This window comes from Oncorhynchus mykiss, chromosome 4, assembly GCF_057628025.1.
Source record: "Oncorhynchus mykiss isolate SJ-2025 chromosome 4, ASM5762802v1, whole genome shotgun sequence".
In the NCBI taxonomy this organism is placed as follows: domain Eukaryota; kingdom Metazoa; phylum Chordata; class Actinopteri; order Salmoniformes; family Salmonidae; genus Oncorhynchus; species Oncorhynchus mykiss.
Window position 1 is genome coordinate 32,684,712 of NC_143025.1, and position 52,871 is coordinate 32,737,582.

Below are 52,871 nucleotides of genomic sequence, written 5' to 3' on the forward strand. Positions count from 1 at the left end.
GGCAGAGTTGCAAAGAAAAAGCCACATCTCAGGCTGGCCAATAAAAAGATTAAGATGGGCAAAAGAACACAGACACTGGATAGATGAACTCTGCCTAGAAGGCCAGCATCCCAGAGGCACAGTGATTTGAGCTATCCGATTGGCCAACGCCGTAAACGCACTCAATTTACATTTGTCATTTAGCAGACAATCTTTTGCAGAGCCACTTACAATAGTGAGTTCAACCCTGGCACTGCAAGCACCATACACTACTAACGAAGCCACACGGGAGATCAATTTAGCCACAGATCTCCCAGTCAAGTAGGCAGAGTTTGTCTTTCAGACTAATAAAATAGTTAAAAATAGGCACATTACGCTTACCCAGTAGGGCTTCTGAATCAAGTTCACCATCCCCAAAGAGGAGGATTTTTTTTTTTTAAAAAGGGCAAGTCTTTATCGTTGACTTTTCTACTAAAATGTTTGGTGACCAACTAGGAATGCCTTGAGGATTGACAACCACTGATCTAAAGCATTTTAACTTGGTGTGGTGGTACGTTCATTTAAGACCAGTGGTGGAAAAAGTACCCAATTGTCAAACTTGAGTAAAAGATAGGAGTCATTTTCTATTAAGGTAAGTGAAAGTCACCCAGTCAAATTATACTTGAGTAAAGTCAAACTATTTGGTTTTAAATATACTGAAGTAACTGTAGTTTAAAATATATTTAAGTATCAAAAAGTAAAATAATGGTTTAAAATTCCTTATGTTAAGCAAACCAGACTACACAATTCTTGTTTTTTTAATTTACGCAAAGCCAGGGTCACATGCCAACACTCAGAAATAATTTACAAATAAAGCATGTGTTTAGTGAGTCCCCCAGAGCAGAGGCAGTAAGGATGACCAGGGATGTTCTCTGGATAAGTGTATGAAATGGACCATTTTACAATCCTGCTAAGCATTCAAAATGACACCCAAAAGTACTTTTTGGTGTCAAGAGAAAATGTATGGAGTAAAAAGTACATCATTTTTTTTTTTTAGAAATGTAGTTGTCAAAAATATAAATAGTAAAGTACAGATACCCCAAAAAACAACTGTAGTATTTTTACACCACTGTTTAAGACCGAGTGGCACTTGTTTATCTAAAGATAAGGGGCGCTTATATTTGTCATGTTTCAAAGATGTGCACTCCGATGGTTAAGTCGTGGCCAGGGATCAGACAGTATTGACGGCGGCCCTGGAGCAATTAGGGTTAAGTGTCTTGCTCAAGGGCAGATTGACAGATTTACCTAGTCAGTTCAGGGATTCAAACTAGCAACCTTTCAGTTACTGGCCCAATGGTCTAACCGCTAGGCTACCCAACAACTATTAAAAATGACACACTTGACCATGTAGGCCACAATGATGAAATGCATTTAACAATAAAACTACAGCATGTTCGAACATCTAAACATTTTATTATGAAAATAAGACAAGCCCATTTAAACATATCTTTCCAGGCATGCATTACAGCTGAAGGGTAGACCTGGGTGGGACAGTGAACACAGTTCTCTGTCCCACCACATGTGCTCATGTCTGGCGGGGGGGGGTTCACAGGATACAATTGTGGGGAGAGGGTCCATGGCCTTTCACATGAATAAGATGACTGACAAGTGCGTGTGTTTGTGGGGTCACTTTGCCTCCTGGACTTTTTTGGCACTCTGCTTTTCTTTTGCCTGGGGAGCAGAACACACAAATACATGAAATAGTTTAGCGCCAGTGAGCAGGTGTCTATGATAGGTCAATACTACCCTCTAGTGGGAATATCAAGAACTACACTCAAATGAGTTCAGAACAGGCATGGCAGAAAAAAAATACATTCTGAACCGGTTCAAACCACAAAAAGGTTAATATTTTTCCTTTGGCTCATTTTTATTTACCTGTGAAATCAACATTGTTTTTACATTTCGCTCATTAAAATGCACTCCACCAATTAGCACAAAAGCTCACTGTGAAACAGGTAAGATAGTTGTTTAGATGTTTGATTGGTGAGAAAAGCGCAGGTGTGAGATGCGACTGAAATTTAATGGGTGGGGAGAGAGCGAGAGAGGGGGTGGACATTGAGGGGGCTTGGCATGAAGCACTGATCATCATGGACTGAATTGGAAAGTGTTTAGACTACTACAAACACAACTTCACCAAATCACATACTAGACATGAGGAATATTTTTGGAACTAAAGATGACATTACCAGTTCTCAAGACTGGAGTGGTGCCATGAAAATAACCTCTCCCTCAATGTCAACAAAACAAAGGAGCCGATTGTTGACTAGAGGATATAGACACACAGACAGGACCGCGGTGGAGATGTGCACGCCAAGGAACTTGAAGCTTTTGACCGAGGGCCTGAAATGGTCCCACCACACCGACACTGTGGTGAAGGTAGAGCAACAGCGCCTCTTCAACCTCAGGCAGCTGAAGAAATTAGGTATGGTCCCTAATACCCGGTGTTAAAGGAAGCCCAAGAAGATCATTAATCCAATCCAATGTCTGATCACTCTGCTAGCAGATAGAGAAGGTAAAGGTGCATCAGAGCCAGGAACAAGACACTGAGAAACAGATATCACCAGGCTATCAGACTGTTGAACAGCCATCACTAACCAGCTATCTGCCCAGTACTCTGCCCTACACCTTTTGTATTTATTAGGGATCACCATTAGCTGTCGCCAAGGCAGCAGCTACTCCTCCTGGGATCCAAACACATTAAGGCACTTACATTACACATAACATTATAACACATCTACACTACAATACACATGTGTAGAGTGTGTGCGCAAGCGTCTGTGTGCGTGTATTTCTCTTCACAGTCCCTGCTGTTCCATGAGGTGTATTTATTAGTCGGATTCTACGACTTGCATCAGTTACATGATCATTGACTACAGCTCAGTGTTCAACACCATAGTGCCCTCAAAGCTCTCCACTAAGCTAAGGACTCTGGGACTAAACACCTCCCTCTCCAACTGGATTCAGGACTTCCTGATGGGCCACCACAAGGTGGTGAGGGTAGGTAACAACACATCTGCCATGCTGATCCTCAACACGGGGGCCCCTCAAGGGTACGTGCTCAGTCCCCTCCTGTACCCCCATAACTGCACGGCCAGGAACGACTCAAACACCATCATTAAGTTTGACGACACAACAGCTGTAGGCCTGATCACGGAAAATGATGAGACAGCCTATAGGGAGGTCAGAGACCTGGCCGTGTGGTGCCAGGATAACAACCTCTCCCTCAACGTGATCAAGACAAAGGAGATGATTGTGGACTACAGGAAAAGGAGGACCAAGCACAGCACCATTCTCATCAACAGGGCTGTAGTGAGCAGGTTGAGAGCTTCAAGTTCCTTTGTGTCCACATCAAACTATCATGGTCCAAACACAAAGACAGATGTTTATTTTTATTGATTTATTTTACCTTTATTTAACCAGGTAGGCAAGTTGAGAACAAGTTGTGTGTGGAGGGCACGACAAAGCCTATTCCCCAGATCCTCAAAAATACCTACAGCTGCACCAGAGCGCATCCTGACTGGTTGCATCACTGCCGGGTATGTCAGAGGGAGGCCCTAAAAATTCTCCAGCCACCCTAGTCATAGACTGTACTCTCGGCTACCGCATGGCAAGTGGTACCAGAGCACCAAGTCTAGGTCCAAAAGGCTTCTTAACAGCTGTGTGCACACTACCCCAGACTATTTGCATTGTCGTCGTCGTCGTCCCACACCCACTCTTTAACGCTGCTGCTAATCTGGTTATTATCTATGCATAGTTACTTTAATAACTCAACCTAGCCTCCCAGGTGGCGCAGTGGGCTAGGGCATTGGATGCGGGTTGGATGCGCGCTGTGTTAAAAAGCAGTGCGGCTTGGTTGGGTTGTGTTTCAGAGGACACATGACCTTAGTCTCTCCCGATGCCCGTACGGGAGTTGTAGTGATCCTAATAATTGGATACTACGAAATTGGGGAGAAAAAAGGGGGGTAAAAGTAAAAAAAAATATATATATTATATATTATATATATATATATATATATATATATATATATATATATATATATATATATATATATATATATATATATATATATATATATATATATATAATACCTGAACCTACACATTACCTCAATTACCTCGACTAACCTGTGCCCGCGCACATTGACTTTGTACCGGTACCCACTGTATATAGCCTCGATACTGTTATTTTACTGCTACTCTTTAATTGTGTTATTTTTATTACTTAATTTATTTTTCTTAAAACTGCATTGTTGGTCAAGGGCTTGAAAGTAAGCATTTCACTGTAAGGATTACAGCAGGATTACTATTGCAACAACATCATCAGTATGGTAAAACTAACCTGTCTCACGACGGTCTAATCCCGGCTCACGTTCCCTATTAGTGGATGAACAATCCAACGCTTGGTGAATTGTACACCGACACCGGTTGTATTCGGCGCAAGTGGCAAATTAAATGTGATTTGATGTGGAATAGAGTTCCATGTAGTCATGGCTCTGTTGTACTGTGTGCCTCCCATAGTCTGTTCTTTACTTGGGGATTGTAAAGAAACCTCTGGTGGCATGTCTTCTTGGGTATGCATGGGTGTCCGAGCTGTGTGCTAGTTGTTTAAACAGACACCTCGGTGCATTCAGCATGTCATCACTTCTTACAAAAAACAAGTAGCGATGAAATCAACATCTCCTCCAATTTGAGCCATAAGAGATTTAAATGCATATTATTAATGTTAGCTCTCCGTGTACATTTAAAGGCAAGCTGTGCTGCCCTGTTCTGAGCCTATTGTAATTTTCAAAGGTCCCTCTGTGGCACCAGACCACACGATTGAACAGTAATCCTGGTGAGAAAACTAGGACCTGTTGGACCCGTCTTGTTGATATTGTTGTTAAGAAGCTTTATTATGGACGGACTTCTTCCCATCCTAGCTACTGTTGTATCAACCTGTGGTGGTCAGTGCCGTTTAAGACGAGGGCGAACTATTTTTTCTCTTTCTTCACAAGCATAGCCTTATATCTATTACAGCGTACTGGATAACAGCCATTCATATTCCATACACCCAGTTCAATGCAACAGCGAAATGATAATCAAATTTCCCCTATGCCCATCATGAGGTTGCTACAACCTAGCCTATGAAAGTTTACACAGGTTGAGAGACTAATTTGAAGTGACAGACAGTGAGATTCAATACCACCTTGCAGTCTTGCCAGCATCTAGCTGATATAGGGTGTAATCATCAATCCAACAGTTGCAAACAAATTCAAGTATGTGGATCCCCATTTTGTTCCTTTTAAGAAACATTTTATCAGAAATCGGCCAAAAGAATACACCCTTGATCACACTTAAAAACAGAGTTCACTCTCATAACAGCCACGTTGTATTCCTTTTCTTCCCTTGTGGACTTTAGTGCACAACAAATCAGCTGTATGTGACCAGGCAACAACAAAGAATTCCAAGACAAACCTCTACAAACAGCCTATATCGTTGTCACCATATTAGCTAAACTAACTTCATAGTCAGCATAGCTAATAGAACGTGTTAGTCAACCCGCTACAATCATGGAGTAACATTAGTGTACCGTCGGTAGGCCCCGGTGGCAATAAATTAGTAATACCAAAAGCTTACCTTGGAAGAGTTCCAGTGTTGTGTTAGATAGCTAACATAGCTAGTTTAGCCTATTCAAACAGAGGGATGCCATCTACATTTGCTAGGTAAGTGAAACAAAATAAATTAGAAATATAAATTTCTCTTGCTTCTCCTTCATTTTGGAAGAATCACATTTTTTTCAAAACTGTTAAACTATTGTCTCTCTCAGTCAACTAAACACCACATTGTATACAGTGCAGTGATAGCTAGCTGTAGCTCATGCTTCCAGTACTAGGTACAGTGCCTTGCGAAAGTATTCGGCCCCCTTGAACTTTGCGACCTTTTGCCACATTTCAGGCTTCAAACAAAGATATAAAACTGTATTTTTTTTGTGAAGAATCAACAACATGTGGGACACAATCATGAAGTGGAACGACATTTATTGGATATTTCAAACTTTTTTAACAAATCAAAAACTGAAAAATTGGGCGTGCAAAATTATTCAGCCCCTTTACTTTCAGTGCAGCAAACTCTCTCCAGAAGTTCAGTGAGGATCTCTGAATGATCCAATGTTGACCTAAATGACTAATGATGAAAAATATAATCAACCTGTGTGTAATCAAATCTCCGTATAAATGCACCTGCACTGTGATAGTCTCAGAGGTCCGTTAAAAGCGCAGAGAACATCATGAAGAACAAGGAACACACCAGGCAGGTCCGAGATACTGTGGTGAAGAAGTTTAAAGCCGGATTTAGATACAAAAAGATTTCCCAAGCTTTAAACATCCCAAGGAGCACTGTGCAAGCGATAATATTGAAATGGAAGGAGTATCAGACCACTGCAAATCTACCAAGACCTGGCCGTCCCTCTAAACTTTCAGCTCATACAAGGAGAAGACTGATCAGAGATGCAGCCAAGAGGCCCATGATCACTCTGGATGAACTGCAGAGATCTACAGCTGAGGTGGGAGACTCTGTCCATAGGACAACAATCAGTCGTATATTGCACAAATCTGGCCTTTATGGAAGAGTGGCAAGAAGAAAGCCATTTCTTAAAGATATCCATAAAAAGTGTCGTTTAAAGTTTGCCACAAGCCACCTGGGAGACACACCAAACATGTGGAAGAAGGTGCTCTGGTCAGATGAAACCAAAATTTAACTTTTTGGCAACAATGCAAAACGTTATGTTTGGCGTAAAAGCAACACAGCTCATCACCCTAAACACACCATCCCCACTGTCAAACATGGTGGTGGCAGCATCATGGTTTGGGCCTGCTTTTCTTTAGCAGGGACAGGGAAGATGGTTAAAATTGATGGGAAGATGGATGGAGCCAAATACAGGACCATTCTGGAAGAAAACCTGATGGAGTCTGCAAAAGACCTGAGAGAGATTTGTCTTCCAACAAGACAATGATCCAAAACATAAAGCTAAATCTACAATGGAATGGTTCAAAAAGAAACATATCCAGGTGTTAGAATGGCCAAGTCAAAGTCCAGACCTGAATCCAATCGAGAATCTGTGGAAAGAACTGAAAACTGCTGTTCACAAATGCTCTCCATCCAACCTCACTGAGCTCAAGCTGTTTTGCAAGGAGGAATGGGAAAAAAAATTCAGTCTCTCGATGTGCAAAACTGATAGAGACATACCCCAAGCGACTTACAGCTGTAATCGCAGCAAAAGGTGGCGCTACAAAGTATTAACTTAAGGGGGCTGAATAATTTTGCACGCCCAATTTTTCAGTTTTTGATTTGTTAAAAAAAGTTTGAAATATCCAATAAATGTCGTTCCACTTCATGATTGTGTCCCACTTGTTGTTGATTCTTCACAAAAAAAATACAGTTTTATATCTTTATGTTTGAAGCCTGAAATGTGGCAAAAGGTCGCAAAGTTCAAGGGGGCCGAATACTTTCGCAAGGCACTGTAAATTCTCTGATCCTTTGATTGGGCGGACAAACATGTCAGTTCATGCTGTAGAGCTCTGATAGGCTGGAGAACTTCCGGAGGACGTCCTCCAGCCTGTCATAATTACTGTTTAAGTCTATGAAGGGGGTGAGAACCGTGAGCCTCCTAGGTTTTGTATTGAAGTCAATGTACCCAGGGGAGGACGGAAGCTAGGTGTCCTCCGGCTACACCATGGTGCTACCCTACAGAGTACTGTTGAGGCTACTGTAGATCTTTGCAAAATAGTGTGAATTAAATCAGTCATTTGGTGACGTGATTATATTTAGAATAGTTATCTAAAAAAAGGACAACTTTGAATGTTTTAGAATTTAACTTATGAAATTTACTGAGGATGGTCCTCCCCTTACTCAGAGGAGCCTCCATAATACCATTATTTACATGGTTTTGACCATGACAGTTTACAATCCAGGGTAACTCCAAGCAGTTTAGTCACCTCTACTTGCTCAATTTCCACATTATTCATTACAAAATTTAGTTGAAATATTTAGGACTAACTTATTCCTTGCCACCCATTCTGAAACTAACTGCAGCTTCTTGTTAAGTGTGGCAGTCATTTCAGCCACTGTAGTAGCTGGCATGTATAGTGCCGAGTCAGCCGCATACATAGACACTCTGGCTTTACTTAAAAACATGTCATTAGTAATGTTTGAAAAAAATAAAGGGCCTAGACAGCTGCTATGGGGAATTCCTGATTCTACCTGGATTATGTTGGAGGTTTTCAATAAAGAACACACTGTTCTGGTAGACAGGTAACTCTTTATCCACAATATAGCAGGGGGTGTAAATTCATAACGCATAAGTTTTTCAAGCAGCAGACTTTGGTCGATAATGTCAAAAGCTGCACTGAATCATAACAAAACTCCCCACAATATTTTTAGCATCAATCCCTCTCAGCCAGTCAGTCATTTGTGTAAGTGCCCTGCTTGATGAATGTCCTTCCCTATAAGCGTGCTGAAAGTCGGTTTAAAGTAAACTAGCATTGTATCTGGTCAAACAATTATTTCCCAAGTTTTTACTAAAGGTTGGTAGCAAGCTGATTGGTCAGCTATTTGAGCCAGTTAAGGGGGCTTTACTATTCTTGGGTAGCAGAATGACTTTTGCTTCCCTCCAGGCCTGAGGGCACACACTTTCTAGTAGGCTTAGATTGAAGATATGGCAAATAGGAGTGGCAATATCATCTGCTATTATCCTCAGTAATTCTCCATAGACAACTTATTTTTCACCGCTTCCACAACCACTTCACAGAATTCAAAATTACAATGCTCGTCTTTCATGATTTGATCAGTTATACTTGGATGTGTAGTGTCAGTGTTTGTTGCTGGCATGTCATGATTAAGTTTGAGACAAATGCCATATATGAGAGACATTGAACACTGGTCACTTCACATACTGTTGTTTACTTACTGTGTAGTTATGTACAGTGGGGCAAAAAAGTATTTAGTCAGCCACCAATTGTGCAAGTTCTCCCACTTAAAAAGATGAGAGGCCTGTAATTTTCAGAGGTACACTTCAACTATGACAGACAAAATGAGAAAAGAAAATCCAGAAAAATCACATTGTAGGATTTTTTATGAATTTATTTGCAAATTATGGTGGAAAATAAGTATTTGGTCACCTACAAACAAGCAAGATTTCTGGCTCTCACAGACCTGTAACTTATTCTTTAAGAGGCTCCTCTGTCCTCCACTCATTACCTGTATTAATGGCACCTGTTTGAACTAGTTATCAGTATAAAAGACACCTGTCCACAACCTCAAACAGTCAAACTCCAAACTCCACTATGACCAAGACCAAAGAGCTGTCAAAGGACACCAGAAACAAAATTGTAGACCTGCACCAGGCTGGGAAGACTGAATCTGCAATAGGTAAGCAGCTTGGTTTGAAGAAATCAACTGTCGGAGCAATTTTTAGAAAATGGAAGACATACAAGACCACTGATAATCTCCCTCGATCTGGGGCTCCACGCAAGATCTCACCCCGTGGGGTCAAAATGATCACAAGAACGATGAGCAAAAATCCCAGAACCACACGGGGGGACCTAGTGAATGACCTGCAGAGAGCTGGGACCAAAGTAACAAAGCCTACCATCAGTAACACTACGCCGCCAGGGACTCAAATCCTGCAGTGCCAGACGTGTCCCCCTGCTTAAGCCAGTACATGTCTAGGTCCGTCTGAAGTTTGCTAGAGAGCATTTAGATGATCCAGAAGATTAAACCAAAATAGAGCTTTTTGGTAAAAACTCAACTCGTTGGGTTTGGGAGGACAAAGAATGCTGAGTTGCACCCAAAGAACACCATACCTACTGTGAAGCATGGGGGAAACATGCTTTGGGGCTGTTTTTCTGCAAAGGGACCAGGATGACTGATTCGTGTAAAAGAAAGAATGGGGCCATGTATCGTGAGATTTTGAGTGAAAACCTCCTTCCATCAGCAAGGCCATTGAAGAGGAAACGTGGCTGGGTCTTTCAGCATGACAATGATCCCAAACACACCGCCCGGGCAACGAAGGAGTGGCTTCATAAGAAGCATTTCAATGTCCTGGAGTGGCCTAGCCAGTCTCCAGATCTCAACCCCATAGAAAATCTTTGGAGGGAGTTGAAAGTCCGTGTTGCCCAGCAACAGCCCCAAAACATCACTGCTCTAGAGGAGATCTGCATGGAGGAATGGGCCAAAATACCAGCAACAGTGTGTGAAAACGTTGTGAAGACTTACAGAAAACGTTTGACCTCTGTCATTGCCAACAAAGGGTATATAACAAAGTATTGAGATAAGTATTTGGTCAATAACAAGTTTATTTTCCACCATAATTTGCAAATAAATTCATTAAAAATCCTACAATGTGATTTTTCTGGATTTTCTTTTCTCATTTTGTCTGTCTAGTTGAAGTGTACCTATGATAAATTACAGGCCTCTCATCTTTTTAAAGAGGGAGAACTTGCACAATTGGTGGCTGACTAAATACTTTTTTTGCCCCACTGTATATACTGTATTCTCAATGTAGGTCATCCTAATATACCTACTACTGTGCATACAATTTTGTTTTACAAATTACATATGGTCTACACACACCATATATTTATCATTCATGCATTTCTTGATTTGAATTTGCTAGACATTCTGTTGCACTGTTGGAACTAGTAACATAAAAATTTCGCTGCACCTGCTATAATATCTGCAAATCTTTTTATGCAACCAATAAACTTGATTTGAAAATAAAAAGTTTGTTTCGTTCACGGTTCCGTTTCTCTCTCAAAAAAAAAAAAGTGTGTTCTTGTTCGGTTTTGTTCCCCTGGTAGAGAACTCAAAATTGTGCATTTAACACAACGGTTTGTAGAGTACCTTCAAATATCATAACATAAAATAATATTATACACCAAATTCACGTCCCTGGCCTCAGCTGTTCCTCACCTTTTCCACCAATGGTATCAACTGCTGGTATTCAGCCAGTGTCTTCAGCAGTTCCATGATGAAGGGTAGGTAGTTGTGCTTTCGTCGGATGTTTTCAATCTACAACAAAAAATATGTACACACACAATGTTCAAGAAAAACATCAAGCGTTATAATATAGTATTGAAATGACTGCATATCTTCTAAAATGCCCATATTATATTATCTGACGGTCAGCGAACACACCTTGTATCGTTGGAGCTTCTGATTCTCCTCATCGATCAGCAGCTGATACTTTGCGATTTCTGATTGGAGGGAGCTGAGGAGAGTGCTGCTCTGGTCTGTGTCCATTGGCTCTTCCTGGAGAATGGGTGAGACAGAATTTCCATTCGGTCAAATGTCAAACCAGATTTTAGTTTGCCGGACAAATGCGAGATTTACCAGCCATATCAAATAGAAACCCATCTGAATACCACCACGTGTAGGGCAATGTGTTTTGAGGAGTGTCCACTGCCCACTGTAACTGCATGGAAGAGACTGTAGTTAATATGCAAGGAAGATTGTTAGCCAACGAAGTGAATGGTAGCTAGAACAATGCACGTCTCCCTCTGTCCACCAGGCTTGTAAAAATCCTCAGTTTCTGTATAAATGTATATCTCCACTTGTGTGTGCCTTCATCCTTTATATAGTTGCTAGTTAACCAGCTAGCTAAATTTGTACTGTTTTGGGCATTTTTAAGCTAGCTGCTCAACCAGGCTTTAGACTAGAGGAAGAGAAGGAAGCAATATCACTTCATCTAAATACTCCTCCTTGGTGGACATTTCTGTAAATTGTCTTTTAGGGAGATTAATCGAGCAAAACGTCAAAATACCTGAACATTTGTCCCCTGTTTGCATACAGTCATGCCTGTCAGACTCACTTGTGCCGGGAAACATTGCGGGCACTACCATGATAGTGTTGCAAGTTTGTCAGTGAGAGCGCAAATTCAAGACAAGACAGGCAGAAGAAGACAGGCAAGATAGACAAATAACACGAATGAAATACAACCTCCCCATGCATAGCTAATTTGATTTATAGAGGATATTTATCTCATCCAAATTATTATATGTCGGTTTTTATGTATTTATATCAGCAAAAACCAGGCAATAACCGGCTAACGGAAATTCTGGGATGACACTAACATTACTTAACACAGATAGGATAGATGTTTCTTTCATCATAAGCAGACATTTTAAAGGACGTGATCAATGGCAGTGACATGGGTGGAAGTCTATTCGTGGCCTTGGTGGCAGGTAATTGTATCGTCCAGGCCTGAGGGCTGCACCATGAATAACTGCAACACCACTTACCTCTGTTAGCTGGATCTGCAGTTCGGCTATCTTCCTCTCGTAAATCATCTTCCTGTCGGACACAATGGCCATCAGGTTGAAGCGGATCTCTCCCTCACTGTACCTGATACCAAGGACGGAAGATGCAGTCGTTTTAGATTTTATTTTCTGATAATTGAGTCGGTTAGAAGTTGCGTAGCACAATGAGCAACACAAACAGCAACCATTTATGACACTTATTTACCATGGTATATTTACTTGTAAAAAATATATTTACTTCTGTATTCTTTTCTCAATTACTGGCCGAACTGCGTTGATCCAATCGTCCTGGTTGCACACACCTGAAACACAAAACAAGCATAAAGTGTAGATCATGGCTCAATCATCAACTAGATTTATCCACGGGACGATTTTTCTTGAGCGGATGGTCAGGGGGCCAGAACCTAATGACAAATCATTTATAGACTGCAAATTGACCAAGAAGCCCAAACAGATTTCATATTTGACTAAAACAATTTCAAACCTTGCTTAAATTTGTATAGGATGTTGGGGCGGCAGGTAGCCTAGTGGTTAGAGTGTTGGGCCAGTAACCAAACGGTTGCTAGATCAAATCCCTGAGTTGACATGGTAAAAATCTGTCGTTCTGCCCCTGAACAAGGCAGTTAAACCCACTGGCCGTCATTGTAAATAAGAATGTGTTCTTAACGGACTTTCCTAGTTAAATAAATTGTATATTATGTGTAGGAAAACTTTGGAACAGATTCCAAAATTAAGATAATTTGGAGCTGATTTGCTTGTGTTTTTAAAGTATTTTATGTCCAACAATAAAATAAAAACACGCCAGTTGGGGAACCTTTGTGTAGATAATCATCAAGGGTGTTTCTGAAGAATGTGTCAGGTTCAAGACGAGATTAACTGCACTACTGGCCGCACAGTCACAATTCACTAGAATTTTTACAAATAAATAAATATGACCAGTATGTGCGTACCGAGGTCGATGGGTCCTTCACGTAGGCCGTCCAGCTCATAGAGCCTGCCGTTGACAGGGACGTAGCTCACAAAGTGGAACGCATCCTCATCCTTTGCAGAAGACTTGGCGTCAAACTCAAACATCTGCTGTCTGAACACAATAAAGACGACAGTTTTAGCTTTCATTAGCAGAGAAACTAACATGGTATTAAAGCCAAAGCCTTTATTCTCTTCATTTTCAGCTCTGTGGGTAATGTCTTATGAAAAACATTCAATCAAAAATGGCAGTTTGTCTACTTAGAGCCAAGCCTTCGATTAATCTAGTGACGTTAGCAGTGATAAACTATCCCGCTGAAATGAAAAGTCAACTCACCTGGCAAAGCTGTTGTGAACTTGTCGAATAACTTCAGAGTTGCTGAGAGCCAGACCTTTCATCTTTATAGGAGAGAGAATATCATCAATGTGTGAGTTTTATGTTGTCTCCTGACTTCAGGGTCTGTTTAATGTCTGCACGATGCATCAATAACGAAGGTGGCTGGGATTTTACTGTGGATGGTTACCCTCCGTTTCTCTCACTCCAAAAAATACATTTAAAGCCACACACATTTCCCGAGCAACACCCCCTTCCCTTACAACTGTTGCATTTTCAAATCCAAACACCACGAGTTCAGACCCCAGAGGGAAGAACTTAAGAGAACCAAATCAAAAGTCTCTCAATGTCTGGGCAAATATTATACCAACAAATTGCCTCCTGTCCAGACCAGTATGTCACAGCTCTTCTTCGCTGTGTACCACATGGGTCACGTCAACAGGGCTAGGTGTTATGCACATCTCAAGGACAAAAAACAGACAGATTTTTTTTAAAGGCTTGCAAAAACTAAATGCTGCCCCAATAATCAGTATCAACTTACAGCTGCATCAAAGCTGAGTGAAAACTCTCTGAACTCTGTGAGTGTCTCTCCCAACAGCATGTCAGAGTGGGTACAGTTCAGCAGCACGCTCACAATGGCCTGGGTAGCACATGCATTGTTTATCACCTGAAACAGCACACATAGCAGGTTATTTACATTTATTGTCATGCGTCTTTCCCTAGAGGAAGAACTGAGCAGTTTCCACTGAATGGGCCAGCTGCAAAGACAATATTGGCTAGATTGTAAAAATTCATGAAAACAAAACTGTGCTTTTTGGTATTAAACTTAAGGTTTGGCATTAGGCTTAGCAGTGTGGTTAAGGTTAGGTTTAAAAATCGTTCTTTATAACTTTGCGGCTGTGCCAGCTAGTGACCACTCTCCAGAGCTGCCTCCAGTACATGAGTCATCTCAATAAATGCCAACCTGCACACACACAGGAGAGACAGGAGAGACATCAAATGAGATCCTGTAATTTTACATTTTAGTCATTAAGCAGACGTTCTTATCCAGAGCAGACTTAATCAACACACTGAACTTGAAGTTAAAAAAACAACCACATCACAATAATAATGCACAGGTAGACTCTTCGAAATAGCCGCTATCAGCAGAATCTGTGCCAGAAAGAAAAACAAGAGACTTCTGAGAATACTTCAGAGAGCAATTTGGATATGTTCTAACTCTGCAAAACATACAATGAATACAGATGTAAAAACCAAACCATGTACCTGCTTGGCAAAGAAGATGTTGTCAAGCCTTGAATCCTGAACGATAGATCCTCCTGGCTCCTCACCTGGTTGCCACTTGAACAGGAAGATCAACCCATGAACTGGTCTTGAAGGAAGAAAGAGAAACCTAGTACCACTGCAATACTATGAACTTGTAAAAGTAAAGAGTTTAGAAGTAAAGAGATTAGGGCATGGGCCATGGCTTACTTGAGGTTTTCAAAATTCTCTGGTTCCATACTCCATATTTCTTCCACCTGAGCTCCTTTACAACCTGGGTTAGTAGAAAGGAGAAAGCTGTGTTAACTACTACATAATTACATAAACCAGGGAAGGGCAAACTGGCCCCTCTTCTGGGATGGGCAAAATGGCCCCTCTTTTGTAGGTCCAAGAACCCCAAAATGTTTTATCAGTCATGGTCTCAACTTACTGTTGAGGTTTATTATAACAGAATACACAAGGTGCAATTTCGAAATTTGGTTGTGCATTAGCGGTCACTAAAGTCAGCAAATGTTTTTTTTTTAGATTGTCTAGCGGCCAGCTAATTTACCAGTCTAAACTTGTAGTAAGCAAGGTTGAATGAATTACCGACCTGGGTGGGGCCCATTGATTATCAGTTGTCATTAAAAACTGGAAACATTTGCCTCAGCCCTATAGCAAAATGAGTAAAATTGCATTAAATTAGTTATAAAATTGCAAAATCTTCTACGCCCAATGGCAAAATGTGTAGAATTGCAGGAAATTAACTTTAAAAATGAAATGCATCTTAGCTGTCACGGGGGGATATGGATATGCGGCCTCTCACTGCGGCCTCTCATGACGAGTTCCGTTTTTTGTGGCCCCCACCTCCATCAAAGTTGCCCATCTATGACATAATTTAAACCTTTAGTTAGTGGACAGGACTATCCATCTAACGTTAGTTTGCCATTTGAATTTGCAGAGAACTGCACCAACAAGCTGTTTATCCATCGAGTTGATCATATTGAGTACAATATTCAATCGAAAGGCATGCAGTGAAATTGATTTGTCAGTTTCTAAAGGAATGTCAGCTAGCTAAACTACTAACCGCCGATTCATACACACTTAAGTGTCGTGGTAGCATGCTTATTCGCTCTCATAATTATCCCGTAGTGGAATCAACGACGCCACCTGGCTAGCATGTTCGCGGTTTCAGATAACTAGTTGAATTTGGTTCGCAAATAGAATCATGAAATTTGCTGGACTGCAAACTAACACCAATCATTTATGTGCATAGCCAATGCTGCACAGACTTGACTAGAACTCGTTGGCAATCGAGTAATAGTAGACTAGCTAGTTGACATACAGCACACTCACCAAAACCTTTGATCAATTCTGTGAAAACACCAGGATCACTTTCCATAAGACACCATTCTCCTGCGCTTCCAGACATTACTATGTTATGATTTCAAGAAAGATTGTAGAGCATGTGATTTTACTGCAATCTAATATTCGTAGTGGTTAGTTAGCTTAGCTAGCTACCTAGCTAACAAAATGAATCAATATGTCACGCAAATCGAAGATTTATAAGAACTGGAAACCGCATCAAAGATGTCCGCCCGTTGTTTGCAAGAAAATCTACTCACGTCCGCATACGCCGATTCATGGACCGCCTATATCCGGGTTGTATCCGGTTTATACGGACTAACAGCACACGCGCACAGGGAACCGCACGATCAGAGATGATGTCATCACTTCATACAGAAACAAGGCAGACATTGGATGAATATAAAATGTTAATATCTTCGAACTTGAGTGATGAAAAAATTATCGGCCTCGGCGACAATTATTTAAATAATTCAATTCATGTTTTGCAAGGGTGTGGACAAAACAAGAATCGTAATGATATGGGAAATTTTCTGGATGTAATTATGATCTGAGTATTTTTTGCTGGAGTGACCTCTTCACTGTTGACGTTGAGACTGGTGTTTTGCAGGTACTATTTAATAAACCTGCCAGTTGAGGACTTGTGAGGTGTCTATTTCTCAAACTAGAAACTCTAATGTACTTGTCCCTTTGCTCATTTGTGCACCGGGGCCTCCCACTCCTTTCTATTCTGGTTAGAGCCAGTTTTCTCTGTGAAGGGAGTAGTACACAGCGTTGTATGAGATCTTCAGTTTCTTGGCATTTTCTCACATGGAATAGCCTTAATTTCTCAGAACAAGAATAGACTGACTAGTTTCAGAAAAAAGTTATTTGTTTCTGGCCATTTTGAGCCTGTAATCGAACCCACAAATGCTGATGCTCCAGATACTCAACTAGTCTAAAGAAGGCCAGTTTTATTGCTTCTTTAAACAGCACAACAGTTTGACTGTACTAGCATAATTGCAAAAGGGTTTTCTAATGATCAATTACCCTTTTAAAATGATAAACTTGGATTAGCTATCACAATGTGCCATTGGAACACAAGAGTGATGGTTGCTGATAATGGGCCTTTGTACACCTATGTAGATATTCCATTAAAAATCAGCCGTTTCCAGCTACAATTGTCATTTACAACATTAATAATGTCTGCACTGTATTTCTGATTATTTTTATGTTATTTTAATGGATAAAAAATTGCTTTTCTTTCAAAAACGAGGGCATTTCTAAGTGACCCCAAACATTTTAACACTAGTGTACCACAGCCACAAAGTCATAAGGCCTGCCTACTCGACCAATCAGATGAGGGAGTGTGATGACACAAATTCCAGTTTACGGTTCTCAGGCAACGACCAATCAGAGTAGGTGGTGAGATGACGCGTACACTTGAAGTCGGAAGTTTACATACACCTTAGCCAAATACATTAAAACTCAGTTTTTCACAATTCCTGACAATTAATCCTAGTAAGAATTCAGGTCAGTTAGGATCACCACTTTATTTTAAGAATGTGAAATGTCAGAATAATAGTAGGGAGAATGATTAATTTCAGCTTTTATTTCTTTCATCACATTCCAAGTGGTCAGAAGTTTACATACACTCAATTTGTATTTGGTAGCTTTGCTTTTAAATTGTTTGGGATGGTGTTCTTCAGATGGCAAGCATCACCCTTTTTTCCTCCAAACATAACAATGGTCATTATGGCCAAACAGTTTTATTTTTGTTTCATCAGACCAGAGGACATTTCTCCAAAAGTACGATCTTTGTCGCCATGTGCCGTTGCAAACCGTCATCTTTTTTTTATGGCGGTTTTGGAGCAGTGGCTTTTTCCGTGCTGAGCGGCCTATCGGGTTATGTCGATATAGGACTCATTTTACTGTGGATATAGATACTTTTGTACCAGTTTCCTCCAGCATCTTCACAAGGTCCTTTGTTGTTGTTCTGAGATTGATTTGCACTTTTCGCACCAAAGTGCATTCATCTCTAGGAGACAGAACGCATCTCCTTCCTGAGCGGCAAGATGGCTGCATGGTCCCTTGGTGTTTATACTGGCGTACTATTGTTTGTACAGATGAACTTCGTACCTTCAGGTGTTTGGAAATTGCTCCCAGTGATGAACCAGACTTGTGGAGGTCTACCATTATTTTCCACCATAATTTGCAAATAAATTCATTAAAAATCCTACAATGTGATTTTCTGGATTTTCTTTTCTCATTTTGTCTGTCATAGTTGAAGTGTACCTATGATGAAAATTACAGTCCTCTCTCATCTTTTTAAGTGGGAGAACTTGCACAATTGGTGGCTGACTAAATACTTTTTTGTAGATATCATTAATAAGTCATATCCGTGTGACCGTAGACAACACCACCTCCAAGCGTTTATTCAAGTTGGATAATATTTGGATGCCAACAGTAGTCGCACCGTTGAAAGAATTAGCTTTGACTGTAGCCAACAAATTACCTGATCTTGTCCAGAAATTGATCAAACACATTTGGTGTGTCATAGTGGTCTCTGACTTGTGGTCAGACTCGCTCAGGTGGAACAAACTTAAACTTGCACCTTTTTTCAATGCTAATATGAATGTCAATGAGAAAGCAAGAGGTCAAAGAATTTTTCACACGCATCCTTTCTGAATTTAAAAAAAATCCTCGAAGTAACCAATCTAACATCTAAAATCTGTTTTTATTTGTTTAACACGTTTTTGGTTACTACATGATTCCATATATGTTATTTCATAGTTTTGATGTCTTCACTATTATTCTACAATGTAGAAAATAGTACAAATAAAGAAAAACCCTTGAATTAGTTGGTGTTCGAAAACTTTTGACCGGAAGTGTACTTCTTATATATACTCTCTCATCTGAAAAAATATATTTATTTACCTGGCCAACAACTGCATGTGAGCTATAATCAGAGAGAGGGGAACCTGACACAGTAGACAACCTCTGCCTTCACTGAGCTGGGATTTTTCACTTAGTGCTGACATCATAGTTTGGGAGGTCTCCTTTTTAGAGCACATTGTACTTTCCTCAGTCTAGACATTAAATAATGGGGTATTTGTTACATGTGTACTGTTATTATGTAAAGCGTTAGGCTGTGTTTACACAGACCAATTCTGATATTTTTTTCACTAATTTAGCTTTTGACCAATCAGCTCTTCTGCCCATAATTGGAATTGGGCTGCCTATGTAAACAGAACCTTAAACGTTGGCCAACGGTAGGCCTTTATATACTTTTTTATATTTACCTGTAAACCAGGATAACATGGGAGATTATAGCCTTGCAGTCCACCTTTTTGGTATTTTGTACCTGTCACACCCTGATCTGTTTCACCTGTCTTTGTGCTTGTCTCCACCACCCTCCAGGTGTTGCCAATCTACCCCATTATCCACGGTGTATTTTTGCCTGTCATCTCTGTTTGTCTGTTGCCAGTTTGTTTTGTTTCCTGAAACCTACCTGTGGTTTTCCCTATGTTCCTGTCTGCTCTAGTTCCTGGTTTATACAGGCTTCACACAAAGAGTTGCCTGTATTGTGGGCTTACTGGTCAGTTCCTCTCGACCTGTCCACAAAAAAAAACAGGCTCACCATTAGGAGCGAGTTCTCTGGTGGGCCATACGGATAACTTTTCCTCTCCCCTTACTCGCACCCCTTTTCATGCCATTTTGCTGTGGGGGAACCTGTCAAAATCTCTTTAAGGACACTATCCTGGTTTCCGAGCTGGACATCCTCACTCAGCCCCTCTCCATTCCCATGGACGTTAGAGCACTTTTAACAAGGCTAATCTGAAAACAAGACTCCCCAAATTTTATCAGCATATCGATTGCGCAACCAGGGGTGGAAAGACCTTGGATCCTTGTTACTTTAACTTCCGCGACGCATATAAGGCCCTGCCCCGCCCCCCTTTCGGAAAAGCTGACCACGACTCCATTTTGTTGATCCCTGCCTACAGACAGAAACTAAAACAAGAGGCTCCCACGCTGAGGTCTGTCCAACGCTGGTCCGACCAAGCTGACTCCACACTCCAAGACTGCTTCCATCACGTGGACTGGGACATGTTTCGTATTGCGTCAGACAACAACATTGACGAATACGCTGATTCGGTGTGCGAGTTCATTAGAACGTGCGTTGAAGATGTCGTTCCCATAGCAACGATTAAAACATTCCCTAACCAGAAACCGTGGATTGATGGCAGCATTCGCGTGAAACTGAAAGCGCGAACCACTGCTTTTAATCAGGGCAAGGTGTCTGGTAACATGACCGAATACAAACAGTGCAGCTATTCCCTCCGCAAGGCTATCAAACAAGCTAAGCGTCAGTACAGAGACAAAGTAGAATCTCAATTCAACGGCTCAGACACAGGAGGCATGTGGCAGGGTCTACAGTCAATCACGGACTACAGGAAGAAATCCAGCCCAGTCACGGACCAGGATGTCCTGCTCCCAGGCAGACTAAATAACTTTTTTGCCCGCTTTGAGGACAATACAGTGCCACTGACACGGCCTGCAACGAAAACTTGCAGTCTCTCCTTCACTGCAGCCGAGGTGAGTAAGACATTTAAACGTGTTAACCCTCGCAAGGCTGCAGGCCCAGACGGCATCCCCAGCCGCGCCCTCAGAGCATGCGCAGACCAGCTGGCCGTTGTGTTTACGGACATATTCAATCAATCCCTATACCAGTCTGCTGTTCCCACATGCTTCAAGAGGGCCACCATTGTTCCTGTTCCCAAGAAAGCTAAGGTAACTGAGCTAAACGACTACCGCCCCTTAGCACTCACTTCCGTCATCATGAAGTGCTTTGAGAGACTAGTCAAGGACCATATCACCTCCACCCTACCTGACACCCTAGACCCACTCCAATTTGCTTACCGCCCAAATAGGTCCACAGACGATGCAATCTCAACCACACTGCACACTGCCCTAACCCATTTGGACAAGAGGAATACCTATGTGAGAATGCTGTTCATTGACTACAGCTCGGTATTCAACACCATAGTACCCTCCAAGCTCGTCATCAAGCTCGAGACCCTGGGTCTCGACCCCGCCCTGTGCAACTGGGTACTGGACTTCCTGACGGGCCGCCCCCAGGTGGTGAGGGTAGGCAACAACATCTCCTCCCCGCTGATCCTCAACACTGGGGCCCCACAAGGGTGCGTTCTGAGCCCTCCCCTGTACTCCCTGTTCACCCACGACTGTGTGGCCACGCAAGCCTCCAACTCAATCATCAAGTTTGCGGACGACACAACAGTGGTAGGCTTGATTACCAACAACGACGAGACGGCCTACAGGGAGGAGGTGAGGGCCCTCGGAGTGTGGTGTCAGGAAAATAACCTCACACTCAACGTCAACAAAACTAAGGAGATGATTGTGGACTTCAGGAAACAGCAGAGGGAACACCCCCCTATCCACATCGATGGAACAGTAGTGGAGAGGGTAGCAAGTTTTAAGTTCCTCGGCATACACATCACAGACAAACTGAATTGGTCCACTCACACAGACAGCATTGTGAAGAAGGCGCAGCAGCGCCTCTTCAACCTCATGAGGCTGAAGAAATTCGGCTTGTCACCAAAAGCACTCACAAACTTCTACAGATGCACAATCGAGAGCATCCTGGCGGGCTGTATCACCGCCTGGTACGGCAACTGCTCCGCCCTCAACCGTAAGGCTCTCCAGAGGGTAGTGAGGTCTGCACAACGCATCACCAGGGGCAAACTACCTGCCCTCCAGGACACCTACACCACCCGATGTCACAGGAAGGCCATAAAGATCATCAAGGACATCAACCACCCGAGCCACTGCCTGTTCACCCCGCTATCATCCAGAAGGCGAGGTCAGTACAGGTGCATCAAAGCTGGGACCGAGAGACTGAAAAACAGCTTCTATCTCAAGGCCATCAGACTGTTAAACAGCCACCAATTACATTGAGTGGCTGCTGCCAACACACTGACACTGACTCAACTCCAGCCACTTTAATAATGGGAATTGATGGGAAATTATGTAAATATATCACTAGCCACTTTAAACAATGCTACCTTATATAATGTTACTTACCCTACATTATTCATCTCATATGCATACGTATATACTGTACTCTATATCATCGACTGTATCCTTATGTAATACATGTATCACTAGCCACTTTAACTATGCCACTTTGTTTACATACTCATCTCATATGTATATACTGTACTCGATACCATCTACTGTATCTGCCTATGCTGCTCTGTACCATCACTCATTCATATATCCTTATGTACATATTCTTTATCCCCTCACACTGTGTACAAGACAGTAGTTTTGGAATTGTTAGTTAGATTACTTGTTGGTTATTACTGCATTGTCGGAACTAGAAGCACAAGCATTTCGCTACACTCGCATTAACATCTGCTAACCATGTGTATGTGACAAATAAAATTTGATTGATTTGATTTGATTTGGATGGGCGCTCTATAGGCCGGGTCACCCACAATACCACCCCCATCAACCTACGAGTGTCAGGGAACCACAGCTAGTTGATCCAATTCCTGCTCATTAAGTCTCCACAGGTTCCTGTGGTATTGGGATTCTCCTGGCTCCAGTGACACAATCCCCTCATTGACTGGTCTGCTGGTGCCGTCATGGGCTGGAGCCTGTTCTGCCTCGCCCATTGCCTGAAGTCAGCGCAGCCTGCCCTGAGACGTCTTCCTTGGGGCTTGGCAGTTGCCCCGGACCTCTCCGCCATACCTGCAGTGTACCAGGACCTCTGGGAGGTGTTCAGGAAGGCACGTGCCACTTCTCTACCGCCACAGCAACCATATGACTGCAGGATTGACCTTCTCCCAGGCACCACTTCGCCTCAGCGACGACTGTACTCTGTGTCGGGTCCAGCAACCAAGGCTATGGAGACCTACATTGAGAACTCCCTAGCTGCAGGGTTCATCTGTCCTTCTGCCTCCCCTGCCGGCGCAGGGTTCTTTGTGGAGAAGTACACCCAAGAGCACGTGCTCTACGTCCGATAGGTTCTGCAACGCCCCTCCTGGCCAACCAGCTGTCTGGTTGTAGAGAGACAGAGGGGCGCTGTTTCGCTCCGTTTCTTTCTCCTGTGAGATACATTCTTGCGAATTGAAGGAAAATTATGAAACACAGAGAGACAAAAGATACAATTATTTATGTTTTTTATATCTTTAATGGTATATTTTTGGGGGGAAGCATGGCTTCTCTTGGCATCCATGAATACACACCACTGGGTAGGCTTAGGTTTTTTGCCATTTTCTTTAATATAAGTTAGGCTTATGGCATACCCCCTCAATTCGAGTCCTGGGTTTAACTTAACAGCCCTTCACTGACACAGAGATAGGCTATTTAAAGAGTGCGTGGCGTTGGGAGGAATTGGCCAAAAGATCCATGGATAGCAGCCTATAGCCTAATTTTGTCTGTCAAACAGGTAGGCCCAGGGGCGCAACTTTGGTTTTAGAAGTGGGGAGGACATAACTTTTATTTTATATCCAGTCGGATATACACTACGATTACTTGGAGGTGTCATCATGGTCCTAAAACACATCGTTGCCGTGTTTTGTATCACATTCCAAATGATAAACCTGGGGGGGAAAAAAATGATATTTCAGAATGTGGGGTGGACATGTCCCCCCATCCTACCCCTGGGTAGGCATACCTCTTATTTCTTAAATTGGAGGAAATACGCTCCAACATAAAGCCCTCTTGTTGTTAGTAAAGTCGAATTAAGATGAAGACAGTTTAAATGATTATGCCTACTCGAATGCCCCTACTTTCAGCACCATGATTGTTTCGATTGATTGTTGCGCAGCTTTCGCTTCAAATTTCAGCACCAAGTTACTTGAATCTGGCTCATTTTGAGGTCAATACCTCTGATAAATACATAATGTCCAAGAAACATAATTGATTTTAATAAAAACTATAATGGTAGCAAGCTATCAATGTTGACCTCCGGTCCTCCTCATATTCATGCTCTTATTCTCAAACTGAACAGAACATATAAGCTTGACTTCGAGCACAACATTGCATTTCATGGACAAGGCTTAATTAAATATGATTTATTTACAGCATCCCAGCAGCACAAAAGACTCGGGAAGGAAGTACATTTTCTTAAAAATATAACATTGCTCTGTGCTTCTACAAGCATGCTCTTCATATAGGCTATGGGTAATTTGTTTGAAACCACACTAAATAGCCTATAGCACAACTAGTATTGTGCGCCCAGCATAAAATCAGAGATGAGGAACATCATCTGGAACACATCGATATATAGCCTAATAAGCAACTAATTATAAAACACTGAGAAATATCGACATTTGATCAATTACAAATTACATGGCCCTCCCCTGGACTAGACAAAAAAAAATAGTGGAAAGCTATCCACTAGATGTTGGAACATTGCTGTGGGGAGTTGCTTCCATTCAGCCACAAGAGGCTAAGGGGCCTAGCCCAAACCATGAAGAACAGCCCCAGACCATTATTCCTCATTCACCAAACTTGACAGTTGGCACTATGCATTGGGGCAGTAGCGTTCTCCTAGCAGTCGCCAAATCCAGATTTGTCCATCGGACTGCTAGATGGTGAAGCGTTTCCACTGCTCAAGAGTCCAATGGCGGCGAGCTTTACACCACTCCAGCCGTTGCTTGGCATTGCGCACAGTGATCTTAGAATTGGAAACCATGGAAACCCATTTCATGAAACTCCTGACGAACAGTTCTTATGCTGACGTTGCTTCCAGAGGTAGTTTGGAACATGGTAGTGAGTGTTGCAGCTGAGGAAAGACTATTTATACAAGGTATGCACTTCAGCACTCAGCGGTCCTGTCTGTGTGTAAGAACCGATGCAGATGATGAGAAGCAGGTACAGGGAATGATGATGGTGGCAGGAGTGCGTAGTGCAGGGCAGCCTGGTGCTCTCGAGCGCCAGGGAGGGAGAGCGGGAGCAGGTGTGACACTGTGAGCTTGTATGGCCTACCACTTCGTAGCTGAGCCGGGGCAGCTCTAGCAAGGTAGAAATTTGACAAACTGACTTGTTGGAAAGGTGGCATCTAATGACGTTGCCACGTTGAAAGTCATTTCAGTACCGGCCATTCTACTATCAATGTTTGTCTATGGAGATTGCATACGTGTGCTCAATTTTAGACACCTGTAAGTGGTTGAAATAGCCGAATCCACTCATTTGAAGGGGTGTTCACATCCCTTTGGCCATGTAGTATCTGTCATAAGACGAAGGTGGGCAAGGATATCATTGCTACTTAATACGGATCCAAGTTCAGTTTTGAGATCCAAAGGTGTCATTAGCGTAGAGTTAGCTGGAATATCTGACTGGTCTTGGAACTGTGGCAATGGGTAGCCTCTCTATCCCAGCCTCTGTGATATGTAGTGTTTTTGCCAACACAGCCATATATGTAGAGAAGGGGGTAGCTGCAGTATGGGCAAGTGGGTGTGTCGAAAGGAAAGTAGTGGGCGTGTGGAAAGGTATGGGTGTGTCAAGTGCTCTGCTATAGGTTAGAAGGTTTTGATTGAGCTGTTTTATTTATTTTTCGTTTCTTACCACGCAACTACCGTACATTGAGCTACCCTACTCGGAGAGTTTGGACTTCAGTTTTTAAGCCAGAGGATGAGTCTAAGTCATATTTCACTGTTAGTTTTACACAAATAGTTTAAAATGTTCAGTTATAAAACTGACAATTGTTTATTTTTGTTTAAAAGTATTTTTGATGGGTGTAGGCCTACTGTTACTTCATGCGTCGTATGCATGTACTGTCGTGGAACTTTACAGTTAATCATATTTCTCAAATACCTGTGAGTTCAAATATACTTTTACTACAGCATAATAAAAGCCGAGCTGGTTCATGAAACAACTAACTTTCCAGTCTTGGCACAGACTTCTAAAACATTTTTCCTCCTTACGTCACACCCATAGTAACTCCTCTTAATGACTCATCCCCTCTGGCATTTAGCCACCGTTATCTTATTGCCTTGCACTACGTTTAGTTTGGTTTCATAGTAGGGCATGGAAACTGTAGAGCCACACCAATTGTCATGTATTGTCATGTTGTGTCTTGTTTCTGTCCTCTCCCTTCACCCTGTCTCCCTCTGCTGGTCGTTATTAGGTTACCTTTTCTCCCCCTCTTTCCCCCAGCTGTTCCTTGTCTCCTCCTAACTACCTCGTCACCCCTTTTCCCACCTGTTCCCTTTTTCCCTCTGATTAGTCCTCTATATCTCTCTCTGTTTTTGTTCCTGTCTTTGTCGGATTCTTGTTTGTGTTTTTCATGCCTGAACCAGACTATCGTCATGTTTGCTGCAACCTTGTCCTGTCCTGTCGGAATCTGCCGGTCCATCTGAGCCTACCTATGTTTTGTTATTAAAGAAGTTCTGTTTACATTAATTCGCTTTTGGGTCCTCATTCACGCACCGTAACAGAAGAATCCGACCAAGAATGGACCCAGCGACTTCGGATCCTCTCCACTCAGCCGTCGAGATCCAGGGAGCGATGCTAGGCAGACACGAGCAGGAATTGTCTGCTGCTCGACATGCCGTTGAGACCCTGGCCACCCAAGTCTCCAACCTCACAGAACAGGTTCACCATCTCCGCCTCGATCCACCGGCCACTTCCAGGGCTTTCGAATCTCCGGAGCCCAGAATCAATAACCCGCCGTGTTACTCTGGGGAGCCCACTGAATGCCGCTCGTTCCTCACCCAGTGTGATATTGTGTTTTCTCTCCAGCCCAACACTTACTCCAGGAGCACTGCTCGTGTCGCCTACGTCATATCTCTCCTTACTGGACGGGCTCGTGAGTGGGGCACGGCAATCTGGGAGGCAAGGGCTGAGTGTACTAACCAGTATCAGGACTTTAAGGAGGAGATGATACGGGTTTTTGATCGATCTGTTTTTGGGGAGGAGGCTTCCAGGGCCCTGTCTTCCCTATGTCAAGGTAATCGATCCATAACAGACTACTCTATTGAGTTTCGCACTCTTGCTGCCTCCAGTGGCTGGAACGAGCCGGCTTTGCTCGCTCGTTTTCTGGAGGGTCTCCGCGCAGAGGTAAAGGATGAGATTCTCTCCCGGGAGGTTCCTTCCAGCGTGGATTCCTTGATTGAACTCGCTATTCGCATTGAGCGGCGGGTTGATCTTCGTCACCGAGCTCGTGGAAAGGAGCTCACGTTCTCCGTTGCCCCCCTCTCCGCATCACTACCATCTTCCTCTGCCGGCTCGGGTGCTGAGCCTATGCAGCTGGGAGGTATCCGCATCTCGACTAAGGAGAGGGAACGGAGAATCACCAACCGCCTCTGTCTCTATTCGGTTCTGCTGGTCATTTTGTCACTTCATGTCCAGTAAAAGCCAGAGCTCATCAGTAAGCGGAGGGCTACTGGTGAGCGCTACTACTCCTGTCTCTCCTTCAAGATCCTGCACTACCTTGTCGGTCCATCTACGCTGGACCGGTTCGTCAGCTTCCTGCAGTGCCTTAATAGACTCTGGGGCGGAGGGCTGTTTTATGGACGAGACCTGGGCTCGGGAACATGACATTCCTCTCAGACAGTTAAGGGAGTCCACGGCCTTGTTCGCCCTGGATGGTAGTCCTCTCCCCAGGATTCAGCGTGAGACGCTACCTTTAACCCTCACTGTTTCTGGTAATCATAGCGAAACCATTTCTTTTTTAATTTTTCGTTCACCTTTTACACCTGTTGTTTTGGGCCATCCCTGGCTAGTTTGTCATAATCCTTCCATTAATTGGTCTAGTAATTCTATCCTCTCCTGGAACGTCTCTTGTCATGTGAAATGTTTAATGTCTGCTATCCCTCCTGTTTCCTCTGTCTCTTCTTCACAGGAGGAGCCTGGTGATTTGACAGGGGTGCCGGAGGAATATCACGATCTGCGCACGGTGTTCAGTCGGTCCAGGGCCACCTCTCTTCCCCCACACCGGTCGTATGATTGTAGTATTGATCTCCTTCCGGGAACCACTCCCCCCCGGGGTAGACTATACTCTCTGTCGGCTCCCGAACGTAAGGCTCTCGAAGATTATTTGTCTGTAGCTCTTGCCGCCGGTACCATAGTCCCCTCCTCCTCTCCCGCCGGAGCGGGGTTTTTTTTTGTTAAGAAGAAGGACGGGTCCCTGCGCCCCTGCATAGATTATCGAGGGCTGAATGACATAACAGTGAAGAATCGTTATCCGCTTCCTCTTATGTCTTCAGCCTTCGAGATCCTGCAGGGAGCCAGGTTTTTCACTAAGTTGGACCTTCGTAACGCTTACCATCTCGTGCGCATCAAGGAGGGGGACGAGTGGAAGACGGCGTTTAACACTCCGTTAGGGCACTTTGAATACCGGGTTCTTCCTTTCGGCCTCGCTAACGCTCCAGCTGTCTTTCAGGCATTAGTCAATGATGTCCTGAGAGACATGCTGAACATCTTTGTTTTCGTTTACCTTGACGATATCCTGATTTTTTCACCGTCACTCCAGATTCATGTTCAGCACGTTCGACGTGTCCTCCAGCGCCTTTTAGAGAATTGTCTTTTTGTGAAGGCTGAGAAGTGCTCTTTTCATGCCTCCTCCGTCACATTTCTCGGTTCTGTTATTTCCGCTGAAGGCATTAAGATGGATCCCGCTAAGGTCCAAGCTGTCATTGATTGGCCCGTCCCTAAGTCACGCGTCGAGCTGCAGCGCTTTCTCGGCTTCGCGAACTTCTATCGTCGTTTCATCCGTAATTTCGGTCAGGTGGCAGCTCCTCTCACAGCCCTTACTTCTGTCAAGACGTGCTTTAAGTGGTCCGTTTCCACCCAGGGAGCTTTTGATCTCCTCAAGAATCGTTTTACATCCGCACCTATCCTTGTTACACCTGACGTCACTAGACAGTTCGTTGTCGAGGTTGACGCGTCAGAGGTGGGCGTGGGAGCCATTCTTTCTCAGCGCTCCCTCTCTGACGACAAGGTCCACCCTTGCGCGTATTTTTCTCATCGCCTGTCGCCGTCGGAACGTAACTATGATGTGGGAAACCGCGAACTGCTCGCCATCCGCTTAGCCCTAGGCGAATGGCGACAGTGGTTGGAGGGGGCGACCGTTCCTTTTGTCGTTTGGACTGACCATAGGAACCTTGAGTACATCCGTTCTGCCAAACAACTTAATGCGCGTCAGGCGCGCTGGGCGCTGGTTTTCGCTCGTTTCGAGTTCGTGATTTCTTATCGTCCGGGCTCTAAGAACACCAAGCCTGATGCTTTATCTCGTCTCTTCAGTTCTTCAGTAGCCTCCACTGACCCCGAGGGGATTCTCCCTGAGGGGCGTGTTGTCGGGTTGACTGTCTGGGGAATTGAGAGGCAGGTAAAGCAAGCACTCACTCAAACTCTGTCGCCGCGCGCTTGTCCTAGGAACCTTCTTTTCGTTCCCGTTCCTACTCGTCTGGCCGTTCTTCAGTGGGCTCACTCTGCCAAGTTAGCCGGCCATCCTGGCGTTCGGGGTACGCTTGCTTCCATTCGCCAGCGTTTTTGGTGGCCCACCCGGGAGCATGACACGCGTCGCTTCGTGGCTGCTTGTTCGGTCTGCGCGCAGACTAAGTCCGGTAACTCCCCTCCTGCCGGCCGTCTCAGGCCGCTTCCCATTCCCTCTCGACCGTGGTCTCACATCGCCTTAGATTTTGTCACCGGACTGCCTTCGTCAGCGGGGAAGACTGTTATTCTTACGGTTGTCGACAGGTTCTCTAAGGCGGCTCATTTTATTCCCCTTGCTAAGCTTCCTTCTGCTAAAGAGACGGCACAAATCATCATCGAGAATGTTTTCAGAATTCATGGCCTTCCGTCAGACGTCGTTTCGGACAGAGGTCCGCAATTCACGTCTCAATTTTGGAGGGAGTTTTGCCGTTTGATTGGGGCTTCCGTCAGTCTCTCTTCCGGCTTTCACCCCCAGTCTAACGGTCAAGCAGAACGGGCCAATCAGACTATTGGTCGCATCTTACGCAGTCTTTCTTTTCGCAACCCTGCGTCTTGGTCAGAACAGCTCCCCTGGGCAGAATACGCCCACAACTCGCTTCCTTCGTCTGCGACCGGGCTATCTCCTTTTCAGAGTAGCCTCGGGTACCAGCCTCCGCTGTTCTCATCTCAGTTCGCCGAGTCCAGCGTCCCCTCCGCTCAGGCTTTTGTCCAACGTTGCGAGCGCACCTGGAAGAGGGTCAGGTCTGCACTTTGCCGTTATAGGGCGCAGACTGTGAGAGCTGCTAATAAGCGTAGAACTAAGAGTCCTAGATATTGTCGCGGTCAGAGAGTTTGGCTCTCCACTCAGAACCTTCCCCTTAAGACCGCTTCTCGCAAGTTGACCCCGCGGTTCATTGGTCCGTTCCGTATTTCTCGGATCATTAATCCTGTCGCAGTGCGACTTCTTCCGCGATATCTTCGTCGCGTCCACCCGGTCTTCCATGTCTCCTGTGTCAAGCCCGTTCTTCGCGCCCCCGCTCGTCTTCCCCCCCCCCCCATCCTTGTCGAGGGCGCACCCATCTACAGGGTCCGTAGGATTTTGGACATGCGTCCTCGGGGCCGTGGTCATCAGTACCTAGTAGATTGGGAGGGGTACGGTCCTGAGGAGAGGAGTTGGGTTCCCTCTCGGGACGTGCTGGACCGTGCGCTGATCGATGATTTCCTCCGTTGCCGCCAGGTTTCCTCCTCGAGTGCGCCAGGAGGCGCTCGGTGAGTGGGGGGGTACTGTCATGTATTGTCATGTTGTGTCTTGTTTCTGTCCTCTCCCTTCACCCTGTCTCCCTCTGCTGGTCGTTATTAGGTTACCTTTTCTCCCCCTCTTTCCCCCAGCTGTTCCTTGTCTCCTCCTAACTACCTCGTCACCCCTTTTCCCACCTGTTCCCTTTTTCCCTCTGATTAGTCCTCTATATCTCTCTCTGTTTTTGTTCCTGTCTTTGTCGGATTCTTGTTTGTGTTTTTCATGCCTGAACCAGACTATCGTCATGTTTGCTGCAACCTTGTCCTGTCCTGTCGGAATCTGCCGGTCCATCTGAGCCTACCTATGTTTTGTTATTAAAGAAGTTCTGTTTACGTTAATTCGCTTTTGGGTCCTCATTCACGCACCGTAACACCAATAGTTAAAAAATACAAACATGTACTCTCCTTAAGACAGGTGCATGCATGTAGGACCATAGCAACAGTCTGTGGCACTTTATAGAAATAACCAAACATGTCATCCTGCTAACTCCTCTGAAAGGGACACCTATGTTCTGGAAAAGACCCAAGAGGTGTAACTATAGCAACAGTACATATTAGGCCATAACAAAATTACAGGAATAACTAGTTGTGTCCACTTCCCAGACAGGTGCATGTCTAATGGTGTCTAATGAACCAGAGCACATATAGAGAGCTCTAGTTTTGCTGACTGTCCTGAAATGTATAATGGCCACACATGTTCTGGAAAGTTCTCAATAGTACTTACTGTAACTCACACTGATATTGGCCACAAGGTATCTACTTTCCACACTGTTGCCGGACAGTAGTGCTTGTTAAGAGTGAGAAAAGGGCACTGTTTCTCTTGGTTGGCGTTCATGCCCTCCCCATTGAGTAGTAGACTGTATGTAGGCTGTGTGTCACGGTGACATCTAGATGGTTATCACTATTTGTTCAATCGAGTACAGGATTAACTGAATGACAACAGAAGTAAAATACCAAATTACATTTTATTGAATAGTTTGGGGTAGACCCAAACGTCTGATTGCTCCTCAGAGCCAGATGCTGATGACAGGTTGCCCTATGCTGGGCAGCTGGCACCGAACCCCCCCCCCCCCCCCAAAATGTCAAGTAAAATGTACGCTATTACACCACTTTTTATCATTACCACATGTCAGAGGCATGAAAAATGTTGAATTTCAAAACATTTGGAATTTAACACATTAATGCTTCTCATAAAAAGAAGTGATGCAGTCAGTCTCTCCTCAACTCAACTCTTTTCCAAGAGAGACTGGCATAGTATTTATATCAGCCCTCTGATTACAATAAAGAGCAAGACGTGCCACTGGGCCAGCTGCAGCTTAACTAGGTCTTCCTTAGCAGCACCTGACCACATGGCTGGACAGTAATCAAGATAAGACAAAACTAGAGCCTGCAGGACTTGCTTTGTGGAGTGTGGTGTCAAAAAAGCAGAACATCTCTTTATTACTGTCACACCCTGACCTTAGAGATCTTTGTTTATTCTCTATATTTTGGTTAGGTCAGGGTGTGACTAGGGTTGGTACTCTAGTTTTTGTATATCTATGTTTTCTTTTTCGTTGTTGGCCTAGTATGGTTCCCAATCAGAGGCAGCTCTCTATCGTTGTCTCTGATTGAGGTCATACTTAGGCAGTCCTTCTTCCCACCTTCAGTTGTGGGATCTTGTCTTTGTTTGGTTGCATGTATTTTGCACAACGAAGCTTTTCGTTCGTTGTATTGTTTTTTTCCCTGGTTCACATTTTAATAAAATATGATGAACCCAAATCACGCTGCGCCTTGGTCTACCCTTAACGATGAACGTTACAATTACAGACAGACCTCTCCCCATCTTTACAACCATTGAAACTATATCTTTTGACCATGACAGTTTACAATCTTAGGTAACACCAAGTTAAGGGTTTCAGTGACTTCATTAGCTGTGGTTGCTGACACGTATATGGTTGAAACATCAGCATACATGGACACACAGGTTTTGTTTAATGCCAGTGGTATGTCATTGGTAAAATAGAAAAAGTAGAGGGCCTAGAGAACTGCCCTGCGGTACCCCACACCCTACATATTTGACATTAGAGAAGCTTCCATTAAAGAAAACCCTCTGAGTTCTATTAGATAGATACACCTGCTCATCAAACAATTAATTCCAAAATCATGGGCAGTAATATGTAGTTGGTCCCCCCCGTTGCCGTTATAACGGCCTCCACTCGTCTGGGAAGGCTTTCCACTAGATGTTGGGACATTGCTGCGGGGACTTACTTCCATTCAGCCACATGAGCATTAGTGAGGTCGGGCACTGATGTTGTGCGATTAGGGCTGGCTTGCAGTTTGCGTTCCAATTCATCACAAAGGTGTTTGATGATGTTAAGGTTAGGGCTCTGTGCAGACCAGTCAAGTTCTTCCACACCGATCTCGACAAACCATTTCTGTATGGACCTCACTTTGTGCCCGGGGTATTGTCATTCTGAAACAGGAAAGGGCCTTCCCCAAGCTGTTGCCACAAAGTTGGAAGCACAGAATCCTCTAGAATGTCATTGTATGCTGTAAGGTTAATATTTCCCTTCACTGGAACTAAGTGGCATAGTCCGAACCATGAAAAACAGCCCCAGACCATTATTACCCCACCACCAAACTTAATGGTTGGCACTGTGCATTCTCCTGGTGAAGAGTGATTCTTCACTACAGAAAACGTGTTTCCACTGCTCCATGGTGGAGATCTTAGGCTTGTGTGCAGCTGCTCGGCCATGAAAACCTATTTCATGAAGCTCCTGACGAACAGTTATTGTGCTGACGTTGCTTCCAGAGGCATTTTGGAACTTGGTAGAGAGTGTTATGTGAGCTTGTGTGGCCTACCACTTCAGGGCTGAGTTTTGTTGCTCCTAGAAAATTCCACTTCACAATAACAGCACTTATAGTTGATCGGGGCAGCTCTAGCAGGGCAGAAATTTGAGATGTGATGGTGTGGGGGTGCTTTGCTGGTGACACTGTCAGTGATTTATTTAGAATTCAAGGCACACTTAACCAGTATGGCTACCACAGCATTCTGCAGCGATACACCATCCCATCTGGTTTGCACTTAGTGGGACTATCATTTGTTTTTCAACAGGACAATTAACTAACACACCTCCAGGCTGTGTAAGGTCTATTTGACCAAAAGGAGAGTGATGACCCGACCTCCACAATCCCCCGACCTCAACGCAATTGAGATGGTTTGGGATGAGTTGGACTGCAGAGTGAAGTAAAAGCAGCCAACAAGTGCTCAGCATATGTGGGAACTCCTCCAAGACTGTTGGAAAAGCATTCCAGGTCAAATCAAATCAAATCTTATTAGTCACACGCTGAGTAGACCTTACAGTGAAATACTTACTTACGAGCCCCTAACCGACAGTGCAGTTTCAAAAAATACAGATAAGAATAAGAGATAAAAGTAACAAGTAATTAAAGAGGAGCAGTAAAAATAACAATATATACAGGGGGGTGCTGGTACAGAGTCAATGTATGGGGGCACTGGTTAGTTGAGGTAATATGTACATGTAGGTAGAGTTAATTAAAGTGGCTATGCATAGATGACAACAGAGAGTGGCAGTGGTGTGGAGAGGGGAAGGCAATGTGAATAGTCTGGGTAGCCATTTGACTAGATGATCAGGAGTCTTATGGCTTGGGGGTAGAAGCTGTTTAGAAGCCTCTTGGACCTAAACTTGGCGCTCCGTTACCGCTTGCCGTGCGGTAGCAGAGAGAACAGTCTATGACTAGGGTGGCTTCAACACTGAGTAATGGCACTCAAGCTGCTTGATTTGGATTACAGGCACATTTTGTCTGAATTCAAGGCCTTTGGATCTCAAGCCTAAACCTCATGCAACCCCACTCATTTGGGCTGCTCAGTTGGCCTACTCAGTTATTGAAGGTGGATTACTGCCATCTGCTGGAACATAAAAATACTGTCACTGTACTTCATTATATTTCCACTCCTGTATTTATACTATTGATCACAAACAGTCATATTTAGTATCCATCAAAGCAACATTCGCATTGCAAATTAAGGGCATTCCATTAAATTTGGATATTTTCTCCGTACTTGAAGGGTGTCATTTCCAATGCTACCAAGTTGCAAACACTGATTGGCTGGTGAGTGTTGAGACATGATCTTTTCTGTGTCAATCTGAAAATCCAGAGGTATTTGGGAGTAGGTCTTCTGTTATCCTGGTCAAAAATATTCTGGTAGAAAATTCCCATGACTTCCTGAATCATAATCTAGCTTTATTGTGGCCATGGAACCTTTGGGCCAGCATAGTGCCAACCATATTTCTAATGATAAACACCATACAAGAGCTTTTAAACCTAAGCCCTAATTTTAGCATTGCACACTTTTTTTAATGTATCCTATGGGAGCAGCCAGAACATTTTGGTACTGAAGTTGAAAATAGGTGGAAAAATATGACTGAGTTTCCGAAACAGGGACACAAATGAGCAAGATTTACTTACCAAAAAATACCAAACATACCACATTTGTACACATTGTTGAAATTAAGAGATGGAATGGTGTGTTTTACTTTGTTTAACCCAGAGCCAAAAAAACTACTGTCAGCGTGGGATTGGTGGGATTGGTGCCAACAGCAAAGCAATTTCCCATAATGTATCATGGCGAGAAAGACAGAGCATGTGGCAGTGGAGGAATCATTCAAATTATGTGAAAGGGACGCATTATTCTAACACACAGGTAGCAAGTAAATAGCCTGATGTGGACACCAATTTAGAGGCAAACTATGTGAAAGTGTGTCTAGGAGTCATCTATAGGCAATATACCACACAACATGACAAAGAGGCACACCTTGAGATCATCATGCCAAACAGGAAGTGTAAAGTAGGTGCTTTCCTTGAAAGACTGGGAAGGAGAGGTGAGTCTCAGCCGAGGTCCAAGCATTCTGATATGTTCTGTCCAGTTGTCCCTCAAACAGGCCTGTAGGTGCCATCACCCAGCCTATTGGCTGAGTGAGTGAACTGTGAGCATGGCAGAGAGAGAAAGAGAGATCATTGCATAACTGTTAAGCATTTTATTTAAAAAAATGGTATAATACTGTTCTAGAGTCTGATTGTCTCAGCATGGCAGGGTACTGCAGGGTTAGAGAGATATGCAAATTGCTGTCATCGGGTCAGGCTTTTTGCTTCTCATCAGGGTGTTGTAGGAGGAAGTAGTGTAGGACCATGAGAGTTTCTGGATAGGGCTGAGTGACTGGACTGTTGGAATAGTCCTGTGAATGAGAGAGAAGGAGAGTGTAGGGGGAATCCGTAATCAAGTCATATCAGACTGGATCTGTAAAATAGATTATCAGCCCCCTGAAAGGTGGCATGTATACATTCAGAAAAGAAGGTCAATTGTCCTAGCGATTCATGTAGTATCCTCACACATAGCCTTTTCTATATCTGCCTTTCTGTGAGCAGGCAAGGAGGTTTGTGAATTATACCCACACCAATAAAAAGGCTGATTTTAAAAACTTACTGCATTGGCTGATGTAACTGAATGAAGTTCATGATGATCTGTTCAGATGCCATACTGTGCTCTTCTCCTGCGGGCATATTATGAACCCACACACACACAATATCAGCATTGACTGTAGTTTAACTGGATATTGTTGTGTTTTATGTGCAAGAAATACATATGCAAAGGCCCAGACAGGTAACCATTTACATTAACTAATTATTAACCTACTCAGTTAATAAGCACCAACATCAGCCAGCAAGAAGATCTAGTGAAGTTAGCTGCAAAAAGCAATGTAGAAATATCACCTTTCTGCAGCAGGTACACCTCTGACTGGGCAGCTTCATCTTGTAGCAGGTTGAGGAACTAATTGACTTTCACTAGCTAGCATAACGATAGCCAGTAGCCAGGTAGGGCTGGCTAGCCAGCCTGCTAGCTAGTCGGTTAGCCAGCTTGCTAGCTAGTCAGTTAGCCGGCTAATGCTAGCTAGCCAGGTGGTGCAAGCCAACTTTGTTCAGTTGTTGTTGAGTTATACGTATTTATCTTAGCTAGTGTTCCAATTTGTATCATCCTGTCACACAAATGTCTAATCCAACATTGCAGTTTAACCCAGATTGTAACCAAACACCCATTATGCACAATCAATATTCTATTAGAGGGCATGTACTGTATGAACAAAATGGAAAACAAAATATGGGATATATTTTGGCGCTATTTGTTTTCTGTTAATCAATGCCCCATTTGCACACCATAAACGAGAAAACTTGTTGATTTCCGATTTTCATTCATAAAATTCTGAAAAGAAAACACAATACATGACCCATTTCCTGCTTTTCCACTGATTTGAATGGAATAACCAATGAACAGACGATACACAGACCTTTCCACCAGACACTGGAAGATGAATTCCCCTTTTAGCAGGACAATAACCTAAAACACAAGGCCAAATCTACACTGGAGTTGCTTACCAAGAAAAGAGAGAATGTTCCTGAGTGACAGAGTTACAGTTTTGACTTAAAATCTACTTCCAAATCTATGGCAAGACCTGAAAATGGTTCTCTAGCAATGATCAACAACCAATTGTACAGAGCCTGAATAATTTAGAAAATAAAAAAATGGGCAAATGTTGCACAATCCAGATGCAGAAAGCTCAGAGCCTAACCCCAAAAAACTCACAGCTGTAATGGCTCCCAACAGTGATTCTACCTAATATTGCCTCTGGCGTGTGAATACTTATGTAAATTAAATATTTCTGTATTTAATTTTCAATAAGTGTGCAGAAAGGTCTAAAAACATGTTTTCACTTTGTCATTATTGCTTATTGTGTGTAGATGGGTGATACTTTTTTTATACATGTTTAATTCAGGCTGTAACGCAACAAAATGTGAAATAGGTGAAGGGGTATCAATACTTTCTGAAGGCACTGTAAACCATTTTTCTCCACTTCCTGTCTGAATGACGTGCCCAAAGTAAACTACCTGTAGCTCAGGCCCTGAAGCCAGGATATGCATATAATTGGTACCATTAGAAAGAAAACACTTTGAAGTTTTTAGAAATGTTAACATATGTAGGAGAATATAACACAATAGATATGGTAGGAGAAAATCCAAAGAAAAACCAACCAGAATCTTTTTGTTGTTGTTGAGAGACCATCCTCTTAGAAATGCAAGAGAAATGTCATATTGAAAATTAGCTCCCTAGATGCAATTCCTATGGCTTCCACGGGGTGTCAGCAGTCTATGTTCAAGGTTTCAGGCATATAACTTCAAAAACGCATAAGAAATATCAGTTTTATTAGAGGGACACAGTCTTGGAAATTCGAGTTTGCACGTGCCATGAAGACATTATGCACCTGCTAAAATCGGTTTCCTATTGAACATACTTCTTTCCAAAATAAATATTATAATTTGACGACATTTTAGGGTGTCTGAGAAGTAAATAGAAACGTATTTTGACTTGTTGAAACAAAGTTTTCTTTGAGGAGAGCTCTCATATCACATCTGACATTGTCGCCATCATCATGGCAAACCTTCAGTTGGACAAATATCAAATTCTTGTTGCTAGGCTACCAGTTACAGTGCTTATAGCTTGCGGATTGATCACACCTTTAAAAATTATACCTAGTGTCTGCAAGAATGATATGGATTTAATATTTGTCAAATTATTGTGCATGTCCTCAAAACTCAAATAAGCTTCAGGAATTGTTCTTATTTAGCATATCAATATCCTGATATGGACCTCAGTCAAGAGCATGTGCTGAGAAAATATGCCATGTGGGCCAACTGTCAGTATTTGTCATCATATAGAGAAAATAAGATGTACACATAAGCCTATCTCAGGATATCTAATGAGTCAATATCCGGCAATACCTTGTACGATATATTTTCACACTTTTTATTTAACATTTATTTAACTAGGCAAGTCAGTTCAGAACATATTCTTATTTACAATGACAGCCTAGGAGCAGTGGGTTAACTGCCTTGTTCAGGGGTAGAATGACAGATTTTTACCTTGTCAGCCATGTCAGGATTTGATCTAGCAACCTTTTGGTTACTGGCCCAATGCTCTAACCACTAGGCTACCTCAAACGGCCTGTTTAGCATGTTATTTTGGCATTAATACGTGTCATATATCAGTTTGCAAACCATGTAAAAACTAAAAAATTGTTAATAACGCTGCATACAAACTAGGTCTCTTTTTTGCTTTCTTGAGTAAGGCAGCTCCAAAATACAGGTGTTTCAGCCTAGATCAGTGCTTTCTGTGGTGGTGGTGCAGCCAGCGGAAATACAGAGCGTAGGGGTTGATAATGTTCTCTAGTTGTGCCGTGATTGGCTCAGTGTTCTGTCACTCATGGAGACACTACATCACTGCAGAATTATGGGGAGAGCTCGAAAATTCAAGCCCCTTGGGTGCTGCTATAAGCTACATTAGAAGTGCCCATTCAAGAAGGCTCAAGGTCATTGACCACAGATAGAATTACATCAAATCACGTTATATCTACAGTAGCTTTGATTGGACTGATCATGTCAACATCATACTTTCATAATCTTAGCTAGCAAGCTAGCAGTCATCATTATGACTGAAATTGACAATCTACCAGCAAATCCTTCTCAATCCTTGTCATGTGAAGAGAAATTAGATATAAAATGTATTGGTGCTTATCGGCAATTGGACATAAACATTACACAAGTCGGAAATTGCAAATTCAACGATGAGTGGTTTGGAAGGAATCAGTGGCTAACTGCAAGCATCTCGAAGCAATCACTATTTTGCATCCCCTGCCTGCTATTCAGTGGGGTGGGTCTGGGTTTAACGATTTAAAACGTGTCTGAAAGTGTCTCAAAAACATGACAATTGTGCATCACATATAGACAAAGCTGTTAAACACTGATTACTGGGGAAATCAAACGTTGTGGCTCAGCTAGACACTGCATATAGACGACCCATTGACCTTCACAACCAACAAACGGAGGAGAATAGGTACGTGTTTGCCAGAATTATAGTATGCATTAAATTCTTTGGCAATTGTGAGACAGCACTGTGGGGCCATGACGAGTTGACCGACTCCTTGAACCCAGGCGTTTTCTGGGAAATTTTGAGACCATGCGTGAAGGAGATTACAGGCTACAACGGCATTATGACGACCAACCAATTTTTAAGGGTACATCAAGCACGATCCAAAATGAACTTTTGGGATTGTGTGTATGAACACTGCCCATTCCCAGCTTGACAAAAGGAACACACGTCACCGCAAAAGAAAATGTGAGAATGCTGTTCATTGACTACAGCTCAATGTTTAACAAAATAGTTCCCACGAAGCTCATCAATAAGCTCGGACTAAACACCTCCCTCTGCAGCTGGATCCTGGACTTCCTGAAGGGCCGCCACCAGGTGGTAAGAGTAGAAAACAACACGTCTGCCACGCTGATCCTCAACACTGGGGACCCTCAGGGGTGTGTACTTAGTCTCCTCCTGTACTCCATGTTCACCCACGACTGAGTGGCCAAACATGACTCAAATAAAATTAAATGCGCCGAAAACAACAGGTGTAGACCTTACAGTGAAATGCTTACTTACAAGCCCTTAACCAACAATGCAGTTGTCAGAAAATACCTAAAAAAGTAAGAGATAAACAAATAACTAAAGAGCAGCAGTAAATAACAATACTGGGGCTATATACAGGGGGTACCGGTTCAGAGTCAATGTGTCAATGTGCGAGGGTACCGGTGTCGAGGAAATTGAGGTAAATATGTAAAAGCAGGTTGTTTGGTCAGTTGATTGGGTTAATTGGTTTTGCAAAATGTTGATGCCATTTATTAATAATAGTATGCGATGTCCAACCCAAATGATAAGCTCATTTTACTCCATTGTTTGTAAACGATATAATTGTACCAAAATATTATCAGTTGCATAAATATTGGTTACTAAATGTCACATGAAATGAAAAATATTAAATATCAAATCTGAATGGAAACCCCTGTATTGATATGAATTGGAAATAATTAAATGAATGGTGAGTAACGCCACGCTGGATGTTTGAAATATGAGTAGGTATGATTAACTGGGTATGATTTTTCTACTCATTGATGTATACATTTGTATTACCTGTTCATTTCCCACTGTGATTGGCTCTATGCAAGAATATTGAGAAGCGGGCACTCTAGAGAGGGTGTGCTGAATTTGGAACTCCATTATCAACGACTCCTGAAGAAAGCTGGGAAATAATTGTGCCAAAATAGAAAGTTGCACTGTATCACATATAGAACCAACCTAGCGATATCAGTCATGACTTTGTGTCCTCATACACAAAGGAGTGGCTGGAACCAAGTGTCCATATCCTACATGTAGTACATTCATTTTTACAGAACAGACAATATAATGGTTAATTCCAGACTCTTCAGTGGGGTTGAAGAATATTGTACATGGGGCATTGATCTTGAAGTAGATCGCGCAACTATCCACTGACTACCAGACATCAGGGCTAGAGGCATATCACGCTCTGACGCTGCACTTCCTGAGGAAAAACACTGCCTTCTCCTACAAGGGAATGCATGCAAGGTTGGTAAAGCCATTTCAAAGTAAGATCATTTTCAACTACTGAAATGTTCATTATAACAGTCAAGTCTATCAAAGCCCTTTCCATTGTTTGTCTCTCAATTGTCACCAACCCATCAAATGTATCCTATGCTTATTTTGTATTAGAGGTCGACCGATTAATCGGAATGGCCGATTAATTAGGGCTGATTTCAAGTTTTCATAACAATCGGAAATCGGTATTTTTGGACACCGATTTGGCTGATAAAAAAAAAAAATAATAATAATATTATTTATCATTTATTTAACTAGGCAAGTCAGTTAAGAACACATTCTTATTTTCAATGACGGCCTAGGAACGGTGGGTTAACTGCCTTGTTCAGGTTTTTACCTTGTCAGCTCAGGGATTCAATCTTGCAACCATACAGTTAACTAGTCCAACGCTCTAACCACCTGATTACATTGCACTCCACGAGGAGACTGCCTGTTACGCGAATGCAGTAAGAAGCCAAGGTAAGATGCTAGCTAGCATTAAACTTATCTTATAAAAAACAATCAATCAATCCTAATCACTAGTTAACTACACATGGTTGATATTACTAGTTTGTCCTGCGTTGCATATAATCGATGCGGTGCGTATTCGCGAAAAAGGACTGTCTTGTGGACCTAACCATAAACATCAATGCCTTTCTTAAAATCAATACACAAGTATATATTTTTAAACATGCATATTTAGTTAATATTGCCTGCTAACCTGGCTCGTTGCGAACTCTGTGAAGACTATTTCTTCCTAACAAAGACAGCCAACTTCGCCAAACGGGGGTTGATTTAACAAAAGCGCATTTGCGAAAAAAGCACAATCGTTGCACGACTGTACGTAACAATAAACATCAATGCCTTTCTTAAAATCAATACACAGAAGTATATATTTTTAAACCTGCATATTTTGCTAAAAGAAATCTAGGTGAGCAGGCAATATTAACCAGGTGAAATTGTGTCACTTCTCTTACGTTGCACGCAGAGTCAGTGTATATGCAACAGTTTGGGTCGCCTAATTTTATGTAATTATGACAACATTGAAGGTTGTGCAATGTAACAGGAATATTTAGACTTATGGATGCCACCCGTTAGATAAAATACGGAACTGTTCCGTATTTCACTGAAAGAATAAACGTCTTGTTTTCGAGATGATAGTTTCCGGATTCAACCATATTAATGACCTAAGGCTCATATTTCTGTGTGTTAGTATGTTATAATTAAGTCTATGATTTGATAGAGCAGTCTGACTGAGCGATGGTAGGCACCAGCAGGCTCGTAAGCATTCATTCAAACAGCACTTTTGTGCGTTTTGCCAGCAGCTCGTCGCTGTGCTTCAAGCATTGAGCTGTTTATGACTTCAAGCCTATCAACTCCCGAGATTAGGCTGGTGTAACCGATGTGAAATGGCTAGCTAGTTAGCGGGATGCGCGCCAATAGAGTTTCAAACGTCACTCATTCTGAGACTTGGAGTGGTTGTTCCCCTTGCTCTGCAAAGGCCGCGGCTTTTGTGGAGCGATGGGTAACGCTGCTTCGAGGGTGGCTGTTGCCGATGTGTTCCTGGTTCGGGCCCAGGTAGGGGCGAGGAGAGGGACGGAAGCTATACTGTTACACTGGCAATACTAAAGTGCCTATAAGAACATCCAATAGTACAAGGTATATGAAATACAAATCGTACAGAGAGAAATTGTCCTATAATTCCTACAATAACTTGTCACGTTCTGACCTTAGTTCCTTTTTTATGTCTTTATTTTAGTTGGTCAGAGTGTGAGTTGGGGTGGGCATTCTATGTTTTTCTATGCTTTGTTCTGTTGTTATATTTCTATGTGTTTGGCCTAGTATGGTTCGCAATCAGAGGCAGGTGTCAGTCGTTGTCTCTGATTGGGAGCCATATTTAGGTAGCCAGGTTCTATTGTGTTTTGTGGGTGGTTGTATCATGTGTTAGTGTTTTCACCATATGGGACTGGTTCGGTTGTTTGTTTGTATTTTTGATCAGTTGATTTATTAAATATATCATTATGGACACTTACCATGCTGCACATTGGTCTGATCCTTGCTACTCCTCCTCTGAAGGAGAGGAATTCCGTTACATAACTACAACCTAAAACTTCTTGCCTTGGAATATTGAAGACTCCTGTTAAAAGGAACCACCAGCTTTCATATGTTCTCATGTTCTGAGCAAGGAACTTAAACGTTAGCTTTTTTTACATGGCACATATTGCACTTTTACTTTCTTCTCCAACACTTTGTTTTTGCATTATTTAAACCAAATTGAAGATGTTTCATTTTATTTGAGGCTAAATTGATTTTGATGTATTATATTAAGTTAAAATAAGTGTTCATTCAGTATTGTTGTAATTGTCATTATTACAAATATATATTTTAATGGGCCAATTTAATCGGTATTGGCTTTTTTGGTCCTCCAATAATCGGTATCGGCGTTGAAAAATCATAATCGGTCGATCTCTATTTTGTATCCTTTCATTTTATTTTAGATCATACCTTGCATTACAATGAGAACAGTGGATTGACGCAGGCAGTGAGAAAAGACAGCCTGCTCAGGTACTCCCTCTCCTTCCCAAATGCCAAGAAGGGTGGCTACACAATTCAGCCAGTGAAGACCAAAACCTACGGTAAGATTGCTTTATATCCTATCAAGTATTTTTTTTTTATTATTGAAGTCTACCAATATTGCTGAAATTCCTGTTTATTATGTGTCTTTACAGACTATGTTGCCAAAATAGTCAAAGCTGTGGTTTTGGCCCCCTGGAGGAGGAGTCAGACCCCAGGATCCTGGAATCACCTTCACCACTCTGTAGCCAGTTTTAGCGTCCCATGAAGGACCAGGCAGTGAGGGAGTAAATATGTTGTTTTAAGGCTGCTCGCACACCATGAGCACCTGTCTTCACACATTTTAAATTACATTCGAGTCATTTAGCAGATGTAGTTCTCCAGACCGACTTACAGTAGTGAGTGCTAAGATTGTTTTCTTACTTTTTCATACTGGAATTTCGAGTCTTTGGCTGAAATGTAGCAGTTTACATTAATCGTACAGTGGTGCAGTGATTTCTTTATTGATTCGTCTGGCTTTGTGGAAGGTTCTGGATTTGTGGAGTGATGAGATGCCTTGGCACTTGACACTGCAGACCTTGCTCGAAATGTTGACTGTTGTGAATTGTTGGTGTTCGTTATTGACAGTGAACCATACCAGTTACAGCGTCCTGTCCTCGCCCCTTCTACTTGTGCTGCCTGTGAGACTGAGCCCCTTTTTCATCAGGGAGTACCTCCACGTGTGGGGAATGCTGATTGGTAATATGGTGTAGTGGAAATTCACCACTAAGGACTATATCTCAATGTAAATGAATTAATCTTTATTATCACGGCCGGAGAGGTTCAAACTCATTCCAATCTTATTAATGAAAACACTGAAAAGGGTGTTCCCTCTCAGTCCTTTTATTCTGCTATACAATCAAGTCATATAAGCATGATATACATTATTCATTATTAGCATTGGTTCCTGCATGTGACTGAACATTGTTATGGGCGTACTGCCAATTGGTCTGAGGTCACATTCACCTACACGAACCAAGGAGATGCTGTTTGCAATTCAATGCTAGCTTTTCAGACAACATTTTCCCTCACAATGGCTTGCTATTTTGCTACTGAGAATACACATCTGCTAGAGTAGATCTGTACCTGCCATTATTTTTATTTATTTTTTACAGAGTTGTTCTCCCTCTGCTCATGTTTACTACCCATTACTGAGCTGCGATAATTGAATAAAAGGAGCACTTTTATTCTGTAACAGGACAGTGGGCTCCTTGAGCCTTCTCACACCAATCGCTGCACGTCTGCTGCTGCGCCAAGCTTTCAGTGGAACTTGTTCATCCATAAAAAATAAAACAAAAATAACAATTATTGTATTTCTAAATGTTAGATAATATACAATAATAAAAATATCAATATTATGGGTACTGTGACCACTAAGTGAAATGTGACAGACTATGACTAAAGTGATGCACCAGTATTGGTATAACACATAATATATATATATATATATATATATATATTTTTTTTTTTTCAAAACTTAATAAAAAGGTAAAAACGTTATTGTATTTTTATACTTGAATCCCATATAGGGCATGTTATCCTAATTTGGGAACCTACTTCTTATCCCATTGACTGCACACACTGGAATTGGCACATGGTCGTACCACCCCAGATAGCCCCAATTCCAGCTGATGAACTGCCTGAAGGCAACTGTCTGAACTTTATAAAAAGGGAAAAGTGTACTACTATTGGTAGGGGGAGTGGTGTAACATTATTTGATTTCATTATTGCATTAGATTCGTGAAGATTCTATTTAAAAATTAACTTGTGGTGAGTATGGAATGTCAGGTTCTTTGGTGTAGTCCTGCCGGTATGTATTGTAGGCTGTGTGCAGCACATTGACATCCAGACAGACCGTGGGGAAGCTAGAATATTGCAATACACCTGCTGCACGAGCACCTACAAGTTATTTTTACATGATTCAGCCGTAGTTACGAAGGACGTGACATTATAGGGTGTATTCTCAGTAGCAAACTAGCTAGCCATATTACCAATAAACAATCACTACATGTGGAGCCGCATCCTGCACTACAAGTTCAGCATCAAATTGGGAAAGTAATCCTGACTCAGCTGCCTGCTCTAGCACCACCTTGACTATATCAGATTCTCCAAAAAGGTCAGGCCCAGAGGAAACCGAGTTCCTGCTATGCTCGGAGTCGCTGCTTCTGCCTGATATTGACATTTCATATCTGGCTGAAGTTTTATCTGCAGTGATATGATAGCTAGCAAGCCTAGTTAGCTGGATAAAATAGCTAAGCTTCTCACAACAGAAGTGCCTCTCTCCCTGGCTCTTGCTTTATTTGGTAGCTGACTCAACCTACTGTCCTTACATATTGACAGCTGGGGCCCATCATGGTAAGTCGCCGGTCTCTCTGCTTTTTCTTTTTATCTGCTGGAGGGTTTTGTTCTGTGGGTTACTGCCTGTGTACGCTGGTCTTCACTGATGTAAGGTTAGCTTGCTAGGCTATCTAACTGGCTCAAATGGCTAACGTTAACTGCATATAACCTAATGGTTAGTTGTGGCTATGTATTTCCAAAACTTTGGTTTACTTTAATGTAGCTGTAAGCTAGGTGTTGATAGCCAGTTGCTAACGTAATAGCGGTCTTTATATGTACCACAGGAGAACCAAGAAATGAAGAGCGACACCACAGCTGTCTTTTATGTTGATCTGCAATAGTATTGTGAAAAGACAGGACAGGAACACAGTCTCCAATGCACCATGTGACAAGTTGTTCTATACAGGAGCATGAAGAAAGCTAAAACACATATCTTGTCTCACATCCCCAATACGTTGCTAGGTGCTTTCAGTGTTGACAGTACCAAAATACAACTCAATTGCAACACAAAGTTACAACGTGAAATCGCCTCTATCCCCATTCAGACCTTAGAGGGCCAAAACGACATCTCCCATAATGCAATGCAAGCACCAGTCAGCAGCTCAGCTAACCGTCTGCATCACAGAAAGGCATGCAAGCCAGCAACAGCAGCACTTTTAGCACTCTGTAAACTATATTAATAACAATAGAACTCTGAAAGTTACATGTTTCAATAGTCTCACACTCCCTTATAATAATATCTACAGCATTAACATTGGGATGTTTTATTTATTTCACTTTATGGACTTCTACAAAGGATAAACTGCAGCACATACCTTTCACTCTGTGTTCTCTCGGACTGAGGAGAACGGGAGCTACAGGCAGTACCAGGGTGTTAGTAGGTGACACAAGCACCCAGATGAAATAAAATACATTTAATGAAACAAAACCCAAAGATGTTATCATTTAGCTACTGTAGCTGCCTTAACTAACATCAACAGGCAGCACCAGTAGCGCAACAATTAAAAATAGACAAAAAGTAAAGCTCCTGGCGATCATAGCGATCTGACTCCGCCCTTCTGTATGAACTTGGAATATTCCTGTTCGCGGGCTTTGGCCACTGACCCTCAACCTGGTTGTTCTGTTCTGCATTGTGTACTATTCTAATTATTTGAAGTTTGATTGAATAACCTTTTTAACTCTCCTACACTGGTAGGGCTAATGTTAGCAGGCTGGTAGGGCTAATGTTAGCAGGCTGGTAGGGCTAAAGTTAGCAGGCTGGTAGGGCTAAAGTTAGCAGGCTAGTAACCTTGCAAGCTGATTTGTAACAATATATAAATCAATTATTTGCTTGTAAATTGGCTGAACATTTATTGAAATCAGTAGTGATGAGTGCAAAGGATTTAGTTTAATTTGAAGTTATTTTGGTTGGATTTTACATTATAGGGAATAGGCCGGCTTGCCGGGTCCTCCATATTATATCGCCCCACAGAAAAAATAATTCTGGCACGACTTAGGCATTCTTCGGAATTCTGATCAGTTTCATGTGATAACTCAGAAATTAGAAAAAAAGTGAGGTGTAAATTTGCAAATGGACTTATAATGCGTATTCTAATGCAAATCAACATGTTACATGGTTGCGTTTATGCTACCTACACTTTAACGTTGAGTCTTTACATGTCACGGAATATAGCTAAATGTAAGGTTTTTGTTGATCTCTATGATTTTTATTTATTTGTCTTGCGCTGTTGCCAATAGGTGGCCTCCATTCAGCTGCCCTAGGCACCGGGTAGGCAAAGTGTTTCCATTTCATGTGTCTGAAGATACAAATTCTGCCTTCCCGGCGGTCCCGGAGAGAAAATCAAGTGCACTATAGGCCTTTCGCAGGCCAATCGGTTGGCCGTGTCAGATTACCGTGTCTGCAGTAACGTAACAGGCCTAAAAGAAAGTTAAAGCAAAGTTGATACTGTGAGATTTCAAAACCATGACTAGAGAGAGACTGTCAAGAAATATAGCAACGTCCTGTTTTTATAAGTGAGTTCATGTTTAGGTTATTACTCAGCACTGTCAACACTTTTTATTCAATACTTTTATAAGCCATAAAACGTGCGTTCTTCCTACTTCCACTGGTGCTATAACCAGCACTGCAGTTGTAATGAAAGAGTAGGAAAGTGTCGATAGGCTTGCGTTGTCGTTATTATTAGCGCCTTGGGTATTTTTTCATATCAAGGAATATTTCACTTTCTCTGTTCATGGGAGTAAAACATGAATTTGTGCATGAGGGAGAAATAATGCAGTGCAACGCGAGTTTCTCTATCAGCTGGAAGACTTCCCTTTTTGGTCAGTGTCAGCGGAGGAAAGGGAGAGCAGAGTAATGTTGAGAGGCGGACCCTCAGTCTGCTGCTCTCTCCCTCAACTAAGACTAATCATCAGATGCAGGCACCATCAGCCCAGTAAAATACAAATGTGTGTATTAGTCAAATAAAACAGATGGTATTCAAAATCAAATCAACCCCCCACAAAAATCTACTAAAATGTAAGGGGGTGAGTATAATTTGTGTAACATTCTAACAGGAATCTGTTCCAAAAACTTTGTAAATAACAATGTTGCCAACAAACAACTTAAACAAAGTTGTGTAGCGGCAGAATAAGATACCAAGTAGGTGAGTGCGAAATTGTTGAGTTTCACTCATCCACGTTTATTCTGAAAAATGTCTGTCCTCACTCTGGTAGCCTCTGGAAAAACATTAAGAATAAGCTACATGGTGAGTTGATGCATATTCGGCAGCTAGTTAGCTAGGTGAATTGATCATGCTACTTTGTATGCGTTGTTTGTTGGCATCCTTGTTATTTACAAAGTTTTTGGAACAGATTCCTGTTGGAACATTCCACAAATTCTACTCACCCAATCTGAAACACAAATGAAAAGCTCAGCTTTGGACAGCCAACAAAGTCTCAAACTTTCAAAAAAAGAAAAGTCAATGCTTAGTTCAGTTTAGAATCTAAGTAAGAAGTCCAATTAATCCAAATGGGGAAAAAATGAAAATAAGGGTTGATCTTACCAGTACAGTTGATCGGTTCAGAAGAATTATCCAAAGGAAATCCACAAAGCTAAAACAATGAATGGACCATGGAATTAGCCTTCCAAAACATTGTTCTTTGCTTATTTTGTCTTCAAGCAATGGCTTTTTTCTGGACACTCTTCTATAAAGCCCAGCTCTGTGGAGTGTACGGCTTAAAGAGGTCTATGGACAGATACTCCAATCTTCGGTGTAGAGCTTTGAAGCTCCTTCAGGGCTATCTTTGTTCTCTTTTGTTGCCTCTCTGATTAATGCCCTCCTTGCCTGGTCTGTGAGTTTTGGTGGGCGGCCCTCTCTTGGCAGGTTTGTTGTGATATCATATTCTTTCAATTTTTTTAAATAATGGATTTAATGGTGCTCTGTGGGATGTTCAAAGTTTCTGATATTTTTTTTATAACCCAGCCCTGATTTGTACTTCTCCACAACTTTGTCCTTGACCTGTTTGGGGAGCTCCTTGGTCTTCATGGTGCCGCGCTTGCTTGGTGGTGCACTTGCTTGCTTGGTGGTGCACTTGCTTGCTTGGTGGTGCCCATGCTTGCTTGGTGGTGCCCATGCTTGCTTGGTTGGTGGTGCCCTTGCTTGCTTGGTTGGTGGTGCCCTTGCTTGCTTGGTTGGTGGTGCCCTTGCTTGCTTGGTTGGTGGTGCCCTTGCTTGCTTGGTTGGTGGTGCCCTTGCTTGGTTGGTGGTGCCCTTGCTTGCTTGGTGGTGCCCTTGCTTGCTTGGTGGTGTTGCAGACTCTGGGGCCTTTCAGAACAGGTGTATATATACTGAAATCATGTGACAGATCATGTGACACTTAGATTGCACACAGGTTGACTTTATTTAACTAATTATGTGACTTCTGAAGGTAATTGGGTTTTTTCATTTCACTTCACCAATTTTGACTATTTTGTGTATGTCCATTACATGAAATCCAAATAAAAATCCATTTAAATTACAGGTTGTAATGCAACAAAATAGGAAAAACGCCAAGGGGGGTGAATACTTTTGCAAGGCACTGTATACACATCAATTATTGGCCTATCCCTCTGTGCTGTTACAGATCTACAGTACTATTCACAGGGGTCCTCTCACAATCCCTCAACCTTGACCCATCCTCCTCTACTTTCTTCACTGCCTCAGCATGTGTCATCTTCTGTACTACTCTGACTCTAGCTACCTCAACCTGATTCCTCTCACACTGGACACTTCCGATCCACAGTAACATTTGCACCCTTACAATTGACACACACAACTTTTTCCACCAAAACTACATAATCCTCTGTCCCATGCCCTCCTGCACACTTCCTACATCTTGGAATCTCCCTCCAACACAGTGCTGCGACATGACCATGGAATGTCTGTGCATGTTTTGTAGCCTAACATTACAAGTGTGATTATGAGAGAGCATGATTTTTTAATTAAAGAAGAATGGATTTAAAATATATATATAAACACATGGGTCGCTACAATACTATAGTTACCCCGTTTCACGTTGGATTTATTAACTAAAAAAAGGTTAAGACGTTTTTAATTTTGGTGCCGCTCTGCACACACAAGCTTATTACCTAGCTCATCCATTTCTATGAGCTAGATCTGGTCCTACTCTGGGACGTTCCTCCATAGTAGCCGCTCCTCCGTAGGTATTTTAATTATGTAATTCGGTGAAGTTATGATATACTAATAAAAGCAAAGATACTGATAAGGTTTCCCCTTTTGTTTGTGGTAATAGTCTAAATGTTGTGATGCCCAGCGCTTCAAACCCCAGCTGCATCCCTGTAGCAGATAAAAGTGTCCTCTCACTAAAAACAACAGCCTACGATAGCCATCTACCTAACACACAGGTGAACTCCTTTTACAGGTGAACTCCTTTTCTTTCCTAAATCCCTTTCCTCCTATCTATGCTCCCTTTAATTTCCTCCTTTTCTAGCTCCCTTTCCTCCCTTTTTTACTTGATCCCTTTCTTTCATCACGATAGCTCCCTTTCCTTTCCTACTTTACTTCCCTCCTTTGCTTTCCTAGCTCCCTTCCCTCCTATCCTGTCCTCCTTTAATAGCACCATTTCCTTCCCTTGCTTCTTTTCCTATATTCCCTTCTTTCTTTCCTTACCTAGCTCTATTTCCTCCTTTCAGTTCTCCCTTCCATTTCCAAGTACCTTTTCTTATCTCCTTTCCATTCCTAGATCCTTTCCTTTCCTCCTTTCTTAGCTTCCTTTCCTTTCCTAGCCTCATTCCTCATATTCTTCCTGAGCTTCCTTTCTATGCTCTCTTTCCTTACATAGCTTCATATCCTGTACTCGTTTACTAGCTCTCTTTCATGTCCTCCTTTTCTTTCATACTATCCTTTCTGAGCTTCATTTCCTTTCCTCCTTTCCTGGCTCCCTTTCCTTCCTTTCTTTCCTAGCTTCCTTTCCGAGATACCTTCCTTCACTATCTCAATTTCCACCTTTCTTTTACTATTTTCCTTTCCTCCTTTCCTAGCCCCATTTCCTACTTTCCTAGATCCCTCCATATACACCTCTCGCTCTCTCCCCACCAGTCGAATCTTGCGCCATACATTTGTCTGTCCAACACAAAACACTAAACCTGCTTTGGAGCAAGCTTCTCAATCCACGCTAATTGGTGGGTTCATTTAATGAGCTAGTGACCTCGTCAAGAAATTTGACCATCTTTGCGTAACGGTTAAGGTGTTGGCTTGACAGTTGCTGGACCCGGGTTCAAGTCTCAGTCGGGGCTACCCTCTGAATTCGCTACATTGGTGTCGGAAGTGGGATGGCGTCCATCAGGCCATCAGAGAGTTGTTTAGGCCTACACGTGAGGTATAGAGAAGTGTGTGGACACGCTCCCACAAAGGGTAAAGGAGCGACAATAACCCAAAAGCTAGCGACCACGTCAAGAGATTCAGATTGCCTTGCTACCCAAACTCCTTGCTCCGGCCAAATGCTATGCCACGCCCACGGACGTTAGTTTCTTGTCCGCAATGACTCTGTATCTGAGTACCTCCTGATGATTTCTAGAATGGAAATCCATTCTAGACCGTCTGATTGGTCCCAGAAACCGATGGGCTGAGCCAGAGCAGGAATACACGTGGGTAAAGTGGCATTATGAGAATTCGTCATTGTCATTGATACTCTGATTGCTTAGACATGATCCAATCGCTGACGTCTTTTTTATTATATTGAATCAAATATTGCAATCAGACGTCATTGAGTTCAAGAATTGACAAGAACATAAAATACTAACATGACAACATAAAACAAAATGTGACAATGACAGTGATTCAGAAATTAATTTGTTATAATATTGGACTGTAGAAATTTCAGAGACTTAAATAAAACAAGTCTATCAAAAACACTTTAAAGCAGGTGGTTGATTTAAAAACATTTAGTTTTGTGGATATAAAATTTACCAACC

At 42.5% G+C, this 52,871-nt stretch overlaps 1 protein-coding gene and 2 long non-coding RNA genes across 4 annotated transcripts; 1 reads left to right on the forward strand and 2 right to left on the reverse strand.

Annotated features, from left to right (window-relative positions):
• Positions 1 to 1,411: 1,411 nt before the first annotated feature.
• LOC110521705 (ubiquitin carboxyl-terminal hydrolase L5) lies at positions 1,412 to 16,513 on the reverse strand. Its single transcript, XM_021599490.3, is given in 12 exon segments — positions 1,412 to 1,662; positions 1,665 to 1,689; positions 10,966 to 11,064; positions 11,191 to 11,304; positions 12,294 to 12,396; positions 12,550 to 12,613; positions 13,262 to 13,392; positions 13,615 to 13,676; positions 14,153 to 14,278; positions 14,878 to 14,983; positions 15,085 to 15,148; positions 16,210 to 16,513. Coding segments are annotated over 12 exon segments (1,068 nt in total). The 5' UTR covers positions 16,286 to 16,513; the 3' UTR covers positions 1,412 to 1,564.
• A 19,450-nt stretch (positions 16,514 to 35,963) lies between these two features.
• Positions 35,964 to 36,710, reverse strand: LOC118945813 (uncharacterized). Its single transcript, XR_016495535.1, has 2 exons — positions 36,425 to 36,710; positions 35,964 to 36,176 (listed from the first exon to the last, which is right to left on the reverse strand). It is a non-coding gene; the product is annotated as an uncharacterized LOC118945813 (long non-coding RNA).
• A 4,445-nt stretch (positions 36,711 to 41,155) lies between these two features.
• LOC110521706 (uncharacterized) lies at positions 41,156 to 45,382 on the forward strand. Of its 2 annotated transcripts, none has more exons than XR_005040965.2 (3): positions 41,156 to 41,461; positions 43,969 to 44,106; positions 44,200 to 45,382. It is a non-coding gene; the product is annotated as an uncharacterized LOC110521706 (long non-coding RNA). The 2 variants fall into 2 exon arrangements; XR_002473182.3 differs by lacking the exon at positions 41,156 to 41,461 and adding an exon at positions 41,781 to 41,950.
• The last annotated feature ends 7,489 nt before the right edge of the window (positions 45,383 to 52,871 follow it).